Source organism: Nyctereutes procyonoides, unplaced genomic scaffold (assembly GCF_905146905.1).
Source record: "Nyctereutes procyonoides isolate TBG_1078 unplaced genomic scaffold, NYPRO_anot_genome, whole genome shotgun sequence".
NCBI classification, from domain to species: domain Eukaryota; kingdom Metazoa; phylum Chordata; class Mammalia; order Carnivora; family Canidae; genus Nyctereutes; species Nyctereutes procyonoides.
Window position 1 is genome coordinate 33,080,902 of NW_026575048.1, and position 72,089 is coordinate 33,152,990.

A 72,089-nucleotide genomic window follows, 5' to 3' on the forward strand; every position below is an offset into this window, starting at 1 on the left:
ACTCAGGATTCCCCAAAGGTGAAACTTTTCATCAAAGGAAATTCTTTCTACATCTACACTGAAAAGGTACAACTGGTATATCAAGTTCATCAGTTTGTTGTTATCCTTTGAAAACATTCTAGAAAAAACACAGTGATAACCTTATTCATTTGTTCACCAGCCTAACTGGGACACAGGGAGGTGAAACTGAAGTAAGAAGGACAAAGCAATAATGTTCTTATGGAAGAAAACTGCTAGACAGAAAGCATGTGATTCTTTTCACATGGAGGTCCCCAACTGCTAAAATTCCAGTTCCTTCTTTCTTGTTAGACTTATTTAAAACAAAAACCCAGTGTTATTGAGAAATGGAAGTCATATTGGTACCTGGTAGAAAGTTTTGAAAGTAAAATGCCAGGAACCAGTTTTTTTTAAATGGAAGCATAAAATGCCAACAGCACGTGGCATAAGTTATATCATGATGAGAATGCCTCTGTATGAAGTTTAAACTAAAAATGTACTCTTTATAAGTACACACACACAGATATACATACACTGAGTCACTCAATTAGTAGTTTAACAGTCTACAGGGATTATTCCATAAATGCAAAAGATAATGGATCTTTTTTACAAGTGCATTCAGTATTGGAAGTAAATTTATAATGCTATAGGTATCCCATCATATCTCTTCAGAACACAGTGATGCTGGAAACATTTTACATCACTATGCTATAAAATAGAGAAGGAAGTGCTTTAAACTCACAATGTATGATGTGAATAAAGATACTAATTCAGTTAATTTATTTCTTAATGCATTTTTCCCTTTAGATCTTTCATATTTTGGCAAGTGTCAGGTTTTTTTCCCACTCATTATATAGGTGGTAGTAAAAGTCTTAGAAGCAGTACACAGCTGTCCCATTCTTCTGCTCACTAATGCAGGAAAGATCTGTTGACCATATATCTCTGCCTGGGTGCCAAAGGTGTATGCTAGCTTAAGAGAGTCTAATAAAATTAAGTTTAAGCAACCAAGTCATTCAACAAGACACTCCCCAGGTTATGGGGGGCAGATCCCAGTGTAATACATATTAAATGTTTCCACTGCATTTATAGCAGGGTGAACAAAGGGTGGTAGATTAGAGTAGGAAAGTAAAACAATAGCTGTAAGTAAAAAAGGTAAATATATATGTGTGTGTGTATACATATATATATCAAAATGATAAGTTATAGAAATGTGTGCAGATGTAGGAAATGCATCACATTGTCTTTGTTCTAAACACAGAGTTTCTGCCAATGGATAAAGCAATACATTGATCCATTCATTATGTTCAGCCTCTGCGCCTTAGCAAGACTCCTGCTTGAGCATGTGTTCAGATGTTGAGAGGTGCCTGAGCTCACAATGATGATCTCTTAAAATGGAAGTCAAAACAGACATGTGCCTCATAAGCAAGTGGACATTATTACCTTTGGATGTTTGCCAACTGAGGCCTTTAGAATCAAAATGATTATGACTTCCATATTACAGCTGCAACTCTTATCAACCAGAGTAAGAGCAAGAAATGGGGGTAGTGAAAAGAGAAGGAAGCAATCAAGTATTATTTCTAAGCTTTGAAAAACCATAATGTGACAAAAGAGAAGGCAGGATCACCTACTACATAATTTGTGGAACCCAGTACAAAATAAAAATGCAGAACTCCTTATTCAAAAATTAAGAACTCAGGACAGAAAGAATGAAGAGCTAAAGCAAGTGTGGGGCCCTTCTAAGTGCAAGACCCAATGCAACCACACATGCATGAAGCCCAAGGAAAAGGCATGCTAGGTGGAGAATGGTATTTGTAGAGGCTCAGAACCCAAAGAGAATAAACTGCAAAAAAGAAAAAAAAAACCCTAGTATAGAGCATAGGGGAAATCTCAACCTCACAGAGGATGGCAAAGAATAACAAGATTCCAAAAGAGATGATTAAGCACACAAGTAGATTGGCCTACTATAACTCTGTAGTTGCCAAAAGTACAAAATGAGACAGTGGATCAGAGCAAGATAGTTTATAACTCACAGCACAGCAGACAAGGAGGAACATCAGTCTATTAACACTATCCCCTTGTCTCCATGTCTCACCAAGTGATGAGAAGTCTTAGGTTGCAGCTATTCTTGCCGAGGGTAACACCACAGTTGAGGAACTTGGGGCTAAGGGCTTGGCAACTTCTAGAGCAAGTAGTAAACAAATCAGCCCCCCGCCCCAGCAAGACAGTTGTCATATTATAGCCATGGCATTCAGAATGCGTTAAATGTCTACCCAACTAGCTACAGAAATGGCTCAAGACTAGAGCATATTAGGCCTTGTATTTTAGCATATTTAGAAAAGTGTGCAGCAAGGCCCTTGGCTGCCTCTCCCAGCACACAGCAAAGAGCTGCATATGCCCTTCAAATAGGGTCTCTGTTATGGGTTCAGTTGTGGCTCACAAAAGGATATGTCCAAGTCCTGACCTTTGGTATCTGTGAATGTGATTTCATTTGAAAATATGGTCTTTGCACATGCAACTAAGTTAAGATGAGGTAGGGGCACCTGGATGGCTGAGTGATTGAGCATCTGCCTTCAGCTCAGGTTGTGATCCCCACGTCCTGGGATAGAGTCCAGCATCATGCTCCCCGCAGGGAGCCTGCTTCTCCCTCTGCTTATGTCTCTGCCCCTCTCACTCTCTGTCTCTCATGAATAAATAAATAAAATATTAAAAAAAAAAAGTTAAGATGAGGTCATACTGAATCAGGATAACCAATGACTGGTGTCTGTCTCAAGATGGAAATTTGGACACAGATATAGGTACACACTCTGATAACAAAGTCAGAGATTAGAGTGGTGCATCTAGAAACCAACAAATAACAAGGACGGTCAAAAAATGGAAAAGCTAGGAGATGAGCAAGGAACAGATCTTCCCTGTATTAATCAGCTTGGGGTACCACAACAAAATACTATAGACTGGATGGCTTAAAAGACAGAAATTTATTTCTCACAGTTCTAGAGACTAGGAAATCCAAAATCTCTCTTGCTTTCTCTTCTTATAAGGCCACCAATCCTACAAGATTCAGGCCCTACTCTGATGACCTCATTTAACTTTAATTACCTTCAAAAAACACTAGCTCCAAATATAAATATCGTCGACTACACTGGGTATTAGGGCTTCAGCATGTGAATGGGGGCACAATTCAGTCCATAGTATTCTCTCAGTGCTTCCAAAGAACCAACCCTGCTAACACCTTGATTTTGAACTTCCAGCATTCAAACTATTAGACAAAAATTGTTGATGTTTTGAGCAACCTAGTTTGTGGTACTTTCTTGCAGCAGTCCTAGGAAACTAATAAAGATTTTGGTCCTGGCAATGGGATGTTGCTATATAACAAATACTACAAATGTAAAAGTGGCATTGGAAGTAGGTAAGAGGTAGAGGCTGGAAGAATTTTGAGTTACATAATAGAAAAGAGCCTAGACTGACTTGAACAAAATGCTGCTAGAAACATGAATATTAAGGGGTGCTTCTGGAGAAGTCTCAGATGGAAATGAAGGACATGTCATTGAACACTGGAGGATAGGCAATACTTGTTACCGAGTGGCAGAGAGTTCAAGTAAATTTTGTTCCATTGTTGGGTGAGAGGTAGAATTTAAAAATGGTGATTTAAAAGACAAGATTTGGGACTTTTTGAGTTGATTATGTTTGGATGAGATTTTGGACTTACAGTTAATAATGGAATGAGTTAAAACTTTGGGGATGTAGGAATAGGATGAGTATATTTTACATGTTAGAAAAAGATGGGAGGGACAGAAGGGGAGGGACAGAAGGTGGACTGTTATGCATTGAATGTGTTTCCCAAAAACATATGTTCAATATGAATGTGACCTTATTTGGAAATAAGGTCTTTGCAGATGTAATCAAGTTAAGATGAAGTCATACTGATTAGGGTGAATTCTTATCCAATAACCAGTATCCCTAAAGAGGGAAATTTGAACACAGACACAGAAAGAATGCTATGGTGGCAGTCGATGACAATGGAGTGGTGTATCTATAAGCCAAGGAACATCAACAATTACTGACAACTGCCAGAGCTAAGGAAAAGGCATAGGACAAGTTCTCCCTCAGTGTCTCCTGGGGAAACCAATCCTACTGACATTTATTTCAGACTTCTAACCTCAAGAGCAGATATAATAAATTTGTGTTGTATTAAGCTACCCAATTTGTGGCATTTTGTTACTGCAGTCATAGGAAATACCATTTCCTTTGGTATAATGAGAAGACAGTGACTATACCTCTAGTATATTGAGATAGAAAATCTAAAGTCAAGCCTTCTAGTTGTGAAATTCTTACAGACTTAACCTGAGTGTTTACTAGAATTGAGTTTGCATGTTTACTCTGGGACACCGTGGCCTTAATTGGAAGTATCCTTGTACCCTGTGAATTGAACATCTGAAGAGAAATCTGGAGCTATTACCAACATCTTCACAGCAAAATGACAGAAGGGGGAAAACAACTTAGCATCCTTGACTTACGAGGCATACTCTCTAAAGCAAAGGAAACTCATCATATTATTGTCTTTCTTTGAAATAAATGAGTTAAAGTACAACAAGGATCAGAACACTAAATTGTATTTAGAATACACACTTCAAGCAGCAAGCCTATCTATCCTACATTTTCTTTTTGGTAAGCCACCACTGACAGCCTCAAATAAAAGGGTTAGACCCTGATGCCATGTTTCCATTCCTTACCAACCCTAACCACATTGGATGAAGCTAAGGTTCAGACCTCTGGCCTCTGTGCTGAGACAAATTCTCTCTTTCTTAGAATTTTAAACTAAGGCATAGCTGCTTTCCAGCTCTATGAAGAAATAGCCTCTAGGGCAGCCCAAGTGGCCCAGCAGTTTAGCGCCGTCTTCAGCCCAGGGGGTGATCTTGGAGACCCGAGATGGAGTCCCACGTCGGGCTCCCTGCATGGAGTCTGCTTCTCCCTCTACCTGTGTCTCTCCCCCTGTCTTTCTGTATATCTCATGAATAAATAAATAAAATCTTTAAAAAAAATAAATGGCCTCTAGATCTAGATATTCTCATAAATTAAGAAGCTGGGGCAACCATTCTCAAACAATGTATACTGATGACCAATAAGACTGCATCAGTAGCAATGGGCAGACAACAGATCTGTGAAAGTAGAGGGATAATGGAAGGGAAGTTTCTTGGGTTTTGCTGGAATTTCTACTCTCTGGTCTGATTTTTCTCGATAATCAGTTGTACATCCCTTGTTTCTGTGAAATATTCCTGCTTCTTCATAATAAAACACCTTTACACCATTTAAAATGGAATTTTTATTTCTTCTAATCAGGTATCTAATCTCCTTGACATGCATCTTCAATACAACTCAAAAGTTTGTAATGATATTGTTTAAGTAATGATTCCTCAAAAGGAGCACCATACAAATAACTTTCTAGTGGATAGAGAAAACCCCTTAGAGCTGGCCAAGAGTTGAGAGACGACAGTGCCAGTTAGGAGGCTACCGGGAGAGCCATTGCCAAAGGAAACAGGCTCTAGGCTAAGAATTAGCTGCTAAGACCTATGAATGATGCCATGAGCAACACTGATCCATTACAGCCTACAGCTTATCATTAGGTGCACCCTACTATTTGCAACTTTTCCACCTCAGGGTGAGGAACTTTTGGAGGAGAGTGGGGACATCACCCTTATCAATTTCTCCAAATTGATAAGTCATCACCCAAATAACCATTCAAATAATGGACTAAACAGTCCATTTTCTAAAAAAGAAGCTTTAGGAGTAATTTGTAAGCTTCATGTTAAGTATTCAATTTATAAAATTAAATATAAAAATTAAATTTCCAAAAAAATACTTTGATTCTTTTGGGATAAAAAGGATGAATTGCAGGTAGTAAAGACAGAATATCTGGCCTTTTACATTTTTCCTAATGCATCAAATTTATGCATTTTTCAAATTAAGTCTGTGAGTTCCATTTTTTAATTCTTGTTCTGAAAACATAAATCCTGATGAAATGGATGAAGAGTAGGTTGGAAAATCATTGAGCAAAATGATGAAAAAATAGCAAGAGAATACAAATGAAACTCAACAATCCATAATTCTTAATGCAGTATAACATTTAAAGTTTAATCCTCATATAGCTTTTAGAGTCACCAGACCTAAATATATTGGAATGGTAGCACCTAATATTAGTTAAAATACATTACTAAAATCCTGATATTTCAAGAAAATTAAAAAAAGATTGATGTTTACCCCTTAGAGTGCAGACAAAACTCATAATAATCATGTAGGTATATGAACATCCTTGAAGAACTGTCTTTTGAAGTTTAGCTTGGATTTCAGTGATCTTGATATGCATATATATCAGTCACAAGCAAATGTTAGGCTCCATCAAATGCTCATTCCAGATTCTTAATCTATTTTAAGAAGCCAATTTTTAAAAATGCAGTCTCATTTTTGTTAAATTAAACCTTCTAAAAGGGAATGGCAAGTCTCTATACATATGCCATCTTCTTTATTCTCTGTGAAATCTATGAAGTTAATTCCATTTCACAGTGGGCAAACATCAAACAAGACTTTGTGTTGTTCTCTTCTAATAGAGAATTTTAATCTTTCCTGTAGGCCCTTATCATGAAAGAATATAAGTGCCTCTGTTAGGTCATTTCTGCAGACAGAAGTAAAGAGATAGGCTAAGACTGAAAACTCAGGAAGTCTATTGCAATGGTATTTCCATTAGGGATACAGAGCCATCTGCCTACTTTTTTCATTGCTACCCCTCAAGGCTTAGTGACAGCAATTTTGGGAACAAGTTCTTTATTTCTTCCACCCATTTGCAGAATAAATCATCATGCCAGCAACTTACGCCCAGGATAGTTACTTTGACTGAAGAAGTCTATACTTACCAAGGGCATGCTTAACGTTTAAATTTAGGCAACTCTAATTCATACAAAAGGAATTCACCTTCAAAAGAGTTCTTGGTAACAAAACTTAAAGATTTAGAAAATTTTTAGCATAATCATGTCCCAATTATCTTAAGAAAAAACTGTGAGTCTTAACAGTAATAAGATCTTTATTTGGAGTCTCTAATTCAACTACTTTACCTGGGATTTTCTGAGAGCCAGTCTAGACCAGCATAATATGGATATCAAAAGTAGGATCTCTGGGACACCTGGGTGGCTCAGTGGTTGAGCATGTGCCTTCAGTTTAGGTCATAATCTTGGAGTCCTGGGATTGAATCCCACATTGGGCTCCCTACAGGGATCCTGCTTCTCCCTCTGCCTATGTCTCTGCCTCTCTGTGTGTGTGTCTCATGAATAAATAAATAAAATCTCAAAAAAAAATGTAGTATCTAACTACTTAGAAATTGGGTATACACATACACAATCTTATCTTGCAACATTGGCCAATGTTCCTATTCAGGGAAAGGGAAAAATTTTTTGATATCTTTTTTTTACATAATTTATGAATTGTTCTCATTCATAAATCATTAATAACTAAGGAAAGAATATGAATTGCATATCTATGAACATAATGGTAATCAGTTTAAACCAAATTTTTGACTGTTTTTCATTTCTATGTTATTTCTACAACTCATTTATTTAAGTATGTACTGAGCACCTAACTATGGGCCAACTATATGCTGTGAAATAAATAAAACATAGGGATATGCTAGAGAGTTTAGGGGTGACAGTAGATTAGCCTGGGTGTCAGAAATAGCTCTCAAAGGAAATGACATTGAACTAAGACTGACTAACAGAAAGTAGATGCTCATAGATTCACTGTTCTCGGCAGAGAAAACAGCAAGTGCCATACTAAGTTAGAATGAATTTGATATATTCAAGGAATAAAAAGAAGCTCTGAGTGACTAGATTTAGTGAGAGAGGATGAGAATGGTTAGGGATGACAGTAGAAAAATAAGCAGGAACAGACTAGATAGGATCTTGTAAGCCATTGTAAGGAGTTGGGATTTTATTCTCAGTACAATGAAAAGCCATTGAAAGAATTTAATCAAGGGGATTATATGACCTGATTTACATTTTTAAATGTCCTTCTAGCTTCTGGGACCAGAACAGTGGTTCACACCAGGCTTTCTGTTCCTGTGGACTGAATGCTCAGAGGAACTGGAATTTTCTAGACTGCAGTGACCAAGACTACCTGACGCTGAGAGGACCATATGAGGATACTGTATTCAATACCTATACATGAGTGAAGCTAGCTATAGCTTGCTCTCGGGCATGAGGAAAGGCCTCAGGTCACTTTTCCTGCCACTTTAAGTCATGTTACTTCATGAAATAAAGTACCAACAATGCAAGAAAATCCACCAATTGAACAGGCTGTAGCTGGACTACAATTGAAGTTAGACTGTAATAGTCATCTATAAAATGCTAAAGAAACCCAGAGTGCAGAGCAGAAAGATAATAAATCCTGGTTTGTAGAATTCAGTGATTGTACTAAGAAGTAGCAAGTCTATTTGTACTGAATGTAAATGTGAAACATAATGGATTGTTGCCTAGCGATGGGGAAAAATGCTTTGTCACATACAATATTTCTGATGGTTGTTTGGTTAGAACATGAAGTGATTGATATTTCCTAATGCATATTGTTTAAAAGGCACATTTTATTGGCTGTAGTCTTATAAATGATCTTTTTTTAATGGTCATGAATTCTCAACAAGCTGAAGCAGGAAAGGAAAAACAAATCTCCAAGGTGAAATAAGCCTACAGAGGCCAACCTGAGAAGAAAAACAGTAATCATTATGCAACCAGGCACTTCTTATAGCTATATCATGTCATTCATATAAAACTCTACCAGTGAAGGGTATTACCCTTTTATTACAGACAGAAAAACAGGCTCAGCGATGTTACAGAACTTGCCCATTATCATAAAATGAGAAAACATCAGAGCTGTCTCTGTAATCATTGCTATTCCTGGTTATAGAGCCTAAGTTCCTTCATTGCACCAAGCAAGGTTAAAGCCAACAATAAAAATTAAAAAATACAATAAAATAAAATCAGATAGTACATTCCAAAGGAGTAAAGCAGATGAATCTCTGGAGAACCTATGTACAAAATGAGCCCATGTGTCCTCCCAATCAATCTTCCATTTTCATCACTGTTAATCTTTCTCAGAATACTACAATGAAAGGGGCAATTCATACATAGTCCCTTGCTCTCTTTTTGGATCCTTTTCCTCCCCAGCATTGCTTTCATGTTTTCTTTGTTTTCATGTTTCCTTGGCCCATATAATTACCAATCTCTGCTCTCATATTCTTTATTCATGTTAGAACTGAAACAATTCACACCAAGAAGACAAATGTAAAAGAGATTCATTTTATGATGATGAGAGACTTAAGTTATTAAGTTATTAAATATTAATCTCTATATTTTTCAGAGAGGAGTCCATAGACACAGGAAACTTATGGAGAACCAGGACCTACTTCAGTTATGAAATCAATCTGGATAGATAGGACTTGTAAATAACTAAAGTAGACTCTGGTCCAGTAATTGCCCTATCAAAGCTTACCTGCCTTATCTCCTACTTTTCTCCCCTCCAGCCATTCCATCCAAAATACATCACCTTTTTCCACTTCTGTAATCTGGATACTACCATGCATCCCACCTAAAATTCTCTGCTTCCTCTTCTTTATGCAAGTCCTACTCATCCTCATAACTCTTGTTCAGGACAAGTTATTTTCTTTTTAAGATTTTATTTACTTACTTACTTACTTACTTACTTACTTACTTACTTACTTATTTGAGAGAGAGCATGAGCAGGGAGAAGGGGCAGAGGGAGAGGAAGCAGCAGACTCCCCGCTGAACAGGGAGCCCGATGTGGGACTTGATCCCAGGACCCTGGAATCATGACCTGAGCTGAAGGCAGATGCTCAACTGACTGAGCCAGTCAGGTGCCCCCAGGACAACTATTTTTTAAATAATACATTTTATTAGCCTTGAATACATGTTAAGTATTAAAACTTTTAAAATACAAGCATATAAAGAATAAAATGTTTAAATCAATGTGATTCTATCACCAAAGTAACCATTTTTAGTAAGCTTTACCTGTCCTTAAGTCTTTTCTGATCATTTCAGCTCTCTCTCAGTCCTCAATCTCTCTCTTTCCCTCTCTGTCCCTTTCTTTTGAACTCCTTCAGTTTACTGACTACAATATTCAGATGCTTATGTATTTATTCAATTATTGCTTTAAAAAGTGTTTATAAAGTCCACCTCTTTTGTACCAGACATCATTCTAGATTTAGGGTGGCAAATAAGACAGATTTGGTTTCAGCCTGCATGAAACTTACAATCTAGTGCCTATAATTATGACTTACTACTCAACATATCTAACTTACTAATTTAACAACCTACATTTTATAAGTGAGTATTATCTCCCAAGTGAATGGAAATTCCTCGGGGTCAGAAAGTACATAATGTCATTATGAGCAAATATAAGGCCAGTACTATTTATTGCAATGCCCACAGGATAAAAAAGGAAGAAAGCTGACCTTTCTTCACATCAAAATCAGCTTCAATTACATGTAACAAAAGCCCTACCAATGAACACATTGTTGATTTATAAATATTGTTATGTTCTATTCCATGCTAGATGATATCAATTAAAAATATTTAACATAGTAAAATCTTAATTGAGGATTACAGTTTATAGTCTGCCCAAGCAGAAATGGAGTCTACTCTATAGTAACACGGTTTCTGAGCAGGATAAATTAAACAACTATTATCTAATCAAGCACAATAAAAAGATAGGAAATTACAGGAAATAGAGGACATGTGTTTATTGTATGTAACATAATAACTGTGACTTAGATAGATCTAAGCACAGAATGGATGTTCCAAAATATTTGCTAGATGAATGAATGGTGTTGAAAGTTCTTGCGTAAGAACAGCAGGTGCATGAGTGAGCACTAGATTTTTTTTTTCTAATTTTTATCCATTCATGATAGTCACAGAGAGAGAAAGAGAGAGAGGCAGAGACACAGGCAGAGGGAGAAGCAGGCTCCATGCACCGGGAGCCCGATGTGGGATTTAATCCCAGGTCTCCAGGATCGCGCCCCGGGCCAAAGGCAGGCACCAAACCCCTGCGCCACCCAGGGATCCCGAGCACTAGATTCTTGAGGTGACCTGGGTTCTAATCCTGATCTTGCCTCTTCAGTGAAATTCCTTTACCTTCATGGGCCTTAATTTCACATACAAAGAAGGGCCTGGATTATCCACGTTCAATTCTTTTTTTTCTGCATATTCTTTATTTTCTATTCATTATGTTACTGCCTAAAACATTAAGAGCAGTAGAAAAAGATAAACTATGCAGTAGATGCTAATTTTTTGCAATCAATAGCATTTGTTTATTTATTTACATATTTATTTTAGTTGGAGTATAGCTGACACACAATGTTACATTAGTATTAGGTGTACACTAGCAATTTGACAACTCTATATATTATGCGGCACTCACCACAAGTGTAGTAACCATCTGTCACAACACAAAGCTAGTACGATACTACTGACTATATTCCCTATGCTGTGCCTCTTATCCCCATGATTTATTCATCCTATAACTGGAAGACTGTATCTCCTAATCCTCTTCACCCATTTTGCCCATGTCCCCTGCTCCTCCCCTCTGGCAAGCATCAGTTTGTTGTCTGTATGTATGGGGTTACTCCTGCTTTTTTTGTTTGTCATTTCTTTTGATTGTTAGATTCCACATATGAGTGAATCTACACTCAATTCTTGAATAGTAAATGCAATGCATGTACAAGTAATATATTAGTTGTGACATATTTTGCTAACTTCTAACAACTGAACAAAGATGAATAATGCATTCTTTATGTGACTTTCAATAAAACTTTTAATTGCAATAGTATATACAAATCAATTCATGTTGTATAGAATGCACCACAATCAATTCATGTTGTATAGAAATGCACCGCATTCTATAACATTATGATATACAAAGTAGAGCATCTTCTAGGAAACATTTGATTACATTACAATCTTCTTTGTTAATCTAAGTTTATCAATTTATTTCATAAGCTAAAAAATAAATTCTATGCTTCTAACAAAGAGAATATTCCTTCCTTTTCAGCAATGACCTTCTTTTTCCTAGTTTTTATATTCTCTGTATTTCATCTCCCCCATGATCATCCACTTTCAACCTCCTATAATTCTTTTTTATAGAGTATCAGGGAAATAACAAAACCAGGCATATCATTGCCATTTGTTTTTTCTAATGTATTAGTGAACAAATATTAATGAAAATAAGGAGACTTGCCTTCAAAAAAGCAGGTATCAGGTCACAGAAGAAATCATACACCTTTTATTCTTTACTTTTTTAAAGAATCAATTCATCTTAGTAAGGGTATCAGGTATGGTATCAGGCTTACTCGCATTCCAGAGTACTCCCCATCTCATGTACAGTAAGCTCAAGCCATACTGAACTCAATATTCTGAACTAACCATTCACACTCTTATTTCAGGACCTAAGCCCATAGCAGCCCCTCTATAAAAATTTTCTCCTAGCCTGGCCCCTCATGTTTAAATAGCTCCTGCTCATTCTTCAAACTCAACTTAAGCATCCTGACCTCTGAGGAGTGGTTCTTGACACCATCTGTCCTCCCCCTCCACTTGTCCAAGTAGACACTAAGATCTCCTCCTCCTCCCACAGTCTTGATACAAACTTCTGTGACTGCCTATTTTCCTTTATACTTCTCACATTAAACTATTAGCTCTTGAGAGATAGGAATCATCTCTTATTCATCTTCCTTGCTCCAACAACAACAAAAAAAGCACAAAATAGGCACACAAGAAATTCTCATTGCTGAGTGAATTACTTAGCTAATAATGAATTAAAAAAAACTTCCTGTGTCAGATATATTTGAAAAAATAATTTAAATGAATAAACCAAACATGGGGTTTTAGGACTTTTCTTCCCTCACAGCATGTTCTCCAAATGGTAGTGGATTTTCTTCAGCGTGGCCATTATACCACAGACTTCAGGAGATCAGAAACCAAGTCTTTTCCTTCATAATTTCTTCTGATGGCCCATACAGAAGAAAGAGTTTTTTAAAAAAATGGTTTTTGATGAAAATTATATATCCCTTTCTATCCACGGACATTTAAAATTTCTCACAGTTTGAGCCAAGTGCATAGGACTACCTAAAAGTTAACTTAGCATAGGATCCAAGATGATAATTTACCTACATAGATACTTCCTGAAAATTTGTTGCAAGTGGTCCTAGACCACACTTGTAAAAACACAAGTATAGATCTTTAAAATAGATGGACCCTCACAGAACTTTGAGCTCAACCTCTTCATTTCACTAACAAGGTCAGTAAGACATAGAGTTCAGATGAATTGTTTGGACCTATGTAGCTACTTAGTCGAGGGCCCAAGTGATGGTAGCCCTACAGGATTAGAAGCTTTCTCCAATTTACTTATGAACAGGCCCCTTAAGATATCTCAAGCCAAGAATTCTGATTACCTTTAATTCCCTATTTGATATTTATTCATTGATTTCATAATAAATGCTTGTTTTCCTACCAGTATTTTTCAAATTAAATATTCAGAAAAGAAGAGGAATTAATAATGATCATTTAGATGAAGACTGGGTCTTATATATCAAGATCTTTAAATGGTACTTGAACTGATGAGTTGTTTGGCAATATTAAGAGGAATATATAAGAAGTGTTTTCAGAGAGGCTCTAGAAGTATTTGAGGAGTTTTAGTAGCACCTGCCATTCTTAGAATAACTGTAGAAAGCAAAAGAGTCAAATTCCCAAAGTTTCTTTTAATATGAGAATTAAAGTAATACCAGGGTATTATAATATTAGTTACTGCCTCTATAATGCTATTTAATAACCCAGCCCCAAACTCAGCAGAACATAACAATAACCATTTGTTCTCATGCTCAGAAGTCTTCAGGTTGGCCACAAATGGACAGATCTAGGCTAGGCACAACTGAGAAGCTCTGTTTCAAGTAGCAGATCCAGTTGGACTTGGATCCCCAGTGCAGGTTGGGTTCACATCTGCAATAAAATTTATGTACATTCTAGAGCATACACACACACACACACACACACACACTCACACACACACTCACACATTTTAGGACCGAAGATGAAAAGGAAGCAGCTACCGGGAAGATGCTCTTTTCATGTCAATGGTGAAAGAGCAAGCTCCACCACACAAGCCTTTCTTTTACATCTAATGTCTACTAACAGCTCACTGGCCAAAGCAAGTCACAAAAATCAATAAAAGAAGTATACTTAAAATAAAGATGTAGACAGAAATGAATATTTGCTGAACAAGAACTTATACAAAGCTACACAAAGCTATACAAAAATTACAAAACTGGTTTAAAATTTGAATCCTTCTGACCAATATTTGGAAAGAAGTACATTGTTTAACATAAGCTCAACATGAACATATTTAAATATCACTTACCTTCTCATTCTATTCAAAGCTATATGGAGAGAAAGGCAGGTTATAGCAAAAAGAGCTCATTAGGAATAATGATCAGATGCCTTGGTTGACACAAAAGGACAGGACTCAGCCAAATTCACTCCATATAGGTTATCCTAAAATTTAATCTGGGTGATAGCTTTGGAAAAAAATGCTATTTATCATAGGTAACAAGGGGATGGAGATAGAGATAGGTTTCTGGTTCTAGCAAGTCAGTAGTAGAAATGTTGATTTCCCTCTTTCTATTTTAGTCTAATACTTATCTCAGCCTGCTTCTCAGCACTCCACTGGGCCTATCTGCTTCTTACTTTGGACAACACAGGTCTCTGACTATGATATTATATATGGGATTATTATATCTTATCGTTAAAACTGACGTCTCACAAATAAATTCAGTACTGAACTACCAGCAGTATCACTGATTTTCAGTTGTTACATTTATTATAAAGTCATATATTTATTTTTTTAATTATATAGACAAATTATATGTTTTTCTGGGGCAATCCTAATGTAAACTTGATGTCCCAACATTATTAAGAGTGCCATGTCCTATTCTCAAAATTATCCTGATTTATTTCAAAAATTATATATTGACCCTAATTATAAAAGACAACATGATGATCTATAGGCCATCACATTGGCCAGTTACCCCCATCTAAACTTCATTGAAAATAATTAAACTACCAGTGATTTCAGAACTATTTGGTAATGTCATCAAAATTTCATTTTTACAACCATGTTTGACCAAAGGAAAAATCAGTCATACCAGTTTGTGGTTGCATGATAGAAAAAAATAAATGTAACCCTGTCCTTTGCAGTTGGTTCTGATGATTAGGAATATGTTATAAACACACACACACACACACACACACACACACACACACACAAGAAAACCCTCAATTATCAGACTCCAGGAGAACTCACTTCCAAATACTACCTGTAACATTAGAAATTGGTGCTTACAATTACTAGACTAGTCCTCCTAATTTTCAGTTGAAAATTCTCAGTTTTCCATAGCATACATGACATGGTCATGTATATAGTAAATGCTCAACTGGGTATTAAAAGAGGACCAAAATTTGGCTACATAGAAACTAAATAGTGCCTGCTATGGCTAGTTTCCTCTATTCCACAAAATATTAAGTACCTAGTATGCTTTGCAGAAGCTTACTAGATTACTCACTTTCTGAGCAATCACTGTCAAAATTAAATATTCCAGAAAAAAAATTTCTTTTGTATCTGTTATTCTTAAGCCTTTTTACAATATCACATTTAGGTCCTGTACACCTGTTTGAATCACAAAGTACTATGGAGTCACAGATTACACTAGGAAAGAACAAAAACAGTATTCTGTGATGTCATAAAATGGGGTATTTTATATAGCCAAATATTCTGATTAATAAAATATCATTTATGTATATATATGTCAATATACATGCATATATATGTATCTTATACTTGAACTTAACACTAAACATATATTGAACATGGCCAATTTTTATTTAACTATTTATAAAATACATCATAAAATACATCCAAATCCTCCAAAAATCTTGAGATTATCATTTTGAAGATCAACCTTTTTTTTTTCTAATTGTGGAAGATTAATAGATTCACAGAAATGCTAGGTAATACATAATAGGAAAGCTGGACATGCCAGCTTTTACTGTAAGTGGTACTAAGAGACCTTTGTTTTTACCCTAACAATTATCCTCTTACATGAAAAACTATTATTTCATGGACTAAATGAAATTTTATACAGGAGGAGTCTAATGGATTCAGAGTTTCTTGTTAAGGGGATGAAAATGTTCCAAAATTAGATCATGGTAATAGTTGCACAATCTTTGTGGATATACTAAAAACCTCTAATTGTGTACTTCAAAAGGATGAATTTTATCATGTGACTTATAGCTCACAAAATAAAAAACAAGTAATTCTTCTGCCTAATAAACAATCTGACTTATTTAACATGTTAAATAAATGCATAAATACAATACAATTTATACAATGTTCTGATTATATAATCATATATATTTTTAAAGTCTTACTTCAGGATTAAAAGTGAGGAAGGCAGGAATCTGTCAGTTTTGTTTTCTTTATGGGGGTGGGTAAGAGAAATAGATCTCCCATCAAGTTTAGGGACTAATTTCTTCGAAGTAGACACCTGTAAGATGCCTCAGCTAAAGAATGTTCCTAAGGTCATCATCACTCTAAATACACTAAAAAGTCAGGGAAAAAAATCACCATGAAACTTCAGCAAAAGTACATCAAGACTATAGGAAATTACTCAAAAATAAGCCTTAGGAACAGTAAGCAGATAAAATAATACTTTTTGTGATGGTAGCTGCAAAACTAAATACTTTTTTTGCTAATTTCAAAAACTTGAGACTCTTGGTAAGGCAAACCATTTAGAATGGTAGCTCCACTGGATTTCCTTAAAGATGGCAGACCTCATATCTGATTCCAAAATAAATATTTTAGAAGGGGTTAATACCAAGTAAATGTTACCAATCACTTCATATTAATTATCTGCCAATATAACTGGATAGTGTTTCCTCATCCTCATAACAGTAGGACCTGGACCAGCTAAACTAGATATTATCTACAGCTTATTCATTTAATTCATTCATTATCCATTTACTTTTGCCTTGATTTACTTAGAATGGAGATGTCATTTAAAAATTAAAGGATATCTATATTCTCTAAAATAAAAAGCATTTCAACTTTCTACATAGCTTTCCATTTGCTCTATTTGTCAGCATAATATAATTCCCCTATAGACATTTGAGTAACATATAATAATAACACAATGATTCAGAATGGTTTCTTTACTAATTATGCTTTCCTGGTTAATTGGGAATATTTTAATTCCCAAATCTTACAGTAAAAATCTTTCTCAAACTTTATTTGTGTACTTCCCTTATCAGATAGAGTGACTGTAACTGAATAGTTCTTTCATGATCAGAGGTAAAAGTAAGTGTACACTGCATTAGATATTGAAGTAAATGATAATAAATTCAGAATAATTTTTTGAAAATTGTTTTAAATAAATGAAGCCAAACTGCTTTTTTTATTTCTTGTTATTTTAACCCATTTTTAAATGCTTTGTGCAAAAAAAAATAAAAATGAAAAGAACTAAATTATAAGCAGTTATATGTCACAGAACAAGAAATCAGTTATAAAAAAATAAGTATTTTATTTTACTTAATTGTGTTATAGTTAATAAAAGTAGAGGACCGGAAACTTCATCTTTCTCCTAATTTAATTCAGTGGTTTTCAATCTTGGATGCATAAAAGAATTACCTAAACTTTTTAAAACTTCCTGAAACCCCTCACACAGATTGTTTCAGGTGGTCTGAAGAGGCACCTAGTCACTGCTAGTTTTTAAGGTTCCCCAGGTGAATCTGTTGATCAACCATAATTAAGAACCTCCATTCCTGAATTTTACCCCCCACAGAGCTCAAACTTTGCCCGTTCCTTTAAGCTTCTCTGAATAATTCTGCTTAACATAAGATTTTTCTCCCCCAAATTACCTGTATACGTAACCTGTGTATATAACCACCTGGATCTTGCCTGTTACCACTTCTTGATCTACCTGGTATTCCATTCACATGGATATATCTTTTACTCAACTACATCTGTGCTCTTGGAGCTGACAAATGCCTCTAATGGATAATTAAGTTGGGTGACTTCCTTAAAATCCTGTAGGAATATAGAGGTCCATTTCTTGGAGGATGCAAATGAACCAGTTTAAAGAAATATCTGATTATTCAAAGCATGTAGGATGAGTCAAGAGTCAACCCACTGATGATCGTTCTTTTTAATGATCCTTTGTCAACCACCTTCCTCTTCTCACCCTAAATACATTTGTTTCCCCAAACTTCTAGTCTCACTGTTCTCTTCACATTGTATAGATTCTCCCTTGAAAAGATAAATTCATTTTTTCCTGATGACAAACATTCCAAAATATGAATATAATCATTCTTGATCCTGAGCTTCTGATATGTAATCCAACTAACTTTAGGGCATCTCTAACTCAATGTCAAACATGACATGACTGTATAAATTTGTCATCTCATCCCTAATCAAATTCTTTTTCCTCTATCCTCTCTCTCAGTGAACAGCAAGCTGTCTACCCACATGTAGCTCAAGGGAGGAAATTGGGGGATCTTCACACAAATTTCTATCTCTTCACTTGCCACCGTCCTTGAGGCAATATATGTTGGCAATAAATTCTCTCCTTTATATCTCTAAAACCTGATTGATTCTTCCATCCTTTGTATTGCTACTATCATCATTTCTCCCCTATATAATATTAACTTTGAATTGTTTATTGAAAAAAAGATCTAATAACATCATTTCCTATTTAAAATCCCTCCCATCCACAATGCCAAACTGTGGAAGGAGCCTCGGTGTCCATCGAAGGATGAATGGATAAAGAAGATGTGGTTTATGTATACAATGGAATATTACTCAGCCATTAGAAACGACAAATACCCACCATTTGCTTCAACGTGGATGGAACTGGAGGGTATAATGCTGAGTGAAGTAAGTCAATTGGAGAAGGACAAACATTATATGTTCTCATTCATTTGGGGAATATAAATAATAGTGAAAGGGAATATAAGGGAAGGGAGAAGAAATGTGTGGGAAATATCAGAAAGGGAGACAGAACATAAAGATTCCTAACTCTGGGAAACGAACTAGGGGTGGTGGAAGGGGAGGAGGGCGAGGGGTGGGGGTGAATGGGTGATGGGCACTGAGGCGGGCACTTGACGGGATGAGCACTGGGTGTTATTCTGTATGTTGGCAAATTGAACACCAGTAAAAATAAATTTATTATAAAAAAAATAAAAATAAATAAAATCCCTCCCAGGCCAACTATTTTTTAAAATAAGTGAATATAATATGGCATACAAATATCTCTGTATTCTGGCTCTTGCTTATCTCTCTTCTTGTCACAATCATCTCAAGCATTAATTGCCCTCTCAGGAAGTTTCCCCCTGACTCCTCAATCTGGGTTAAGAACCTTGCTTGGGATCCTAGGAAATGTTGTGCTTACAGAATCAGAGCATGTATTGTTATATTGTTATTGTTATGTTATGACATGTATGTCATATTGTTATGTACTGCATAATAGTTTACTTGACTCTCCTGCCATCTAAAAAGTGAACTCCTTAAAGGTAGAACTGTATCTTCATTAAATTTTAAATTCCCAGCAATTAATATAATAACTGACAGAGAGCAAGCAACTAATAAATGTTTAGTGAATAGATAAAATGAAGAAATAAAAATGAAATGGCATTTTTCTTACATAAAGCAAACAAGTGCCGGGGGTGGTGAAAGGAAAAAGTAGTAGGAAAAGAAAAAGACTTCTAAAATGAAAAGAGGTATACTAAAGGACTGGGAAAAGACCAACCTTCTTTATCAGTTTACAAATCCCTTAAATTGTCACAGTGGCTAGTATAAAACATTTAACATTCCTAATTCCTTTTGGCCTTGCTCCTGAATCTCAGATGGCTGAACACAGCATAGGATTCTCTTTAAATCCTTAGCCTGGTGGCAGAATGAGTTAGGAGAAATATGAAATCTTTTTTCTCTCCTTCAACACTAAGAATTGTTTGCATTATGCTAAAAAAGACAGAGCCATTTTGCAGCTCTATTCTTCATAAATACGTTCCTTACAGACTTGCTGAACACAGCAAAATTAAAACATCCCTTTTTCACTGGCTTTCTCCAGAGAAGAAAGAAAGCAAAATTTAAAAAGAATTTTTTAATAATTGTAGAATTCTTTGGCTTAAAAAAAGCAATGTATCAGAAAGTATGCATGAAATTAAATCCAGTCAGTCCAGAGCCTAAGATTAAAAAGTTGTCAGGGCATGTAAGTGATCAATTATGACATCTATGAACTTGGAGCCAAGGGACCTTGATTTCACGTCTTTGTTTGGGATAAGTCATTCAAACTCTCCTGGCACCAGCTCTATGTTGTAAAATAGGGATATCGCTCCAGTTTGCCTCATAAGATTATTTTAAGAATCAATTTCATGCCTTCCAGCATGTATTTTAACAAAGACTTTTTGAATGTCACTTTTCTAGGCATCATTGATGCAGCCCTCCTAGAACTCACATTCTAGTAAGAAAGATATAGAAATCAAGTAAGTAGATGGATGTATAACTTCAAGGAATGATGAGTGCTCATTAGGAAAGTATACCAGAGTAAGGGGATAGAGAATGACCGGGAAGGCATGCATTTGTTAGGGAAGAGAGGCAACTTCTCTCTGACAAATTGATATCTGAGAGGAGATCTGAGTGAAATGAGAGGGTAAACTGTGTCAACATCTATAAGAAGAACAAGCTACAAAGGAAAGGTCCTGATGTAGGCACATGCTTGGGACTACCCAGGAACAGCAAAGAAGCCAGGGTGGTTGAATCCAAATAAATGAAAGGAAGAAAAAAAATAAGATTAGAGAGAGAGACTGGAGCCAGATATATGTGTGCAAGTATTTTATAAACTATTGCTGATTACAAAATTGCAAGGTTGATTTACCCCAAATGGCAGGAAAGATTGTCATCATTCTTCATAAATTTTAAATGGTTTGTATTTATCACTTTAGATGTTGAAGTAGTGTTGTTCATTGTATAGCTATAGATTACTTTATCAAATGAACTATCTTTGCCATACATGAACACATGTGTACATACACACAGTGCAGAGCTCTGTCTCTACCCTCTATGCCTGTGGCAGAACAGTATGGGATTTCTCATTTTCCTTAGACATTAACAGCAAAGCAACAAGAACAAATAGTACCATAAATACCTCCAAAGTTATGACTTTTGTTGAATCTAAGGCAAAAGCCAGGCTCTTGTTACAACTGTAGCCTAACATTGGTTTTACTATTAGAGAAGGACACTGAAAACTTAGAGATGAGTCAAAACAAAAGCAATAGACATCAATCAAAGTATTGATTTTGGAAACCAAATGAATTAAATGAGCTAGGATATACATGGAGATTATAAAGAAAAATCATAAACAGAAAAAGGGCACACAAATTTTTGTTAGATGACAGCCGAGGTTAGGCCACTAGAGTAGACAATGCTATAACCAGATCCCTAGAGAACATTTGGTTCTCTAGGGATCTCAAAAATATGCAGCCCACAGAAAGCTTAAAAATAACAGGAACTTCAACATAGTGAAATGCGCAGCTACAGTTTTAGAATTCCTTTTCTCTGACCCTCTCCTTTGCTACTCGCATCTGCCCCTCTAGTACACTTACCTGCCACCTCTGACCTGCCTCTTCTACAGTCCTCTCTCAAACATTGTTCACAATGCTTATTCTCTCTCCTATGTTTAATGCCTACACGGTTTTTTTGCGAGACAACTCCCCCAGTGTGTCTTTCTGTGCTAGTTTCTCAGTGTATCAATGAACAAAACTAATCTTCCCTCTCTCTCTAATCAGTTTTCCTTTATATGACTCCACAATTTTTGTTCTATACACCCTCTCACCTATTCCCCAGTAATCAATTACTGAACTCCATTAATTCCCCTTCAATATCAGCTGTCCCCTTCCCTCTGTTGGCCCCACTCCTCTACCCTTTGTGTACAGAAGAGTGTCTTCTCAGCATACCTCTTCCTCTAGTCTGTCTCTTTTTAATGTATTTAATAAAATACTACCAGGTATCTTCCAAAGTGTACCCCTAATTAGGCCACTCCTCAAAAAAATCTTGTACCTAAGAGTATTAGAGCTATAAAAATATCAAAACAGAAGTTTGTAAAGAAATTTAGACAAAATTAGAGATCAGGACCTTTATTAGTTTGCAGAGTGATCGTGGATCACTCTAATACCTTATTATCTAGATTCTACAAAAAATCCAAATGTGAATAATTCTTAGTCTCCAGATTTATGAACATTTCATCTTTAAGAATACATAAATACTTTCCTTCTACAATTCAACATGTTCCAAATATGCTGCATTGACAGTTCCCAGTATAACAAAAGCTTATTTCTGGTTTTGTTGTTGTTCCCTGACTTTAGGTAAGAACTAAGAGTTAAGTGTAATGGCATATTAATTTAGAATTTCGTGTGCATTCCACTGATGTCAGTAGATTGGCATTAATTATACTGGAACAGAATATTTGACGTATCTTAAAAAAATCAGTCATGTGGAACAGTACACGGCCTTGAGTTTTAAGTATGAATTTGGAATCTTAATTCAGAAAGCCTGATACTCATACAACTCCCACTGTGTAAAATTTCTGACCTTCAGATAAAGCCTCAGTAATGTTTTACATTTATCCATAAAGCACTAGAATGAGAGACAGTGTGTGCTTGCTTCCCTGAAGCTTTCATCATTCTCCAGTGTTTTATAGTAAAATTTGTTTCAATTTCTAAGCTACAGAGTCAAAATGCTGTGACCAAAAGCTATGGGTCATATTTTCTTTGTATTACAGAAGAACTAAACTGACCATCTTTTTGTGTGCAATATATATCAGAGTGGCAAGGAATGTTTTTTCCATTGTATAAAACTTCTCCCAAGAAACACCCCCAAGCAATACATATTTTTTAACACCTAACCCAAAAGCAACTCCCACAGATAATTTTTTTCAGAGTCTAACCCATAAAGTTCAAAGTGTTCTAGAACTTTTCAAAACTATAGTATTGCAACTACAATTCACATAGCATGCCTGCACATGCATGCAGACATACATACACACACACACACACACACACACACACACATTAAGCAGTTTTTCAGCCATCTCACCAATGGATCCCCCACGGATAGGTTCTAAGAACCAAGATGGGCAGGTGGAGGCAGGATAAATATGTGGTTGTGAAATGAGGAGCAAAGGAGATCCAGAAAGACTATTCTAGAATAGCAGTGATCTGTGAGCCAAAGAGGCCATCCAAAGAAAATCCAAGACAAGGAGGACCAAGTGAAAAACCATGCCCAGAAAAAAGATTTTCAGCTGGGTTAAGTGAGTCTGAGAGGAATTTGAATAGAAGGCTCAGGCTTGAATTCCCTGAAGCACCAATACACATAAAGCATGACCACATACCACAGCAGATTGGCTTTGCCTGTAGGTAAGGAGGCTACTCATAGCCAGGAAGGCTATTCATGCACAAGATGTTTTTTATACAGGCTAAATGTCCACTCTGAAAAAAAAATTGTCATACACTCAAAAGACTAGTATGTGATTATTAAACACAATTTTTATAAAAAGCCCCTGACGACATGGGGGAAAGCATGTGTTTTAATAGCAAATAGAAAAAAAGATAGCAAACTAAGTGGATACAATATAACTGCTAAAAACAAAATTATGAATTAAAAAGAGGGCTGACAAAAAAAAGAGGGCTGACAGATTACACCAAAATTTTGTTATAAATTATTGTAAGGTTTTTCTTTTTTGTCATTGTTTTGTTTTATTGTTGCTTCATTTTCTGCATCTGTGCATTTTCTTAAATTTTTTTCTTTTTGTGCATGAATTAGTTTAATAAGAAGAAAAATACTAATAAATCTTGTTTATTTTCTAGGTTATACCATCCAGAATTGTGCTATCACAAAAAAAGAGTTCAGAAGTGGGAATCAGAGGTCCTGAGTTTGAGAATAAACCTGATGCTGTCTGATGGTGTGGATTTAAGCAAGATACTAAACTCTATAATAATAGCCATCATCTTTTGACCTATTTGCCCACGGTATCTCATCAAATATTCACATCAATGAAGTAGATAGGTCTTGTTCCACCATTAATTACATAGATGAATGAACTAAGCCTTAAAGAAATTAAATAACTGCCTGAGACTACAGAGCTAGCAAATGGCAGAACAAGGAACAGAACTCAGAACTGCATCTCCTAACCTTTTCAACCATAAAGATATGCCGTGAGTCTCAGATTGTTCTATGCATGAGTTCCCATGAAGGCAGGATCTTGTATTAGTTTGGCTCACAGATATATCACAAGCACTCAGACCGTGCTTAGGACACAGTAGGTACTTGGTAAATATCTGTCAAAATATCTGCACAAGGGATTGAAATAACATATTTGAGAGTTCTGGAACAGCTCTCAAAAGTCACCTTTTACAAGCTGAAATTTCTTTGGAGTCTCACAATTTAACTTAAAGCTTTATGTGGACTTTGCATTCTACCTCATAACATCACATATGTGGCTTAATAACAACATCACAGTATGTGGCTTAACCTAAATATTTTTTCAAACTATTCAACTCTTAAGTAATCCTCTTTCCCTCATCAAATAGGTAATACTGGTGCTCCTGGAAGATTCAATAAATTTATTATATGGTTTCCTGTATGCCTGGGACATACCATATACCACCATGTGTACATACGTGGGCAAGGATCTTGGACCTAAGCCTCAAATGTTTTCATCAGCTCAAAAATGCTATGCTTTCGGAACAGAGCATAATCTACCAGATAAAAATGAACTAATAAGACATACAATGGAACATCTGAATTCTGGACATAAAAATGTTATGTCTTTCATCGAAGACTGCATTAAGTTTTTTTTGGCAGCTGAAATTAAAATTAGTTCATTTTAAGCTTATAATGAACCAAACCCCTAGGTCTTTCTTATAGAAACTGTTGTACACCAGATACTCCTCATCTTATACTGGCATATTTTTATTTTTTGAACCTATGTGAAAGATTTTATATCTCCTCCCTAATAAAATTAATCATTAGGTTCAGGTCATCATTCCAGTCTGTTGAGAACTTTCTTAAACCCAGTAGTGTCATCTATCATAGTATCCATCTGACAGAAAATTGTCAGATATGCCTTTCATATCTCCAGCTACAGCATTTACAAAATAAACACATAAATAAAAAGTTCAGGACAGAGCTTTAGGGCGTGCCACTAGACACCTTCATCTAGGTCAGAGATACTCATGATCAAGAGGAAACACATGCCTTAGTAAAAGGACATATCAAAATCCCTGTGTGAGCATGAGATATTTTTATATTTTTCAAAATAACATGAATTAGCTTTAAACGACTAGACACACTGAACTAGGATGACAAAGAATAATTCATCAACATTCTAGGTACTGTTGATCAATTACCTGTGAATTTGCCCATCTGCACTTTCATCTGTTTTTGTCTACAGGATATATATATAAAAAAAATGTTGACCGCATAAGCTTCTAAATCAGGATCTCTGATGAACCATTCTAGTAGTTTGTTTTTTAATGAGGCTAATTTGGCACTATTTAGTTTCATTGCTTTCTCTCTGAGAGTTCAAAAACAATAGGTAGGGATCCCTGGATGGCGCAGCAGTTTGGCGCCTGCCTTTGGCCCAGGGCGCGATCCTGGAGACCCAGGATCGAATCCCACATCGGGCTCCTGGTGCATGGAGCCTGCTTCTCCCTCTGCCTATGTCTCTGCGCCTCTCTCTCTCTCTCTCTCTCTCTCTCATAAATAAATAAAAATAAAAAAATAAAAAAAAAACCTTCAAAAACAATAGGTATTTTTTTCTAGAAATTAACATACATCTCACTGGTATAAAGATTCTGGAATTTTCCTTTTATCCATCACTTCTAAGATCACTTTCATCTATCGGGAGCAGATGTTTACAGAACCCCACTACATCACCCCCCTCCAATCTTCCCTGAAGGTCACTGCGCACTTTCTTCCTTCATATCTGCCAGAGAACCTTCTCTGCCAGAGGAGCCTGCTAAACCTATGAGCAGCACAACTGAATCCCCCTCAGAGAGACAGCTGTGAGGCACTGTTCCACAGTCTCTCAGGACCATGAATATAATTCCCAATGGAACAATTTACTACATTGTACGTCTGCTTGCTTCCCTCCCTTCCTCTCACTCTCCTATTCCCATTCTGTTTCCTGGGATCACTTCCCATAAAACTACTTGCACCCGAATCCTTATCTGAGTATGCTTTGGGGAAAATCAAAACTAAGACACAATCTCCAACCTCCCAGTACTGTTCCATCTGTGTGATTTTTCTAAAATTACTGAAAGTGTTTGCCCAGTCACATCTAATGTTACTTCACTACCCATGAATACAGTGCATTTGCACATATAGACTAGAAATCATTGAAAACTGACATATGGGGATCCCTGGGTGGCGCAGCGGTTTGGCGCCTGCCTTTGGCCCAGGGCGCGATCCTGGAGACCCGGGATCAAATCCCACATCGGGCTCCCGGTGCATGGAGCCTGCTTCTCTCTCTGCCTATGTCTCTGCCTCTCTCTCTTTCTCTCTCTGTGACTATCATAAATAAATAAAAATTTAAAAAAAAGAAAAAAGAAAACTGACATATGGGTACTTTCCTATCACTGCTCCATTTCTTTTGTGCTTCAGTGGCCCTTGGTCATGCTTATGTCACATTTTACAATATGAAAGTCATCCTTCTTGCTGGAGAAGTGGAAAACAAAATAGCAGTTAAGCAGTATTGTCTTTTTCTCTCTCAAAATTCCTGAAGACTTTCATACTGAAAGTCTTCAAAAGAACTCAAGGCCAAAATATATATATATAGTTCTAAAATGAAGCAAACCCCAGATATTCATTTAAAAAGTTAAATTAACCATTTATAAGATAGTTAGCATCTATCTGTAACTTACAAGAGACTAAGTAGTTTCGCAAGTGGGACTATTGTTCTGATCACCCAAGGGTCTAAATTCCAAACTAGGGTTCTATTATTCTTTCAACAAAAACTTCTTTAGTTCCCAATATGTGTCAGTCACCGTGCTAGAAAATGGGGAGCTACATCTGAGAAGATATGCCCCCTGACAATAAGAAGCTTACAGCTGAGTGGACAGCATTAGCATAGGTATAGGCAGAAGTGATCCTCTTGACCATTCCATATCATTCCACTATAGCCACTTAAGTAGGGTCTTGAATTTCTATACTGAATTGATAATTCATATCCTAAAGCTTCTGGGTCCTTTTGATAAACTGGCATATTCTTCCTCCTACACTTTTTTTACCCAGATGATAACATGGAATATTCCTTACAGCTCCCAAAATTCTTTGTGATGTTCTAATCCCTTTTAATTCTCTTCCACTAGGAAATTTCATTTGGCTGAAAGCAAATGGCACCTTATTAAAGATACAAGAAGATTATGCTGGAGGCAGAGGCATTGAGGGGGATGTGCAGAGTCTATGTGAAATGGTCCTCACAGGAAACCTGCCAGATGAGCACAGTATGCCAAATATGACCATCTTGTGGTCAAGAACATCAGCCTTAGAAAACGGAACACCAAAGGCACCTTCTCTGAAACTGCCACAAAGCAGATCTATTCCAAATGTGGCCTGGCACTAACCTGCATTAAACCCTGGTAAGGAACCAAGGTCCCACAACACTAGTTACATGTGGTAACTGGGAGGACACATTTAGGGATATGTCACTTCAGATACTGCTTGTCTTTGCAAGAAGCCTTTTCAGGCTGAACACAAAAAAATTCACTTCAAACATACCACATGTGATTTTGTACACTGTTTATAATGACCTTTTTCAGAAAATGCACTGCTGACATGATTCTTTCTTTTTTTAGACCAGCATAGCAATCACTTTTAGCTACTGAAATACCTGAGTTTAAAAGAAGAAAATTCACTTTCTATTATGTTTCTTTCATTAAAGTGAGTCAGATGTATCATTGCTGTTTAAGAAGCATTATTTAACATATTTTTTCTGGAAGAAAAACACTTCAGGAAACACAGTAAGAGGTTTTCAAGCCCATGCTATTGAAAAGTTTCTTGCTAATGTCCCATTTCCCCTCCTCCAATCGAATAAGCCTGATATAACCTGGCTGAAGAGATGATAAATTATAGAGACAGAGATACTTTGGTTTTCTGTTCCTTTACTGGCTCTGCGGCCTTAAGGCAGTCACTTAATCTTCCTGAAACTCAGTTTCCTCTTTTTCAAAATAGACTCTTCAAGGATTAAAAGACATGATATATTTACAATGCCTGGCGTAGAATTGGTACTCTGCAGAGTAACTGATGGTCATGGAGTTAGTAATTGCAACAGTAGCTGCTGTACTCAAAGACAACTTGCAACTCAGGCCTCTGCTCTGGTGCTCTAACAATTTCCATGCCCTGGCTCTGGGAGTCCACAGGTTTGGGAGATCTCCTATTAGTTTTCACTCCTAGTATCTTAGACAACTGAAGTTTTCATGCATATACAGTGACTCAGTATTAAGGACAATACCCACTTAATCCAGTTTGTGAGGCTGTCATCCCAAAGACTCTAGGCTGCCTACATGTAATTTATTATTCTTAGAGAGTTTCCTCCCCTCATCATAGAGGGTAAAGGAGAGAAGTCTTTGTCCATTGCAGAATGGTCTCTTTTAGAGGATGAACCTGTACAGTAAATATTGTTTATTTAAATCAACTCTTACTTATTAAATCTTATTATTTAATCAGACTTATTAAAACAGGAGTTACTTCTAATGTTAATTCATCTGATATGGGTATTTTCTAACAACATTAAATGCTAAAGAATCAAAACCTGCCCTGTCAAACATACAAAATGTTTGATATACAGAGGAATGTCAAGATATGTGATGCTTCTAGACTAAACACTCAGTGTTTGTCAGATTGTTTTACTTGTCAACCACATTACTGTATAGTAAAATACATCATCAAAAAGCATTTCTTGGGTACCCCGGGTGGCTCAGCAGTTTAGCGCCACCTTCAGCCTGGGGCCTGATCCTGGAGTCCCGGGATCGAGTCCCACATCAGGCTTCCGTTTCTCCCTCTGCCTGTGTCTCTGCCTCTTTCTCTCTCTCTCTCTCTCTCTCTCTCTCTCTCTCTCTCTCTCTCTCATTCTCTCTCTCTCTCTCTGTCTCTCATGAATAAGCAAAAATTTTAAAATCTTTAAAAAAAAATTTTAAGAAAGCATTTCTTTGAAAGGGCATTTCTTTCGTTGGTCTACCTGCTTTTACTGTAAAGCTAATTAGCCATGACAATTAGCATAGGTGTAGACCCTAAAAGAAAGAGGATTAGCTGAAATGAAACCATGCTACAGGGAAGCCAATGTAATAAAAATAAAGCATGAGACCTAACACTAGGCAAAAATGCTGTACTTCCTCAGGCTCACAGACACCAAATATATCCTTTTTGACACCTGCTGGAATGATAAGTGTTTTATAGTCTGGTAGGTATTTTTTTTAAGTGAACTTGCACAAATGGCATTTTAATACAGAAGACAATCCAAATTCAGAAATTTTATACATTTCAAGGAAAACATTCAGGCAACATCAAAGAACTCGAGACCAGAAAAGCCTTGATATGTAAAACTCAAAATTTACAAGAAAATCAATATGAAACTTTTTTTGTACATGTAGATACTGCTGCATCACATTTAAAGCAGATCAGAATTCTTCTTCATTGATAGTTCAAAAATATGAACTCTAAACAGAGCTACATGTTGTAGCAGAAGCATGTCCATACACCAGTTTTCATGGTAGTCTATGCTGAAATATTCCACTAGAGGGATAAAGTACTTGAAAGAAGTGACAATATGTCATCTGGTAGCACCTTGGACCTCTGCAGCTCTTTAAAGGACTTTAATCGCTTAATTTTGAGAGGTTCATTGGGAGCTATAGTTTCTGCAGATTGTGGATTCCTTTTCCAAGGAATAAACACATTGCATTTTTTGAAGGGAATAAACAGCAAAAATGAGGTTTCACATACTGTGAAGGTCATGGTCACCACCATTAGAATAAGTTTCTTCTTTTTAGTTGAGAATTGGAATGAATTTACAATGACCTCAGTGTAGAATGTCACATCTCACAGATGAGACTAAGCCAGAGAAAGAAATTAATGCTCAAGGTAAGGCCATTTTACCAACACTCCACAATCCACCTTGGTATTTTATGCTCATATAAATTATTTTCCTTTCAGTTAAAAAAATCCATTGTTCTATGCTCTATGGGTTTTTTTATAAAGCTACATAAAAATAAGAAATTTAGTTTTGCTGTTTGCCTCTGAAGCAGGACAGATGTTTAAGAAATTAGTTAACTTCAATATATGCAAATCTTATTTTTCCTAAAGGAAAAAAATTGCTAATGATGTTCTTGCAACTACAAACTTCTCCTCACCTGAGGAGGTCATTTTAAGAATTACTTGTTATTCAAATTGAAAACAGAATTAATGAGAAGAGTCTAAATTGTTTCTTGGGCATATTACTCTAATGGTGGGTAAAACTTAGAAATATTCATTCCAGGGATTCCAATGATCAGTTTTACTGAGTCATCAATTCCTTAATTACTCAGTAACACACTTGCTATTCCCCTCCATTTCTAATGGGAATAATATCTGTCACAAATTTGGTGAGTGATTTCATTATTTTAGTACAGCTAAGAATAGCAACATTTAGAGAAACCATTACATTTCAGAGAGACTTATACCAGCTTCAAAAAGGGAAGATACAGTTTTTTAAAAAAATAGAATTTAAGGAATAGGCATAAATTTGAGACCACCAGTATATTGCTTTCATTATCTGCATGTTTGAAAATTCTTAATGATACTTTCAAAGGCTTATAGAATGCTTTGTTTTGGTTTTTGATTCAATAGTTGGTTGAGAAAACCTGAATCCATTAAGTGAAGAAATTATCAAATCTCAGGCCTGGATGGCAAGAGACAGAGAATGTGTTGTGTCATCAACTGCAAGGATGATATGCACCAACATTTAATCCCTCAGGACCTCACTGTCTGTCATAGCAAAGTGACAAGGCTAGACTAAGTAATCCCTAATGTCATTTTTTGTATTTACTGCTAGTACATATTTGAAAGACTCATCAGAACTTTTTTTAACATGAAACTAACTTTTATGAATATTTTTAAAGATAATTAAGGTAAGAAGAAAGCCATATAATTGCATGTACATTAAAGAAAAGTTCAGAAGGATACATAATGGTTCATGGGAAGAAGTTGTGTGTGCGCGTGCGTGAGTGGAGAAAGGAGAAGTGCTTTGTCTCTTTATATTCTTCTGAAATCTATGAATGTTTATGCCAAGAGCATTTAACTTTTGCAATTAAAATAAAACCAAATATACATGAAAAATGCAGTACAAATATTTCTTCACAATTACTATTTTTGAATTTCAAATATACAATTATTATTCCATGGCTGTACTGATACAGTATTGTCGTTGTTTCTTTTTTTTTTTTTTTTTTCAGAAAATATTCAAGTTTAGAGTGGTCTTAATCCTGATGTTCTCCTTTTTGTCTGCTTATCTAGTTTCTACTTAACTCCCGCATCCTGTTCACATATCACCTCTCCCTCCTCCTGCCCTGGATTTTCATAAGCAGCTCTACTCTAGTACTTGAATAGTCATGTAGTCATGTTCATATGTCTCTCTCTTTCTCTCTCTCTCTCTCTCTAGGACCCAAAGACAGAGACCTTGTCTTACTCTATTTCCTCTCAAATTCTTGTTTTTTTTAAGATTTTATTTATTCATGAGAGACACAGAGAGAATGGCAGAGACATAGACAGAGGGAAAAGCAGGCTCCTCAGAGAGATCCTGATGCGGAACTCGATCCCTGGGATCACACCCTGAGCTGAAGGCAGACGCTCAACTGCTGAGCCACCCAGGTGTCCCTATTTCCTTCTAAACTCATAGCACAATGCCGGGCATTGGGAGGAGACTGTATATTTTATCCCTGGAACACACTGTGATGGAATCTGACACCTTATAAGCTCTACTCAAGAGATTTTTTTTATGCCATTATAAACATATGGAGAAAGAAAAAGTAAAAATCTGATTGCATGTTGTAAACATAGACACATTAAGAAAAGTAACAATTTGAGCTAATGTCAGTAGAAGTATGTTAACTGAAGAAGAAACTGTTTTAGGGCTGGTTTGCCTGGGCTTCCCAGGTAGATCAGATTCATTGACAATCATCTAAAGGTACTCTATCATCTAAATTTTTTTTAATTTCTAATCCAAAATTCTGCAATAATAGGAATTAAATTTAATGAAAAATGATGAAGTGTCGGGCTGGGTGAAAATAGTAAGAATAGAGTTGTGAATTGTGTCTCTCTGTACATGACTGCTAAGGTTAGCATCAAGAAGTGGCTATTTCTTAGAAGAGGCAGCTGAGACCCAAGACTGAATCAGAGGCAGCTGATTTGTAATGGACAATAACTTGTAATGCTCAAGGATATGGAAACACAGAATTCAAGTTCACTTTTTATCACTCATTCTATGACAATTTGTCCAAGTCACTTCAGTTAGCTGAGCTTAATTTCCTAATCTATAAAATAACTTAGAGCAACACCTGCCCATGGGATTTTTGGAAAGATTAGATGCCCTAGTATATACACAACCAATGCATAAGCTATTTATTGTATATGGATATAGAATACTATTGTTCACTATAGGGATTTCTTCAATAATTCTTCCCTGACCTCCAACATTAGGTGGAAATGCATGGTGGAGTGGGAATAGGCCAATGCATGGGAACCCGAAGACTTCTGGTCTTTGCTCATACCTTTTTAATTGGGTAGCTTATGGCAGTGTCTTAACCTCTCTGCATTGATTCCTCACTGGGAATAAAATAATAATATTATGTTTAGATAGCTGAAATATTTAAAATACATGGAAAAATGGTTGTGAAATGCTTTTTTGCAAAGCCGAGAGCTTTCAGCCAAGACAAGCACATTTGTGTCTTGAAAAGTGGGTGACAGAAAGGTAAAGTGACTCATGCTAGAATGTTCAGCTTACTGTTATATATAGGAAGAAACTAGGCTAGAAACTAGTTTCAAATTCCTTCTACTCCACTACCTATCTGAATAAGTAGATCATGTACACAAAATATTGGTCAAAAAATATATAACAGTATACAAATGGAAGCTCTATTTTTTAATATAAAAGAAGAAAGCAAAACATATTTATATGCATAAATAGGCTTAAATAATATTCAGACATTGAGGCATTACTGTTCAGTTACATTATGAAACAAAATACATTTACTGTATATTTTTGACAATGACTTCACTGACTAGCTCTTCACAGTTACTACTGCTTTCTAGCCACTCATCTACTTTTCATCAAAATTATAAACCTTTTATTTCCAAGTCTGTTTGGGTATAGCTGCTGTTTGTCCTGGTTATACAACCAAGAATTTATTTAAAAATTTATCTCAACCTTCACCAAAATGTTCTTGAGCATTTACCAAAAAAATCAACCTGACTTTCTTGCAATCCAAGTTTCTAATGAACTTTATCTTTATCTATTATCTATACCTTAATTATCTATTAAGGTATATGAGTTGCAAGTGCTTGTTTTTTTATGTTGTGATCTGTTTTATTTTTTAAATTAGATCAACTTACTATTGAACACCTTTCCTGATATTGTTGCAAGTTTCTGTTGAGTTCAGATTTTGAAAAGAAAGATTTTTTTAAATTCTTTTAATATTTTGAGAGCCTAACAAAATAACTTTTTCACAAGCTGGCTACCTGAACAATGTCGTATTGTTCTCTCTCTAGAGATAATCTTTATGCATTATTCAAATTTACTATTAATGACACGAAAAGATGGCTCCAAACAAAATTGCTGATCCTTGTTTATACACACAAAGGGATTAGAAATCTAAGTCTTCACATTAGCACGGTTTGTGAAATGTCATTCCATTATGGGATAACTTCCTGTTTTATAATTTGGGTCAACATCTGGAAGAAATCATTATATTATTACAAAATTCTATAAAAGTGCCCTCTTTCCAAAAAACTTACCGTTTACCAGATTTGGGACAAAAATCTCAGAAACTCTGCCTTGCTCCTTTCTTTAAGACTCTTACTATTGTCCTATTAAGCTGTAGCTATTTGTTCATGTCTCCCCCAACATTGGATCATAAACTCCTTAGGGCAGGGCCCATGCATAAACCATCTTTATAATCTAAAGAGCTTAGCACCTAGAAGGTGCAGCAAAAGTATTTGCAGAAAAAAATAAAAGTGTTTGCAGAGTTGAGTTTACATAACTAAAGTGATGTATGCTACACTCTTACAACTTCATCCTTTCTATTATTAACCTCCTGTGGAGACGAAGAAAACACCCCAAAGAGCATGACCTTCACCAGCCATAAACACCTGCTCAACCTGACTCCTTCTGAAGACCAGGACGGACCTGCTATCCCGTGTTCTAATACCAACACAACTATGTAAAGACATGGCAGAAAGAACCAACACATTCAAGGGGTCAGTAGCTTGCATGACCAAAAATTCCCATTTTCCAAGGGCAGGCCTTATTAACACACATTGTCCTAGTATCCAGTTTGGCCTAGTGTATCCCTTTCACCCTCAAAAGTGTTGTCTTTTACATGATAAGTTTTACAGTCCTCTTATTAATACCCACGCTTCAACTGTGTCCTTTTTCCTGTACTTGGAGCCTTGAGGGGAGGTTCTGGAAACACCAATGATATGCAAAATCATGCAGGGAACAAAGACAGGATAACTGGAGGTTGAGTGGGACATTTTCTGTTACCCTTTAATAGTACCTAAAATCCAAAACTGAGAATTAATAGACATAGGGTATATCATATTCTATTTTATTTTATGGGTTTATTTATTTTAAGAGAGGAGGAAAGGAGAGAAAGGGGGTATGTAGAGGGAGAATCTCAGGGCTCAATTCCACAACCCGGAGGTCATGGGCTGAGCTGAAATTAAGAACTAGACCCTTAACTAACTGAACCACCCAGGTGCCCCCAAGTATGTCACATTTCAAACGGAATGGCCATCATCAAGAGTCAGAAATCCATGTCACAGCTCATTAGGAAACAGACAAACTTGCCCCAATACTCCTAATTCATCAGCCCCCTCCAAATCCTCAGCCCAAGCACTCCTTTTAGCTTATAAACTGAAATGGACAGAAGGAAGAAATGTGGTCCTGAATTATTAGCTAGATGGTGGTTCAGAAACCTAAGCAGAATATAGACTTTCCCAGTGAAGGAGGAAGCTCCAGGAAATCATTCAGAGAAAAGGGGGCAATTTGGGAAGAGACCATGATCTCATTCCCCAAAGGACATCTGCTTATGCAGAAAACCTTGAGATCTTCTCCACCGTGCCTTCAGAACTAGGGGAAGAAAAGTGGCAAGAGAAATCAGGTCAGAGAGAGGAGCAACCTGTGGAGGACCTACATATCCTCTGTTTGGAGTGGCAAAAAGTATTTCTTCCTTCAGGATCATATGGACACAACAGAGAAGCTAGGCTTAAGCTGTCCTCCCAGTACCAGACCCAGCAAGGCTGGCTGCCAGGCCAGGTGCATTCAAAGAGGTCGAGTCCAAACCAGAACCATATTTCAACCAAAGACAACTGTGTGGTAAGGAAATACCATGCTTTTCACACACACTTCCACAAAGGGTCATCCTAAATACATGTGCACTTCCAGAGAGACAGCCTTTGGACTCTTATCACACAAAGGCCATCAGTGACTCGGCAGTATTGTCCAGACTCCAGTGAAGATGCCACACAGGGGCAAGTTAAGGAAAATATACTAGTATCTTTCTCCTCCCCACTTACCAGTATTACTGTGTAAGAGGAGCTAGAAAAAGGAGGAAGACAGTGATGAAGAGTCCCAGGGGTAATATAACCCTTCTCACTCTAGGTCATCCAGAGCTACAAGATTTAAGTTAGAAAGGAGATGAGAATTCTAAACCAAAAAAAATTTTTTAGGCTAGAAGTAACTGGGAAACCTCACATACTGCCCAATGTGTCATTTAGGATGCTATTTGATAATAAAAGTTGAAATCAAGAGTTGAGGGAAATAATTAGAGCAAAGAGAAACTTCAAATTTGTACCTTACCAAGTTGAGCTATAAGAATTCAAAATCAAGATTTTTTTTCTAAGTTTGAGCTTCATAAATTAATCAAGTGCTCAGAGACAAGTGCTCAAGGTTTTATGAGCCTGGAAAGATATTCTGGCTTAGTGTCCAGCAAGGACTGACTTCTAGCCTGAACCCTATGTTCATGTTCTGCGCATTAAATGGCTGCTCAGTAATTCATGAATTCGTATCAATGGCTTAATTTAACAGATTAGAACCTGGCTGTGGCCTGTTTGTTTCCCCAACCAGTTTCCAAGGTCATGCTTTCTCTCCTCCAAATCTGAGTGTGCCTAAGGCTTGAAAAGATTCCCAGCAAGAAGGACACAACCAAGGGTGTCCTCTATTACATAGCCTAACTCCCAGGTAACAATACTTTGTCTTCATTTTCTGTGTTTCCCCTACATTCAGATGACTCAAGATTTGAGAAAAGAATACTCTTCCTTATAAAAATGCTGAGAATCCCTCTCAGGAAGGGTAATCTAAGGGCCAGATTTGCTGCACTTTCAAAGGGTATTCTTTTGAAAACATTCTGAAACACTCTATTAAGTCTATAAGTTTCAGAAATGGCCCTGATAAAAAAGCAGTTTAATCTTAACATCAATAAGTTTAGCAAAAAGTTTAATCTTAGCATTAGTAAGTCTCCAACCCAGACTCACTCGGAACTGGGTTCCAACAGGCCAGAGGAATATAAAAACAGTTAAGCTCTGTCAAAAAATAGTTAAGTATTAAAGAATTATCTTATATGTGAGAGCCTTGAACCCTTCTTCCTTTCTTCACTATACCCTTGTCCCTATGAGTTTTGTAGCAAGGTTTCTATAAGATAGAAGTCAAATTAGTGGTTGGTCAGGGGTCACAGATTTCTTGGCTCCCGATTTTATCTGGAACTTGGAACTAACCCCAATGTTTCCATGCCTCTCCTGGCTTTTGACTCAGCAATATTCAATTTAGTGTGTTCCACTGTACCAAACTTTTTGGTCCACAGCTACCCACAACTCCCATCATGGGAGAAAGATTAGTAATAACAATTCTCCACAAGTATTGTAGTCTAAATTTAAAAGAAAGAAAATTCTTTTCCATACATTTCCAATGCCTCTCAAATTACAGAAGTGGCTATAAACTCTACTTATATGTAGTATCAACGCTTTAAGTTTCAGGAAATATGCTGTAATCTTAACCATCCCCCCACACACATACATACACATTTCACCATCACAACGACCACCCCTACCACCAGGCCAAGTATACAATTTGGAAAACAAAATGCCAAATTCTGTTACTCACCAGATAGCTAAGAAATAGGAAAGAAGCTCATTTAGCAGAATATACCACAATGAGCAAAACACATCATAAAATGTTTGAATAGAACTTTAATAACATAATCTGAACCAATATACTTATACTTAATTTGGTTTGGGTAATTTTATTTGTTCTACCTAAAAATCTGTGGTGCTTTCTTGTGCGTTGTCAGTAAGAATGCAAATTGGCATAGCCACTGCAGAAAACAGTATGGACATTCCTCAAAAAATTAAAAATAGAATTACCACAGGATCCAGTAATTCCACTACTGGGTATTTACCCAAATAATACAAAAGCACTAATTCAAAGAGATATATGCACCCCTACCCCTATGCTTACTGTAGCGTTATATACAATAGCCAAATTATGACACAGCCCAAGTGTCCATCCATAGATAAATCGATATAGAAGAGGTGGTAGATGTACACAATGGAATATTATGCAGCCATTAAAAAGAATGAAATTTTGCCATTTGCAAGAACATGGATGGATCTAGAGGGTATAATGCTAAGTGAAATAGAGAAAGACAAATACCATGTGATTTTACTCACGTGGAATTAAAGAAACAAAACAAACAAAGAGAAACAAACCAAAAAACAGACTCTTAACTCTAAAGAACAAACTTATGGTTGCTAGAGTGGAGGTAGGTAGGAGAGGAGTGAAATAGGTGAAGGAATTCAGACTGTACTTACCATTATGAGCAGTAAGTAATGTATAGAATTGTTCAATCACTGTATTGTACATCTGCAACTAATACAACATTCTTGACTATACTCAAATTAAAATTTAAAAAGAAAATAAAACTGACCCAAAACATCTGTGATGTTTTAAGAAGCAGGAAAGAAAGCTAAAGGTATTATACTGTCCATGTACACCCTCAATCTGGAATACTTAGAATTGAACCAGCCTCTTGCTAGTACTCTTCCCTCTGTCTTTAGCATCATTTCACCACCCCACAGTCATATTCTCAAGAGACTTTCAGGAAGCCTCTAATATTCTTAGAAAAATTGCAGCATCCATTTGATGTGAAGAGAATTGTGCTTACTGAAAGACAGGTTGCTTAATATCCTCAAAAGAGCCTGAGCTTTGCAGTAAAGGCAGAGTGGGGTGAGCTCCTGCCTCTAAATATAAAAATTTCAGTTTCTAAGCCTCAGTTACTTTATCTGTAAAATACAATTTGATCTCACCTCTGAGTGCTATAGTGACCATAATAATATATGTGGAAGAGCTAGGACACAATAATTTTTTTTCAGAGACGGTAAACATTTATTTGTGTTTTTTATCTATACATATGCATCTTTGGACATATACTAAAACGGAATGTATCTTTTTACTTTTTTTAATAAATTAATTTTTTATTGGTGTTCAATTTACCAACATACAGAATAACACCCAGTGCTCATCCCGTCAAGTGTCCCCCTCAGTGCCAGTCACCCACTCACCCCCACCCCCCGCCCTCCTCCCCTTCCACCACCCCTAGTTTGTTTCCCAGAGTTAAGAGTCTTTATGTTCTGTCTCCCTTTCTAATATTTCCCACACATTTCTTCTCCCTTCCCTTATATTCCCTTTCACTGTTATTTATATTCCCCAAATGAATGAGAACATACACTGTTTGTCCTTCTCCGAATGACTTACTTCACTCAGCATAATACCCTCCAGGTCCATCCACGTTGAAGCAAATGGTGGGTATTTGTCGTTTCTAATGGCTGAGTAATATTCCATTGTATACGTAAACCACATCTTCTTTATACATTCATCTTTCGCTGGACACCGAGGCTCCTTCCACAGTTTGGCTATTGTGGACATTGCTGCTAGAAACATCGGGGTGCAGGTGTCCCGGCATTTCATTGCATCTGAATCTTTGGGGTAAATCCCCAACAGTGCAATTGCTGGGTCGTAGGGCAGGTCCACAATAATTTTTTGATAAATGCTTTGCATATGAATTTTTAGCACTGAAGCTGAAACCTAGAAGCAGTTTCTGGACATTTTAATTATATAATACTTAATATCATTAAAATCTGCTACATAAGTGCTTCAGTTCCAGAGACCTCATACATCATCAGCTTTCCCTCTTTACTTGTTAATTTTCAACTATTTACCCTCTGATTTTGGCTGGCAATTCATAAATTGTTATTGGCCCTCTCAATCACCTGAGGAAACAACAAGAAGGTTTGTTTGTACACAGCTCAAAACATAATCAAGATTCCGATAATCTGCTATGCTGAACCCCAGGAGACCATAAGAAGAAAAGATGATGAGTAAGGATTGCTTCTTTGATCACATTTTCAACAAAACAGCAAAATTCAGTACTGTTTAGCAGCTTATAAATTTTAACAATTTATACTTGTAATAGAAACAGTATTATTTCCAAGACCTATTTTTCACTATTGCAAACAAATTCTGCTCTTCTAACCAGCTACATGGTGATAACATTTAAGCAAGGAGCAGTCAAAAAGGTATAAAATACAAGTGACTGAGATCACTGTTGCAGTGAGGAGGGTAGGGGAAAAATATTTTTCAAATGTTATGATGTTCCTCTCCTTGTACCCCTGTCCCCATTCCAAAGATAAACCTCTTATAGGCCAATTATAAATATACTAGAGAGATACAAGCTTGGTTACAACAAAAGCCTTTAAGGCTGGATAGGCATTATCTGCTTTTAACAACCCAAACAATGATCATGAAGAACTGCTGACTTAGAAATTGAACTCTGATGACCCTCTGGTCCAGCCACTCACTCCATACAGAAATTTCTCTTGTAACAAACCACTCCAGTGGGAGAACTGCGTTAACTTTCTTCCAGGCAACCCATCCTATCCTGCTACAGCTTTAGAACTCAGGTCAAGCTCAGGAAAACTGGGCACTGAAAATTTTAGAACTATAGAGCTACTTTACATCACAGGCAGGGTCTTGAGATGAACTGCCAGAGGACAAATAAGGAAGAAGCAGACTTCTGGAGCTCCACTGACTCCCAGTTAGGTGCCTATTTGTGAGGCCTAACATTAGCAGCAGTTCTACCACAGGCAGAAAGTGGCTCTCCGAAGATGCCTGTTATCAGCCGACAAGTATGCCAAGGTTCAAGAGAAGTGAGGACTTCCATCTACTCTAAGGGATCTAAAGGGTGGCTCAGCCTGGTGTTTAAGACTGAATTTCAAAGGGAAAAAAAAAAAAGATCTTGAACCCTTTTCTTTAATCTTGCTTAGTCTAGTCAATACCCAATTACTCGAATGGCACTAAAGTTTGTGAAGCCCAATCCTAGACCAACAGGGTGTGCGAAACATGAAGTGAGGCAGGCCTCCCCCTCCATCACCACATTTCCCTCTGTAGGGGAAAGACCCACTTAAGGTGACTTCCTCCTCAATGTCAGAGAAGGAGAAGGTTGTGCAGCAGAACCAGCTTTATTGCCTGCTGCCTTGATAATTAAGATGATTGGATGTTAACTAGAATTATTGTGATCATTTTGCAATACATACAAATAGAAAATCATTACATTGTACACCTAAAACCAATATATTTTATGTCAAATATTATCGTCAATAAAAAGAAAATGGCCTTACATTTAACTTCTCACATGAATTTTCTAATGCAAAATTTACCTCCAACAACTGAAACAGCAAGAAAACTGGACTTTACGAACCAATTATGGTGCCCACGTCTTACTCATTTTTGTATTCCCAGTGTCCAGAGCAGCACCAAGGGCACAGGCACTTGGCAGACATTAGCTGACTTAGGCAAAGGACTAAAATGTGTTCAAACACTAACCTTCAAAAGTATTTCTTCATATTGGAGATTCTCAGAATCAGAGAGTTTTCTGCACAGTTTTTCCATGTCTGCAATAAGGTTTTTCTACCCAACTATTTGCAGAAGGCAAGCCTGAAGAGTCCCAACCTAGGAAGTTCAAAAACAGGAGAAACAGATAAGAGGTAAAACAACACATTCTTTGGCGTTTGTTCACTTGATCTATGTGCAATAGAACTTTTCTTATTTATATATTTAGAACATTGCTCAAATAGGATCTATTTAATAGATGTTCAATTTCTTACTACAGATCCATGTGGACTGCTGTGGAAGTTGGGTAAACCTCTCATTTTGGACTTTTTTAAAGCCAAATTGCAACAGCATGGTTCAAAAAACAAGGTAATTCTTTATGCAGGTGATGTGAAAGTAAGATGTAGAAAATACAGTGATGGTTTCTTAGGGATCATTTAGCCACCCCTAAGGGGATACATCAGAAATATCTCCAAAGGGTGTGTGTGTGTGTCAAAGAGAGACAGAGAGAAAGAAATCTCCCTCAGAGATTCTTTTCAAATAAAACATAAAACTCTATGCCTATAGGTGGTGTCAGACCACATCTCCAAGGCCTTCCTAGTGCTAACATTTGAAGAGGATAGTAAAAATAACAACACCTATTTTTAATGTGATCTTTTCAAACTCAGGTATGAGATCACTCCCCTGTTTAGGGTCCAGGGAGAGAGATGCCAAGGATGCACCCCTTCAGGACAGCCGAGTTGGGATGCTCTGTCGGCTGCACTGCCTGCCCTGTCCGCCCTGTCCACTCTGTTGGACAACACCAATGTCAGCAGCTTCCACTAGTTCCCAGGGAAGGCCCTCACAAAGCCTACCCGGGACGTGTGGCCTGTCATCATCATGGAGCAGATGGCCTTCAGAGACTTCGACTTTTCGGGGGTAGGGGCTGCTGGCCCTCTCCCCCAACCCTGTCCTGACTTAGCTCCTAGTAGTTTTTTAAAAGGTCTTTAGGTTTTGCCCCAGTCAGGCAAAAATAAATATATAAAATTTTGTAGGGTTTCTCACCAGCATGTGCTCAGCATATGGATCCAGAGGATGAAGGATTACTAAACATTTGGCCCCATTCTTTAAATTCACTGCATTTCTGTCCTGTATAATTTCTCTGGGGTGTAAAATGGTTAAAATTGCTTCAGACTGCTTTTCCACATGGATTTTATACATGGAGTTCCTCTCCAGGTTGAGTAGGTGCCTGATAATTAAAGAATATGTAGTAACTGAAGGTTTTCTCACTTTCATTGCACTCAGGGATTCTTCCCCATAGAAAACTGCGCTTTTTTCCTGACAGTAGATGGTTTTCCCCAAATTTCATTCTGGTTTGCAGTGGTCTCTTTGGTTCTAAATTGAGACTTCTGGTCTTTACAGATGTCTTGGAGAAATCTCTCTGGGGCCCTCAGTGCTTCCTGTTTCTCCAGGGTGAATACGTTTGGGCTTTAAGAGGTGAGACCTCACTGAGGCCAGGTTTCTAAAGATCTCCAGCGTCACATCTTTGTACAGGATTTTCTGAGTAGAGGTCAGCAATGTCCACCCCTCCTGGGATAAGTCCACCACTACTTCCTCGAAGGTCCCCCTGTCCTGTGACCAGGTGGTCATCAACCCTGGAGCCATCGCTTCCTGCTCCATGTTCCCCTCCTGAATACAGGTGGGGTCTTAAGCAGATACAGTGATAAAAAGTTGCAAAGTGTCTCCTTTTTAACAGACAAGGACAGCAGATATCACCAGTTTAAGTCTTGATGGTGCTGAAGGTCCTCCCCACAGACCAGAAAAGACTAGCTGCTCGGATTCCAGGAGCTGTCTCAGTGTGGCTGGCCCCAGCCTCCGCTGTGGCTGCCTGTTTCCACTTCCACTTCCTCCACTTCCTTCAGGTCTGGGGGAGCGGGGGGGGGGGCATGCCTGAGGCAGCGGGGTGGGGGGTGCACTGAGCCGCGGAGCAGGGCAGGGTCCCATCCCCTACGTCAACAAACTGTCAGTCCCGTACCAAGGCTCAAGGTCCTTTTGCCTAGCCACTGCCTTCTCTTCTGGCCTCTTCTCATTCCATGCACCCGCCTCCACCCTACACTGACACCCACCACTGGCCAGCTTCACCTCGGCCACACTGAGCCTCAGTTTCCACAAACTTACAGTAGTAATGCTCTCACATCCCCGCAAATTGACAGCACATTCCTCTAGACAACTTCCTCCAACAATTGATAATGAGGCATTAAGTTTGTCAACCAGCTCACTTCTAAAACAAAAGACATTCTTCTTCAGATCGGTTGTGGACAGACGGATACAGCATGTTCAAAATAGGAGTATAGAATATGAGGATAGGCCACAATAGGTGAACAGCATAGATGAACCTAAAAGACCTCATTTTTTTTCCTTCCACGTGCAAGGAGAGGTTCGTTATTAAGGATCTAAAGAACGGAAGGATTTATTCCATAAGCATTGGGTGACAATGATCTCTGTGAGGAGGCAAAGTAAATATAACCTTATTATATTTATGAGATTGATTATATAGTCATTGTCCTTTAAAATTCTAGTTTATTCATAATCCATTTCAGCATCTAGTTAAACTAAATTAACATGAGTCCTGGATAAGCCTCATGGATCTCACTATTACACAGCAGTTTCAAAATTTGGTGTGCTTATTTTGTTATTGTTTGCTTACTTAAATTGGGCTTCATTAAGGAAAATGTGCATATTAAACAATTTTTAAAGTTCTCTAGAGGTCAAACTTTGTCATAATCAATGTTTACATCTCTTGAGAGCTAACCAAGCCTCCATGAACTCTTCAAATCTGAGCTGACTCCTGATACTGACAAGCATGCAAACTGCCATGATGAGGATCTCATGATGGGTCGTTTTCCATTTTCTTGCTGTAACACACTTTTCTCCATTTGTTTTTATAGTACTAAATGTCTCCTAATGCAAGGTCAGGAGCAAAGAAGAGTTGCCGGGCAAAGGAAAGGCAGTAGATCCTTGCCTACAGTATTTTTAGACAGCAGCAATTAATTTCCTTCATAGTTTTCATACCATACTCTGATTCAATCAGAATATTGCTATTAGACTTATTGATTCAACTGGCATTAGATTTTAACTGTGAAATGAAGAAAACAGATGTAACTTACTTTTCTGTTAACCTAAATGATACTTAGTAATTGTTTGAGTAAGACACTTATTTGTAGGAGTCTTTGAACTCCCTGAAGTTAATCATTTGACCAAAAATTCTTAGGCCCTAGCAGGTAATCCCTGACTTTTTTTTTGCAGGGAAAAGAATATGGCCAAAGTAGTTCTACACATCTCTGAGTTGGGCAAGTATGTATACCCTATTTTGTTTATTAATTTTAAAAGGCGATCTGTTGGGGCACCTGGTGGTTCAGTTGGTTAAGCGTTTGCCTTCAGCTCCAGGCATGATCCCAGGATCCTGGGATAGAGACCCTCATCTGGCTCCCTGCTGAGCAGGGAGCCTGCTTCTCCCTCTCCCTCTGCTGTTCCCCCTGCTTATGCTCTCTCACTCTCACTCTCTCTCTTAATTAAAGAAAAAAATAAAATCTTTTTTTAAAAAATGGTGACTTGTTTTTTGATATCTTTCCTTGACTTGAGAGCTGAGAATCAATAAGCATGTGATTAAAAAACATTAAAGATATAGATATTAGAGTTGAAATGATTGCTATCAGGAAATCCAAAGATAATCAAACTAATGTCATGGTTCTTTAATTCATATGCAACCCTTACTCACTGCTTTATGATTAAAATGCTCCTTTGGAACTAAATTTATTTTTTCCCTCTTTGCAAGATGATCGATGATTAGGGTTTTATTTGCAGTCTGCCAAAACTATCCATTTACATACTACTGACCACCCTCTGCAATAGTGACACTTTTATTGATGAAGCTCAATTTTCTATTAAGAACTAGAAGTGAAATATTATGTGTATGTAAGTCAGTAAATAAGAGACAAGTGACTTTGATGGAATAATCTAAAGCGAAAACAATATTTTAAAAAATGAAGCAGGAAGATAGAGCATTCCTTTCTGACTCCTGAATGATGAAGCCAGCTCACATTCACCGAACAGTACAGGGAGTTCATAAAAACCTATCACATTTGCCTTTTGTTCCCCAAATGTATCCAAGTTAGTTCCCACTTCTCTATTTTACTACCTCTTGCTCTGAACTTTCCCAGCACCTCAGTTCACCCCTACACACACTTTTATGCACCATCCACTTTTTTGACTCCATACCTCAGGCCTAATTTCCCACTAAATCCTCTTCATCAATCATCCAGTGGAGACTCACTGCTTGGACTTCCAGTAGATACAACTTCATCTCTTCTGAGGCCTGACTATTGTCACAAGAAAAAGAGTTTATCCTTAGCCCCAGAAAATACATGGGCTGAATAATCCCATCCTAGTCGCTCAAGTTAGGAGGAGTTGATGGTTGATTATTTAAGCAATGTAGGACCATAATTACAAAGATTGGAATGACACAAGAAAGAAGAAATATGAGCTTAGGAAGGGAAAAAATAAACTTATTTATTATTTATCAACACCTACTATTTGGTACTGATAAACCCATAATGACAGGTCTGATTTTTACTGCAAACAAGAAGGACATTAAGAACATAGAGAAAAAAAAAAAAGAACATAGAGAAAATGCAAAAGCCCACAGATATTTAAACTTTTTTTTTTTTTAACATTTTCTGGGTCTGTATTATCCTTGGAAAAAGAGACATTCTCTGATTAACATATCTGATTTTTTTTTATTCCATAACTTCCCAGACCCTCTCCAGGCAAAATCATATAGGGATTCTGAAAGTCCTACTTTACTTTGTTCAATCTTATTTGTTTTATGTCATATGATATAGTTTATATGATTAACATGGCGATTCTGATGCTCCTGTGTACTGCCACGTGATCGCTCCCTCTTCTGTGTGCTTCACAACCTTGCTTCCAATAATTTTGTGTTTATTAATCCTATATTTCTCCTTGTGGTTTTATCACATATGGCTGTAACTGGACAATACAGTATTTAGTTTTGCATTATTTGAACTTCATGCAAATGGCATAATTCTCCTGAAAATTATCTATTTGCTCTGAAACTCTGATTCATGCAGGTTGGCCTATAGAGCTAGAATTCACTAATTCTCAGTCTTGCATTTTGTCTTACTGTATGGATACACTAATTTTCAGTACAGTTGGAGTTTTCGGTTACTTAAAAGATCTGGGGTATGAGATTAACACAAGTATTTAAATTTACAAGATATTGTCAAATAGTTTTCCAGAGTCTTTTTATCAACATATGCTGTCGATTATTGTGAGATATGTGTTAAAATACTCCACTATGATGATAAATTTGACAAATTCTACTTGTAGTTTTGGTGGGGTGGCCTTGTCCCTAAGTTTGTAGAAGTTTTGAACTATTATAACTTCCTAGTGACTTGAAACTCATGTAATTTAAGGAGTAATTTTTTATGTCTCTTCTAATACATTATTTGAACTTTAGGTCTTAAAGTTTATTTGGTGTGATATTAATATAGCTTCTTTAGCCTTCTATTAGCCTCCTGTATCATTTTTTTCAAACTTTTACTTCCAATTTTTCATGCCCTTATGTTTCAGGTGTGTATCTTATAAACAGCCTGTATCTAAGATGCTTTTATATAATCTGTAATATTTTTTAACTGGAAAATTTAATCAATGTACAATTACTATTATTTCCTACTTTCTAGTCCTTATTCATTTATTTTAAAAATATTTAATATGCTACTTATTTGTGCTTTCCCTTTGTTTTTTAAACTTCTTTGATTTTGCCAAATATTTTTCTGGTTTTCAATTTTATTCTTTGATTATTTCTATTGTGTCTTGATTTTCTGTTTCATTGATTTTTTTTTGCTCTTGTCTGTTACTTCCTCCCACTTCCTTTTTTAAATTAATATTGTTATTCATTTGTTAATATCTTAAGTTGTATACTTCATTAATTTTCAACTTTTATTTTTCTCTAAGAACTTAAGACTAAAAAATTTTCTCAAAATATTACTTTTGAGTAATGTACTTTTGAGCCTCCCACAAGTTTTCCATAAAGAATTTTTATTTTCTTTCAGTTCTTACTACTTATTTTTAATATTCATTATGAATTTTTCCTTGATTTTTGAGTAATTTAGAAAATTATTTTAATTTCCAAATAGCAAGAAAATTATCTCTTTCTGTTTTTAAACTCTGACTTAATTGTACTGTGTTCAGAGGTTCTGGCCAGCACAATAACATTGAAATTTAATGGAAACTTGCTCCACTGCCCAATGTAACCAATTTTATAAATGACCTACTTATAAAAGCTTGAGAAGAATGTATATTCTCTAATGTTGGACACAGAATTCCACATATTTTCATTAAATCAAGTTTGCACCTGTCTGCTGTAATCTTGTGAAAAGTTTGCTTAATTTTTTGTCAGGTTTTCCTACCAATAATAGGGAGAGGTAGGGAATTTCTCACTATGGTGGCCGTGAGTTTGCCAGTTGACATATATTTTGAGACTATTTTAATACTTGCACACGTATTTGGAATTGTTATATTTTCCTAATGAAACCAATTTTTTTCTCATTGTGCTGTGACTTTATGTATGCATTAGGCTTTTTGGCTTAAAATCTTTTTTTTTCTTTTCTGATATTAATATAGTACAGTAGGTTTCCTTCATTAGGAATTTCTTAATAAATCTTTCTCTATCTTTTCACGTTCAACTGTTATGTGTCCTTACACTTTTGATGCATCTTTTGCAAATGACATTTATCTGAATGATTTATCAATTTGCAATCTCTGTCATTCAAATGGCGAGTTAAATCCGCTTGTATTTATTATAATTATTGACATTGTTGAAAAGATTTTTACTGTATTTCTTTTTTATGTTTGTCTCACTTTTTTCCTGTTTTCCTGCTTTTTTATTAAACTTTTATTCCTTTTTTATTAATGTACTTTTCCCCATATATTGGTTTTAAATTTCTATTCATTTAATGATTACCTTTAATATTTTACCACACTTGCTTAACTAAACAAAGTCTAAAGTTAAACCATCCCTGAACTTTAAAACGCATTAGTATTGATCATATAACTTTAAAATGCATTAGTATTGATCCTTGCCCAATTTATATATTATTACACACTTCCATCATTATTTTATTCAAGCAATGTTTATCTGGATTGTTCAAAAGTTAAGTTTCTTTTGTTTTTGTGATTGTTTTTGCATTGTCTTCAAAAATTATCTTTAATTTTGGAGGTTTCATGAGAACAGATTTCTTATAATAGGCTTCTATTTCTTGTTTTTTTTTAATCTTCAAATGTCTTTTTTAGAATATATTTGACATCATTTACATCATTTTTAACTGTAAAAATATTTACATCATTTTTAATTGTTTTCAGTAGAAGTATTATTTAGGGAAGTTGGTTCTTATTTCTGCAGAAATAGAAGAGCAAATCACAAAAATCTTTAAATATTTGTAAAATAGCACCTAAGGAAGTAAATTGAGAAAAATAGACATTTTATAGTAAGAATTGCCATCTTTCATATAAAAAGATAATCCACCTATTAGTTGAGCCTGTGTTTTTAATTAGACTGATTTGTAAAGCTCTTGCCTTATTGCATGCTCTGTTTCCCAGGTGGCCATTGGCACACATTCCTGATTTGGCAGAGAAAAATTATACTCTGGCTTTGAAACAAAGCCTGAGTAATTGATCCATATGAACACTGAGGCCATGGCCCCACCTTCCTTAGCAGCATGTGCTGACCAACTAAGCCATCTCACAAAAGCTGACCACCTTCATAGATTATTCCCAACAAAAAAACAAAGCTAATTTTTTTAAAGATTTTATTTATTTATTCATGAAAGACACACACAGAGAGAGAGAGAGGCAGAGACACAGGCAGAGGGAGAAGCAGGCCCCATGAAGGGAGCCTGATGTGGGACTCGATCCCAGGTCTCCAGGATCACACCCTGGGCCGAAAGCAGACACTAAACTGCTGAGCCACCCAGGGATTTCCCCCCAAAAAAGCTAATTTTTATCCTTAATTTCAGCCATAATGATTATGTACACACAGAAATATAGCTGATAAATGCACGAGGACTAAACCAGAAAAACATCATTTCCATTATCAAAGTAATAGATGACCCAGATGAGGACCATAATTGGATGCCAAAACCACCAAAATTCACTGTTTCTCCTATCATCCTACAAATTACATATTAAATGCAAAGAGGAAAATACATTTTACAATGGAAAGATATCTTACATTAAAAACCTTAATCAAGTGTACAAACTTGACATCACCAGCTATGGGACAACCTGATGTCCATTGATGCAATAAGAAATATCAACATTATTTGTGCAGTACTTTGCCAAAAATATTTAGCCAGATTCTAATCATGAAGGAAAAACATTTTTTGAGGAAAAAATTGTTTAGTTTCAGAATAAAGAACATTCTACAAAATGATAGGTCAATACTCTTCAAGAAAAAGTCAATGACATTAAAAACAAACAAGAAAAAAGCAAGCAAAATGTTCCAGATTAAGAGACTAAAGTCACATAACAACCAAATATAATGGAAGAACTTTGACTGGATCTTAGATTTTTAAAAGACATTTCTTCGGTTGAATATAGAGAGCACCCGAGGCAATGCCGTTGAAGTAATATTATAGGTGTGAGATTGGCTTCATAGTTATGCAAGAAAATAACTTGTTCTAAGGATTACAAACTGAAGTAGTTAAGGGTGAGTGTCATGATGATTGAAATTTAGAATAAAATAAAGAGCGAGAGATTAGGGGAGCACAAGGAGAAAGAAAGCAAAGGTAGTAAATGTTTACAATTGAATGAAGGATATATGTGTTCATTTTCTTAAGCCATAGTTTTTCAAAATAAAAAGTTGAGGAAATAATGTGGATGACCCATTCTCTTCCCTTCCTTCACTGAACAAGAAATCTAATTCTGAAATGGAGCCTAAGAGATTTAGGTAGATAGAATATATTTCAGAGTAAAAATTCATAAACGGTGAAACAAATGTCTAAACAAATTACAGCAACTCCTTATGGATCTAAAACTTTGAGTGTGTGATTTTCTAGGATGACTTGATGTTACAATCACTCAAACTAAATGTCTGGCTGAAAGCTAACACCTCAATGTTCCCTCCTGCTTAGGAATTTCTGATCATTAATTTACATTAAGAACATTTATTATCTTATAATTAGTTAGGAATTTAACAGAATAAAGTGTTATTGAGACCTTTGAAACTATATTGAGGCTTCAAAATGTGGCTCAGCACACTGATGCAATAGATCTCCAGTAGTTAAATTGTATTAATATTCAATATCTCTAGAATAGTTTAGAATCCAATTCTAACACCAGTGGACTGGGGAAACAAATATTTTCCCCAAGCCTAAAATCAATTTCTGGCCAATCTGAACTGTTGAATCATTTTATGCTAAAGGCATAATTAGCTAAGAATGTGCATTTTAGGGGCATCTGGTTAGCTCATTTAGTAAAGCATGCAACTCTTAATGTTGGGGTCATGAGCTTGAGTCCCACATTGGGGGTAGAGATTACTTACAAAACAAGAAAAAAAAATTTTAAAAGGAATATGTGTTTTAGTTTGCACATTATGCCATCTTGGAAGAATTTGAGACTGTTTAAGGCTGATTATAGATTAATTTTTAGCCTAAATATTGGCAATATGTAAGGGATAATAAAAGCTATTTGGGCAAATATATATTTTACAACGATACAATATTGCAAAAAAGTAAGGCGATTACAACATAAATTATGAAACATGCAAATTTAAAGGAATGTCAATTTCTAATTCTGCAAATTCTTTATTTGTATTAAATATCAACATTCATAAATCATTCCTATAACTACCAAAAATGGCCCTATTGGTTAAAACAGCTAATGCTTTAAGCAAATTATCTACAAAAGCATACCAGCAGCATATAAAGCTTGAAAATATGAAAACTTCAACAAGTAATTTTGCCTAGATATTGAGTTATTTAAATGATAAAGAAAACAATTATTGGAGCCACTGGGTGGCTCAGTATAGTAAGTGTCCTACTTTTGATTTTTGACTCAGGTTATGATCTCAGGGTTGTGAGATAGAGCCCCACGTCAGGCTCCACTCAGGGCGTGGAGCCTGCTTAAGATCTATCTCTCTCTCTCTCTCTCTCTCTCTCTCTCTCTCTCTCTCTCTCTCCCTCTCACCACCCACCCCAAAAAGGAAAGCAATTACTTTACCAGGTGACAATTCTTAAATAGTCCATGGAGACATTAACTCAAGACTCAAATAAAGCATTGTATCCAGAAAATGCCGAAATCACCTAAGGAACTCTTGAAATTGTTTTTAAAGATTTCCAGGATTGAAGACTTGTCTTGTTGATTAACACTTTTTTATCAAGAGCTTCTTCCTTCTGCTACTACAAGTTATCCCTTGTTATGTTTAGTAGCATTTTTCTTATTTAAACTAAGCTGGTCAAAACTATGTGCTGATATGGTGCAGTCATACCAATCAATTCCAGGTTATTTCAATTTGCTGTAAAAGGACTCATTTTCAATTCTGTTTTCTTGCTTCTCTGTATCTGTCTTGCAGTGGAATGACTGACTGGTAGAGCCGGAAGGGACTTTTAAGCCATATTGTTCAGTGGTTTTCAATATGGGCGCTGAGAAGGCTTCATGATTTTCACAGATATATCTTCTCTTTCTCCCAATCTGCAATCCAGTTTCCCAGAAAACTGACATTCACAGTAAAAACTTGAGGTCTACATTTGAGGCTCATGTACTTGGTTATTCACTTTTATTTAATTATTAATCTTTTCAATTTTTTTTCTTTTCCTCTATGGACAATGCCAAATTTCTGAAAAAGCCATCAAATTTTAATACTGTAAAACTAGACATATATGCATAGTCCCAAAAAAATTTATAGTTCTCAAGTGAACTGCTGACCAAAAAGTAATTACAGTAAAATTTATTCATAATTTATGTCCCAGATGTTGTACTTTGGTTATTTAGAATGCCTTGAGTAAAAATAACGAGTAGCAAAAACAAGAAGCTGAGAGCCATGCTGCTTATAAGAAAGATTTCCTAAGAGTAAACAATTCATTTTTTAAATATAAAAAATTCTAATTGCATTTATTTTAATTTATCTTGAATAAATAATATAGTGACAAAATTCAAAAATCAAAAAAAGTATGAAAATGTCCACAGTAATAGCATCTCTCCTAGCCTGGTCCTCTGTCCTTCAAGTCCCCCTCCCTTCCTCCACTCCAAACAAGGTAACTGTCATTATTGTGTTTGTCATTCCAGAACAAATTTATACTTAAAAATATCAAATACATAATGTATTTATCTACCTTCCTCCATTTTGCATGAATGTAAATATTCTACAAATGCTGCTCAGAAAACTTATTTTTTCACTTAATACAATATACCTTGGAATATTTATTGAACCTGGCACCTTTATGTTCCTGGCACCCTTACAGGAAGCTATAAGAGAATTACACAAATTTCTACTTCTAATTCTCATCACAGTATTATTCTAGAAGTTATCATAAACTAAGTTGTCAATAACTGGGCCATATTTCTTCATATGAACAACGTTATAATTAGAGGATTGTTTCCATGACCAACAACCAAATCAAATAAATTATAATTATGACAAAGATAGAAAAGGGACTTTTAAATTAGTGTTAGTTAATATAATTATTTCTCAAATACCATAATTATACACATATAAATACAAATTTCCAAATGATTATATAAGCTTGCAAACACTTTCAACATAAATTTTACCTATCTAAAAATACATTCACTACAAACACATTTGATGATGTTTTTCTTGTCTTAGATTTTTTAAGATTTTGGGTTTGTTTTTTTTTTTGTTTTTTTTTGCATAATTCTGATTCTTGAATTCTCCTTTTTTGCAAAGTCGCATGCTTTTTTTTTCCCTTGGTAAATGTCTTACGCAGAAGAATTCAAAATCATTTCACTGATACTATTCTTTGAAAAATAGCCATTAAAAATAAGCATTAAAATATATATATATGTATATATATATGAAGTCTTTTCAATCAGGGCTTCAGTTTTAAGAGTTTATTTTAAACCTCTCTTAAATTGATCTTTTTGTTCTTATTTTCCTTTGTCTTTATCTTTTAAATAATTTCAATGAGGGCTTTAAAGGGAAAAAGGAGTTGCATGAGAATCTCTGGGCAGAGAATGTGAAAGCTGTGGGGTCAGGCTCATCATCACTTGCTTTAGCCAAGGGTAAATGGAGCAGAGCAAGTGGAAGGGGTGCTTGCTCTACATCATGAAGACGTCTTTTTTTTTAACTGCCTAAATCACTCACTGTGTAGCATCTTGACCTAGGAGGAAACTCTCAAATAAATGAACAAATATGGATGAACAACATTGAAAACCCTTTGGCAAAATGGAATCAATGAAGTAATCAGCAGGAATTACCTGTTTTATTTTTTTTAAGATTTTATTTATTTATTCATGAGAGATACAGAATGAGAGAGGCAGAGACACAGGCAGAGGGAGAAGCAGGCTCCATGCAGGGAGCCCGACTTGGGACTCCATCCCGGATCTCCAGGATCAGGCCTTGGGCTGAAGGCGGCACTAAACCACTGAGCCCCCCAGGCTGCCCAGGAATTGCCTGTTTAAACCTGATTCTTGGCCAGAAATTACTTATGGTTCTTAATTTTTTTGTCATTTCTGTTTTTAAAAACCCAAAATACAATCTCTAAAGACATTAAAACATTAATTTTTCACTCAAAAATAACTATTTTGATCTAATGATTTTAAATGTGGCATGAGGTGATTGTTAGTCCTGTGTATAGGTTCACTACATCAGGTGTCTTAAGAAAATTTTTTTCTTTTGAGTACTCACATCACCTTTTCTGTTCCTCTTACTCATCAGCCCTGCTCCCCAAAGGCTGAGTATCTTCCACTGCTTCTGGCCTTCCACAGCTCTTTACTAAGAACCACTCTTTCCCTGAAAGTTAAGGACCTCCAAAATGGTCAACCCATTTCCCAATATTTAATCAGATCCTCCCTTCTCCAGGGAAAGTGCATGATTTGGGGATGATGAGTACTGACTGGAGAACCCAGAGCTGTCAGAAATGCAGAATGTGAAGCAAGTGGTTAAGCCAAAAGGAAGAATGCCAATAGGATTACACTTGCATTATTACAATTACATGCTACCACTGATTATAAAACATCAGTGAATTTGGTTGCAAGTTTGAGTTCCTGACACAAAAGTCGAATGGGTGTTAATGGCCATGATCCTGGCAGTGAACCTGAGCTCCTGGCACTTCATCTTATTGGGACAACACAAAAACATTCTCTTCAATATGACGGTTCTGCAGGGAGATGTTGAGAGTTGTTTCTAGATGCATAGCTTTGAGTGTGGTCCTCAGCCCCTTCAAAGATTTCAATACTTTTTTATATGCCTGTGGTTTGTGGTTTTGGTAAGCTATCCAAGGTAAATTCTGTTGTTTGCAACTAAAACTTCAAACTAGTAAATTCTACTTCACAGAGTTGTGAGGCCCCAAAGAGATATTGTAAATTAATTGATGTAGGTTGGTATTATGATAAGTTGTTAAACTTGTGCTTAAAAGAAAGGATAGCATTTAGTTCTGTTAAACACAGTTGACTCTGTAGTTTATTTTACTTTTATTGTATGGTCTTTCTGAATAACACCTTATATAATTTGGGCCATTTGAGAATAGTGAACACTAGCTAAAAACATATTACAGTATTGGATTTACTATGAAGATCCTTACTTAAAATATATTTAAAACCCTTCACTCAAGCAAAGTTTTAATCAAAGTAATTTTCATTATGGATTTATTTGCACTCAGCAATCCTTAACAGTGTTACCCATCTGAGTCTCTGAGATACAAGACTGTCTGGACTTTATAGGCAGGCACCATGCATCATTCATTATTGTACCAGCACTGGGCCTGACATTTGATAGATAGTCAATGAATGTTCATCCAAATAAGCTAAATTATAACCAAAGAGGCAATAACCTGATCACTGTATCAATTTCATTTGCCTTTAGTAGAGGCATGCTATGTATGTGTGGAAAAGTTTCCACTAGTCAGTTGGTGTTTAACTCTATTTCCTTGTAGGCATTTTTTAAATTCCAAATGATGAGCAACCTCTCGATTCTGTGTAATATATAAGTGATAGATAAAATAGCAGTATTATTTTACTGAAAAAAATATTTTATGGCAAACAATGCGTTAAACTCATCTCTTTCCCTTGGGGCTAATAAAGAGGTAATTATGTGTACATGTGTAAAATGTGCAGCAACTTAAAAACAAGGTCTTTATGTGTGGACCATTATTGGTTGCATCTACCTAGACAGACCAATAAGAAGCATGAATACCCTTGAGATCATCACTAAGAAATCAAGTTTATTTCTCCTGGGTTGTTTCATGGTGATCAAGTGACTAAGCTGACAAAGTAGGAGGAGAGAAAAGAATGCTGATTCATCTGTGAAATGACCGTCCCTTACATAATAATTTTTGTTCCAAGGGCCCTTCTGTACAAATTTAACAGAAGTGCATTTGGATGAAATTCTAACGAGATGCTCCCTGATGATCTCAACCATGAAACCACCAAATCATTCAGTTGGAATGTATTATGATTCTCTCTTCCTTGATGCTCTCATTTCATTATGGAAACTGATGCAAAGGTAATGAGCCATCTTACATAGATTTTAGTTAAATGCCTTACTTTAAAGATTATTTGATCTGATCATAAAGAAGAAAGCTTAACTTTATTTCAAACGTTTACCTTTATAATTTTTTCCCCAAGGAGAATTATAGTTCCTAGCTTGCATCTAGTGTATGTAAACACTTACTATCTTTAACATCTCAAATATCAGAAGGCTTCTGGTGTTTACTTCCATAAGGTGGCCAGCAGGATGTAGAATATTTCTGACTAAACTCATCAAAGAATGGAATACTTTATATAGAAGTACAGATTAAAGATTAGCAACTTTCCCTTTGAAAAGATAAAGGCTAAAAGGAGGCTTGTTTGAAATGAATAAAATCATGTAAGTGAACATAGACTGGGTTTCCAAAAGTGACAATACTAACTGCTGTAAACTCAATGTGTTCCCCCAAAATTCACTTGTTGAAATCTAGCCCCCATTGTAATGGTAATTCAGGGTGGGACCCTTGGGAGGGTTAGATCATGAAGACAAAGCCCTCATGAGTGAGATTAGTGCTCTTATAGAAGAGACCCCAGAGAGCTCCTTGTTCTTCCCTTTGGCCATGTGAGGAAAGGAGAAGACAGTCATCTATGAAGCAGGAAACAGGCCCTAATCAGACACTGAGTCTGCCAGCACCTTGATCTTGGACTTCTCAGCCTCCAGAACTGGTGGAAATAAATTTCTATTCTTTACAAACCACCCAGTCTATGGTATTCTGTTATAGCAGCCCAAAATAACTAAGATACCTTCTAGTGCCTTTTCTGTATAAACTCAAAAATTTTTTGGACAAATAAAGGGATACATAACTTTAACACAGTTGAGAGAGGAACAAAAGTCTCCAGTGAGAACTCCTTTCTTAATAGTCACTCCTCTACCTATTATACTAAAAATTGATTGGAGTTGGCAAGCTTCTTTTTAAAACCAGAAGCAGTCCCTGGAGAGAATCAATACCACTAAACATTCACACTATAGTGCAAGCTATCATATTTCGTTTATTCTAAACATTTAGAATTTATACATACTTTTAGTAATACCTCCTCCAATAAGCAGATGCTTCCACTGCCATCCCTACCAGCTAAACAGAATCAAGCACCCAAATTCTTCCTTCCCATTACTTATAATTGAAATATAGGCTCCCATGGTACCTTTGACTGGTGAAGCCCAGATGTATTCTAGGTGCTAAGGAAGCTGGTGGGAATTTCAGTTCTGACCTCAATAACAATAAGGTTATCCTCATAACTAGGGGATTTCCCCCAAATATAAAAAGACTAATAAAAGATGATGGGACAACTATGACAAACATCCAATAAAAAGCAATAGGTTAGGACTCACTGTCCTCATTGTTCAAAGAGATTATGTCAAGTAATAAGATCACAACCAGGCGATGGCAGACTTCCTAGAACATTCTTTTCCTGACTGAATGTTCAAGTATCCCAAATTAATACTTTTAAAGAGAATATATCCACACACTAGATGACCAATGGACAGATTTTAACACGTATAGGCAAACTGTTTTCAGATCCACTAACTCTGCTTTAATGCAAAAGTAGTGAAAACTATGTCTGAGGATGCTATCACAATTACATATGACATCACCATGACACTTCAGCTTCTAACAAAGCCTTTGAAACAGGATCTAAGGAGTTGGATAAAGGAAGTTGAACTGCAGTCCTTTGGATGTTTCAGAAAGCTTGCAGCATATTTGATCACTGCGGACAACCAGAGCCTTGGTATTCACTATGTGGGAATTTTATGCACAATACTTAAAGCATGAGTTGCAAATGGGCAAAAATCTTGTGTTCACACCATTCCAATGGGCACTGGCTACAATTGTGCCTTGGCAGAGAAGAAAAAAAGAAAGCCTCTCTCAGCTGTCATTTATTCTATTCTCCATCCTTTTTTCTCTATGTCCTAGTTTGCAGGCCTGTTTTTGCACAACTATTTTTAAAACTGACAACAACTACAAAGCATGCCAATGACTGATATGACCAAACAGGATTTCCATACTGCTGCAGTCTTTGTTGATGCCCTGACACACATAGGACAGGCACCTTTGGGTATGGGCACTTAAGATCTCAGATATAAAATAGTCCTCAAAACAGTGAAAATCAGTTACATTCTGTCAAGTGAGTAAGGCTGAGAGAATACTAAAGTAGGTTTTGGGTCTCTTCTGTTCATCCAATGTGGCTACTGTTGTTTTCTAAGTGATTCAAAGAGCAAATGCATCTTACATTCACACCAGGTACCTTGAATACAAAATACAAATTAAATTTTTTAAATCTATCTCTAATAAATAATGGTAAAATTAGGAAAGGGTTCTTTGGGGCATATACTAAGGGGCACAGTGACTTTAAAGGACTTTAATACAGGATAGCGGGGTGGCTCAGTGGTTGAGCGACTGCCTTCGGCTCAGGGCATGGTCCCGGAGACCCAGGATCAAGTCCCACATCGGGGTCCCCTCGAAGAGCCTACTTCTCCCTCTGCCTGTGTCTCTGCCTCTCTCTGTCTCTCATGAATAAATAAATAAATAAAGTCTTTTTAAAAAAATAAAGGACTTAAATACTGAGGTAAATGCAGACATATGGATATCTAAGTCAAAATCCTTCTTAATACTATAATGCAGAAAATTGGTCCATATTCTACAGAATAGTTGTTTTGTTCATCTAATAGGCTATGCCTTATTGCAGTACAATTATAATGAAACTAAACTGGGGTCTAGAAACAACCATTCAAATAACTATCTGCAACCATCAGTGTCAAATCTCTTGGAAAAGTTACTCCTTGTTTCATTGGCAGATGAATCTAAAACTATAAAAATTGTGAAGTGAGCAAGATCCTAAGAAAGAAAAGCAGCCAGTTATCTGTGACTTAAGGGACTAGGAGTTACCTAACAGTTTTCTAAAACTATTAGGTTTTTCTTTTAAAAATCTAAGAGATTAAAAAAAAAAAAACACAAAACTAATAGAATTTAAAATATTTCATATCAATTTAAAAACTAAACTGAATTTGCATCCAGGCATTGAATTTGGCCTCCTTATTCTGAATCCTTGAAAAATAGTTCCAGGTTGTACTCAAACATTAAATTTGCCACCGAGAAGTTAGTGTTCTTAGACATCACTCTGTATCTTGAAAAGTCTATTTTTTGTGCCCCCTAATTCTATCATTTTCACTCTACCCTAGTCTTTCATTTAGTTTTAGGTGCTCCATTCAGACATGGCACAGATTTACTGAAAATTTTATGAAGTCCAAAATTGAAGTAACATAGTAGATGAGAAGGAAACGTGCTAACTCTTCTAATAATTGGTAATTTGATTTACCTTTTGTTTTATTTATTTGCTCATTGTTTTCCTACAGAAAGTGCTGGATGCCTGGGCAAAGTCCATAAGATGTGTTTAAAATTTGTGAGTGGAGGACACCCCCGGTGGCTCAGCAGTTTAGCACCACCTTCAGCCCAGGGTGTGATCCTGGGGACCTGGGATCGAGTCCCATGTCAGGCTCCCTTCATGGAGCCTGCTTCTCCCTCTGCCTGAGTCTCTGCCTCTCTGTGTGTGTGCGTTTCTCATGAATAAATAAATAAAATCTTTAAAAAAAAATTTGTGAGTGGAATTCATCAGTAACCCATAAAGCTTTTCCATGGGCCCTAAAATCCAAGGTAGCACAAACTGATCATTTGCTCTTACCGCCTTTAAAATCACTGGCAAAGGAATGAATTGTAAATTTCTTGAGGTTAGAGAATCTTTTTTATTATCATTTTTTTCTTTTGGTAAAAAAATATCCCATACCACAAAGAATTCAAGGATAGGAACTTGGGCTCGAGAAAGAGCATAGATTATGTCCATTATCACCAGCTTATAAAAATGGAATAACACTGAGAGCTAAGCCAATGATGCAAAGAATTCCCAACCACCCTTGATTTTTCTTTTTTCCAATAGAGTTTCTAATATTCTTACATTTCATTTTTGAGTTCTTATTTTACTCTTTGATCATTAAAAATATTGGGCTAAACCCCACTGGTAAACCATAGTCTAGGCTTTGTGCCACTCAAAGATTAAATAGAGAATATCTTACACATCATAGAAAAGAAAATGGTCTTTACCCTTATTTATTTCTATGGAAATATTGTTAGTGAGTTGTAAACATTTTACATTTGTTGTAGACATTTTCACCAGTTTATAACCAATAAAAAACAAGCAATTGCACTAGATGAGGTTGAGGACACAAATAGCAGAATATACAACTGCTATTTGTATAGCAGTTATCTATAGTTATCTCTGGATGGAAAGAATATGTATTTTGCCTCCTTTTTATTAGTAGCAATTTTAAATTTTTCAACAAAAGGCATTTATTGCTTTTGTAAAGAAGAATAAACGATAAAAGTCATGTTTATTTTTTCCGTTTTCCCTTTTTTATTTAAATTCAACTAGTCAGCATATAAGTACATCATTAGTTTCAGATGTAGTGTTCAGTAATTCATCAGTTGCATGTAACACCCAGTGCTCATCACATCATGGGCCCTCCTTAATGCCCATCACCCAATTACCTCCCCCACCTCCCCTCCAGGAACCTTCAGTTTGTTTCCTAGAGTTAAGAGTCTCTCATGGTTTATCTCTCTCTCTTATTTCTTCACGTTCTAGTTCCCTCCCTTCCCCTATAACCCTCTGTGCCGTTTCCTAAATTCCACATGAGTGAAACCATATGATAATTGGCATTCTCTGTTTAATTTTAAAAACACACCACCAGAACTTAGTCTACGAAAGAACTGCAGAGTCCATCTATTCATCTATTCAATCCAGTCTTGCAGGATGATAAGGATTTAGGAGAGACTTTTCACAAGTATACAAAGATCAACTGGAAGTACATTGCAGTGGTTATAAGCATAGGTTCTGAGATCAGACTGACTTATTTTGGAACTGTAGCTCCGCCTCTTACCCTGTGTGTTTAGCCAAGTTTACTAAGCTCTCTCAACTTTGGTTTCCTCTGTTATGAAATGGAACTAATGGTACCTACCAACAAAATTCAAAGTCACTGTGAGGATTAAGAAATCACACAAGAACAAGATGTAGCAACAAAATACAGGCTAAATAAATAATAATAATAGTAAAAATAATAATAACCACAACAGTATCTAAAATTTATAGTCCATACTGGGAGTCAGGCTCTACTTTAAATGCATTCATGATTTACCCCTTGAATTGTAACAACTCTAGATGAAGTAGGTAGTTCTATTTTCATATTTTACACTTGAGGCAACTGAGATACAGAAAGGCCCCAAGTCCAAAGTCTTGACTTCCTCACCATCACAATGTCTCTTAAGACTATTATTTTTGCTAGCGAATAATAACATTATTTGGATTTACTGATTTGTTCAAGAGAATTATTTTGGATAATGAGTATAGTATTTTTGAACCTCAGAAGTTTAGAAACCTAGCTTTAAATTTTATGTTAATTGAAACATACTTCAAAGACTATCAATGAGGGGTAATAAAAGGGAAGTTAATTGAAAAGTCTGAAGCTGTGATTGATCCCCTAGAGCGTTTGTTGGCTTTTCTTCCAAAAGCATTTAGGACTGGGGTTTGTCCTAATTAAGGAAATGAGCATCTTAGGAGCTATACTGTGGTCCCTCCATATGGCAGAGCAGGAGACCAGTATTATTTTAGCCTAGGTCCCCTAAATAATGTTTTTTTCTCTTTGGAGTCCCAGAATGCTTCCACAGCCTTAATGGTGGTTCCCCTTATATGAGACATAAGGAGAAAGATAGATAACAAGCCTTCCAGAAAAATGTTTTTCTTGAGGATAAATGACAATGTTCTGTTGTCTTTAGAATTTTCACTTTCCCTTTTCTAAGAATAAATAACCTCTCACATAATATTGTAAACCATGATCCCTGAGCTTTCTCACTCAAATTCTCATGAAATATTAAGGAAAACAATCCTATCACATTAAGAAAAACCTAGTGAGATACTTTATACTTTGATATGGAAAGCTAGTTTATTTTTCTTGAATTCTATGAGGACTATAGTCATCCTTCATATCAAGTGGGTGCATTTAGCTACTGCTTCTTCCTATGCAGGTCCTAATTTCAAGTTTTCTGGGAATATATATAATTCATTTACTAGAGCCTTAAGATTGTTCATATCCACATCAGAGAGCAGTATAATAACAATGACCACTTATAGCAAGACCTTCTTTATAAATTGCAAAGTATTAATGCTTTAATTTACTCTCTCAGGATCTAGATGATGGTTGAATTCATAATCTTATTCTATCCTCTGGGCAAACTTCATGCTGATTTATAAAGTGTGGAACTTTTAGCCAGTTCTGTTCTTTAGGATGTTATTAATCAAAATCTAGAAGGAGATGGCTTTTAGATGAGGCCAGAACTCCTGGATTCTAGCTGTAACTCTGCCACTTCCAAGGTCATTAGCCTTGGATAAGTTTATATTTCCGACCCTCAGTCTTCTCAACTGCAAAATAAAAGCTTAAACAGATGATTTTCCATAGGCCATTTCCAGTTCCAAAATTCTAGGGTTTTTAAGAGACGTTTAGTTTTATGTACTGGCTTCATAAAATGAGAAAATTGGAAAGATACCCTGACTCATCAAAGGCATGTAAACATTAAATTTTAACTGTCCAGAACACAATAGCCACACATTATCAGTAACGATTATTTATTTTTTCATGCATATTTCCCTATGAACATTGCCCAGAATATATTTCCTATGTATACAGAATATATTATCCAGAAGGACACACATCAAAAATTGTATTTATGGTGCATAAATTATAAAAGGAAACTACTTCTTGGCATTTGCTCTCACCAATCTTTCCTTTTTAATTAATCAGGTACTCAATCATTCAGTAAACATTCAATAAGCATTTTGTGAGCATGTACGTGCCATGTGATATAAACAGACATTCCACTATTTATATTTAATTCTCCCAGAAATCCTGAGGGACAGAAAACTGAACATTAAAGAAGTTATATCTGGTTCAGCAACAGAGTTGATAAGTAATGGCACCAGAATTTGAACCCAAATTTGTTGGCTCTGTGCCAAATATTTTTGTTTGCCTTTCAGATCCATTTGTTTTCCATTCTTTTCCACCTTGCCCCCAACAAGAATGCTGATCTATATGATCACATCAATGTGCCAATAGGGATGCCCAGAAAGAGATACTAGGGAAAATAGGGAGTGAGAATAGATGAGGACAGATTATGTTCTTGCCTCCCTCTCTGCAGGTTCACCAAGAACTGGCTGGGTCCTTTCACCAGGCTCAGGGTTCCACTGAAGTTGGCCTACCCTACACAATTCCCCTTTTTAGGTTTTGGTCACATTCCTTATGCTAATGGGTCTACTCTTGATGACAGGTCTGGGGAACTGCACTTCACTTAGGATTTCCTACATTCTGCCTTTGCCTTGGGAAATAGTCCCTTTTTAAACCCTTCTCAGATTATTCTAATTAGAATGTACTTTCTCTTTCTTGCTGGGACCCTGAATAATATCATCACCAAAACTCTGCCAAGCCATGCCATTTCACAAGTTAGAATGTAACAACCAACTGATTTAATCAAGTATTTGAGACCAGATATCCTCTAATAGCGTCAACAAATGCTGGTATTTAAAAGACATCGTCATTGCTCTGTTCCTGTATTTCTTTCACTTAAAACTTAAAATGAAATCAACAAAGATACAGGATTGTATCTGATCACATGATCAGAATGATCAAAATTCTGTTACTGCCTCAGTATGTTTTGCATCAGAATGATTCAAACAAACAAGTCTAACCCACAGTGATACAAAGTAACTGACCTATAATCAACTCTTCCATTAAATGGAAATACCCTTGACATGCTAGCTCACCCTTCAAGACAGGGCCTAGGATTAAGTTTGAAAGAGAATTATAACATAGGAGAAACCATGTGACATCACAAAAAAAAAAAAAAAGCACATCAACTCTTCATGTTGTTATTTATATTGCCTGGAAGTTGACATAACTTTAATGTTTTGTCTCTTCTATCTGAACAAAAAGTAGTGGGAGGAATTTCTGCTGATTCTACCAAATAGGCAGAATTCTAGGACTATTGGTGTTCTTACATCCTAGCTGAGGAAGATACCCACACACCAACCTCTTTGTTTGAGTCAATTAGATAATGAGTCATGAGCTATCAGAATTTCTTGGCATGAAGCAAGCAAGGACTGATTAATCTAAATGTTGCAGTAATGGAAAAGACATGCTTATACATTGAAAAGGAGGTCTGAAGACTGTGAATCACTAGCCTGGAGTCTATTAACCTGAGATTTTAAGTCTTGGTTTTTGGGAGTCTTTGAAACTACTGAAATATGTGAAAAAGCTTGTGTGCATGTGTTTTTGACTGGTGCGAGATTCCATGGCATTAACCAGAGAGAGTCCATGGACTCTCAAAAAGATCTAAGAACCAAAGTTGATAGGGAAAAATGGGCACTGCATCTGCTTCATTGACAAGACCATATTACACAGATTAGTATACAAGATTAGTTAGATATTATTCTGATTCCATATACTCATCAGGCAATTTTCTGACTTTTGCTTTAATTTCCCATGTAGAGTTTTGGAAAGATACATATCTTAACTTTAATTATTGTTTTAGCCAAAAATCGGTTTCATGGATTTGAAATAGGTCTTTTATGTCTTTTTTCTCAAGCCTTGAATTTCCCTGAATAAGTTATTTACTGAATTTCCAGATGTATAGAGCTGGAGAACTGGACCCAAGAACAAGGACAACCAAATATATCTCTGATGTCCTTGAGATCTTTCCTGACCACCAACATAACCCCACAACCACGTTAAACTCTCACTGCCACAGGTTTAACCTGGAATTTTAATATGCCAATACTGAATATCAAAAAAGTTCATACGTTCTAGTACTTTCCTTCCTTTATATGTTTATTACTTTTTTCTCATCAGAGAACCAGCAGTGAGCAATTTAATGACTGTAAAATATTTTTTTTCATTTGAAAAATAGATGTCCTGAGGATATAATAAAGAATAACATTTGCTTAGAAGGAACAAGGTAATAATTGTTCCTTTCTGTCCAGATCAGTGGACTTCACTTTTTGTGCTATGAGGTAAGAGGTAATAGAGTTATTGATGTGATTTTTAAGAAGTTATATTTTTTCTATTATTATGTTCACATGAAGGAGTGCTCTCTTCAAAGGAAATATGCTAGAATGAAATCCATTATGATGCTGTAATGAGTGTCCTTCACCAAATGCAGGATAGAGAATTAAACCTCTAACTCCAATGTTCATGCTGGGAAAAATTTTGTATCTCTAGTTCCCATCATGGAATGCTCAGAGGTATTTTAACACCATTACATCCAAAAGGCACTGCTAGCTCCCTCAGTAGCTCCCAAGTTTCTTTCAAACCCTCTCAAAATCATCACCCCTGCCTTCCAAGGCATTAATCCTCTGCTGATCTCTATCATTCTTGAACTGCCTTTACCATTTGACACTAATAACTCCCTTCTTCAAAAACTCTATCTTTCTGGTTACTGTTTAACTGCTGAGGATATTTTCTTTTTTTCTTGGTCTTCTCATACCTCTCCATTCATCCTCCCTCCTCTCCATTACTGACCATTCAGTGCCTCAGTCCTCCTCTTAAATGCTGCATTCTCTAAAGTTCCACTCTTGATAATTTTCTCATTGAGAAATCTTACCCACTACTTCTATAGTGGCAACACCCAGATCTGTGTCTTCATGCCAGGCCACTCCTCTGAATACCTAGGTCCAGTGCATCTAAATATCAACCAGGCATCCCTATACAGGTACTTCAGACTTACCTGCCCAAAATGGAATCCATCATCCTCCTCACCCCTCCCAAACTAGTTATCCCCTCTATGAGCCTTCCTTAGCTTAGCTTTTGTCTCTATTCACCCAGGCATTCAAATCAGCATTGACTAACTCTCTAAGACCTTCACAGGAGTGATAACATTTGAGTTTCATCCTCATGAATAAACAGAAATGTATCAATTTGAGTGCCTGGGTGACTCAGCTGGTTAAGTGTTCAACTCTTGACTTTGGCTCAGGTCATGATCTCAGGGTTGTGAGATCAAGCCCTACATTGGGCACCACACTGAGCATGGAGCCTTTATAAGATCTCTCTCTCTCCCTCTCCCTCCCCCCCTTTTACCCTGCTCACTTGTGCACTCTCTCTCTCTCTCTCTCTTTAAAAATAAAAATAAAAGCAAAAAAAATTTTTTGAAAATTTAAAAAAAGAAATGTACCAATTTGGAAAGAGCACAGCATTCCAAGAATGAGACAAGATTTTCAAAAAGTCATTGAGTTGAGCACTTTTCCTTATATGATCTTTCAAGTTCATAAAAAAAGGAAAGGACAAAGATAGGGGGGAAAGTCATTGAGTCATAAACAGCATGATGTGTTTAGAGAATGATAAGAAACTATATTGGGCTAGATTATAGAAAGCAAAGTAGAAATTGGCAGGAGATGAAATAGAAATAAACTGGGGTCAGATTGTAAAAGATCTTGTGTATCATGCTATGGCTTTGTACATTATTCTATAAGCAATAGGAGGTCTCTTACAATCCTCAGAGAATGGTCTTTTTTTAGCAATACCTTGTGGCCTTTACACTGACTCTAGTCTCTTCCAAACTCTCATCAGATCTGTCCTGAGCCATTTTTGAGAAACTCATAATTCCCAGAGAGGCATTCAATATTTGTTGCTCAAGGTTCATAGAGGCTACAATATCATAGTACTACCCTTATAGTCTTCTTAATAAGGATATTATAGTGAGCATTTATTGTGTTAGTTAGCCATAATCTAGTCCCCCATCTTTTGGAAACAGAAAATCAATTTTCCTTTAAAGATCACCTCTCTTCTACGGAAGTCTGTTTGCTCTAATTGGCAGTGACTCTTTGTCCAGATTCTGCACCCTTTCCTCCCCCAACTGGGTCATTTCACCATTTTGACCAATGTAACACTCCAGGCTACCCATGGCTTAAAGCAAATGATAGTCAGGTCGAGATATTTTGTTTGTACTGTTTAGAAAGATACTATCTCTTTTATGGAATCATAATGGGAGAAGATGTTAGGAGTGTAACAACTGCAAACCAGCTTATCCCCACCAAGAGACTGAGGATAAAGACAATACAGAATAAAACATATGCAAGAGGTAGCCATAGCTGTGTTGTGAGTGCCATGGGGGATACAGTGCAGTAATTGCAAGGTCTCTGCCTTCATTAAGCTTAAAATATATCTGAGAAAACATAATAATGTTTACATTTATTTTAAATGTAATAATAAGAACAATACTTAAGAAAAAGAAGAAAATTGGGAAACTACCCTCTTCTAGTTACACTACAAGGAGTTGAGAAAATAAAACAGCAGTGTTCATCTCTTCTCTATTAAGAAAAGCAGGAAAGTCTGCCAGTCTGCCCAAACTTGAGGAAGACGAGTTTAAAGAAGTATTAAATTAGAATTTAGGCTTTCCTTTATCTCTCAATCTTCTTTCTCCCCATCAGCTCACATTCTTAAATATTAATGGGTAAAAATTTAGGAGTGCTCTCTTCAAAGGAAGAGATGCCCCAGCTGTATTGCCCCAGCTGTATTGTGAGCTATCTTATAATCATGTTTTTCTGTAGAAAGGAAGGGTATGGGCATACTAATTTTAAAACAGACTGACAGGCAACAGAAAGTTAGACTGAGAAATGCTCACATGATCTGATTGCAATCCAGGGATGGTGATGGAAGAAAGATGCTTAAGAAAACTGCAGAATCAGGAGACAGGATGACTGAGTGAGACTGAAGAATGGAGAAAGAACTTAAGGGAATTTGGGCAGACCAGGGCAAAAAAACACCAGTAAGTAAAACTATCCAGGAATAGAGAAAGCACTTAGAGGAGACATATTATTAATATATTTTTTTATCATGCTGAGAGGAATCTAAACAAGCGGAAGAAATGTAAAATTAAAGTTCCAAAGACAGTTGTTTTGAACTGAAACTAAGGAGTAGACCTGAGACCAAAGTACAGAGCTGAAGTTCAGAGGACTGTAACTACCTCATCCTGTAAAAGCCCAGCACTGTTTCTATCTGGCTCGTGCTGGATCTAGTAATGAGGCCATCTGCTTGTAATGCTTGCTCCATGTGTGGCTTTTGCCCAGAAATCTCCACGCCTTCCAGCAAAGTCATTTTTACACTGTACTTGACAGACAGAGCATGTGTTTGTGCTAAAAACACTGCAGGAAAGGGGTACTGGAAGGAATCAGAAAAGCCTTGACCTTGAAAGAAGACAGCCATGAGCTCTGAGGAAGTAGTATCAAAAAGCTAGAGGCAGTGGAATGCTGAGGAAACTACTAGAAGTAATTCCTGAGACTCCTATCATGCCATGGTAGGCAAGAACATCTGTTTGCACTTGCTTTGGGGGAAGACAAAGCATGGTGTCCTTATTCTTTGATTTTAAATAGATTTATTTTCTTCGATATTTAGCTAAAAGTAAAGCCAAAAAATGACTGAAAATCTTAGTGGGGACCCCACTGCCAATTGCATAAAGCCCAGATTACTCATCATGATCCTTTACAATATGACGCCAACTTACTTTGCAACCAACCCCATTTCAAGCCATTGACTACCACGCCCACTCATATTTTTGACAATCCACAAATGTGGCATACCCTTCAATGACTCCACACCATTTAAAGTATAGTTTGCACTGCCTGAATTATCATTTTCACCCTTTTCCAAGTGGATTATAATCCTAATGAAAGAAAAATATTTCTATCCAGTTTGCTACTTCCAAATAATAGACATTGTATTTAAATAACATTCATTATATTCATTTTCTGCTCAGCATCTTTCAGCAACTATTTTCAATCACATCAAACCAGTTGTATTTTCTAGTCCATTTAAGACCTAACTGTTCTCCCACTTTTACCTCACAACCCTGACTGATTTTAGTACTGCTTTCTAAATTAAGCAAATTATTTTTGATTATACACACACACACACACACACACACACACACTCATACTCACACTCACACACACATACATGTTTGTTCCCTGACTGTCTTGCATGGAGGATGCTGGGCAGCGAGAATAGGAAGAGATCTGGCAAGTCTGAGGCGTAAATGAGGTCTAAGAAGCAACTATCCAAATGTAGCTGACAGAGAAACTAGAACCAGATCGCCAAGCAGTAGCCAGCAACAGAGAATAGGAAGACCGGAACAAGGCTTGGAAGGGATAAAACCTTTTGAGGTATCTACTACAAGCTCATGTAAGAAAAGGAGCTATGGAGGTTATCCTGTTTTTAAACAGGGAATAATGCCTCTGCCTCTGCATCCCTCTAGATTCCTAGTTCTTTTTTATTATAATTATTCCATTTTACTAAACATAGAGTGTTATATTTGTTTCAGATGTGCAATATAGTGATTCAATAATTCTATACATTACTCAGCACTCATCATGATAAATGCATCCTTAATCCACCTTCACCTATTTCCCCCATCCCCTCACCCACTTCCCCTCAGGTAAACATCAGTTGTCCTCTATAGTTAAGAGTGTTTTTTTGATTTGTCTATTTATTCTTTGTTCATTTGTTTTGTTTCTTAAATCCCACATGAGTGAAATTGTATGGTATTTGTCTTTCCCTGACTGACTTATTTTGCTTAGCATTATACTCTCTAGATCCATCCATGTGGTTGCAAATGGCAAGATTTCAGTATTTTTTTATAGCTGATATTCCATCATACATGTGGAATATATATCTCCTATTCCTTATCCATTCTTCTATGGATGGACATTTGGGAGGCTTCCATAATTTGGCTATTGTAAATAATGTTGCTATAAACATAGGGGTGCATGTATCTTTTTGAATTAGTGTTTTTGTTTTCTTTGGGGAAATACCCAGTAGTGAAATTCTTGCATCATATGGTAATTCTATTCTTAATTTTTTGAAGAATGTCCATACTGTTCTCCACAGTGGTTGCACCAGTTTGCATTTCCACCAACAGTGCAAGAGGGTTCCTTTTCCTAGACTCCTAGTTCTCATTCTCCCTGCCATTGCATGTGATGCCCAGAACTCACAATCTCTAGAAAATCCCAATTCCACCTGATATTCTGTTATATCCTTTGCTCTTGTATCTTTGTCAGCTACTTCAATGTGTACGTTTGCCTCCACAATGAGACTGTAGGTGATCAGAGAGCAATGACACTGTCTGTCCCACATAAGTTTCTGACATATACTCCAACATATGGGACAGTTTGTGCTGAAACAATGCCTATTGACTGTATGAATGAGAGGCATTTTAGTCCCTACCACTCATGTCATAATTGTTCTGTGTATGAATTGAATAGACAATATGTTCTTTACCTCTTTTGCTGTTGAGATATGTAATTTATTTTTTTTACATCCTCATAGCATCCATGTTTTGTAAAGTTAAATGAAGTTCCCCTTTGTTCTACAGTACCCTGCTGTGTTTCATGTGAAGAACATTTGTCATCCTTCCAGGTCAGGAGTATTACATATTTGGATTGCACAGTTTTGTTTTTTGTGAGTAACTGCTTCTTGGCTATTTGTCCAGTTTCATCATGGTGATAATGTGAGGAAGCACAGATGCAATGAAACGCCGGGGCACCTGCACCCCGATGTTTCTAGCAGCCATGTCCACAATAGCCAAACTGTGGAAGGAGCCTCGGTGCCCATCGAAAGATGAATGGATAAAGAAGATGTGGTTTATGTATACAATGGAATATTACTCAGCCATTAGAAACAACAAATACCCACCATTTGCTTCAACGTGGATGGAACTGGAGGGTATTATGCTGAGTGAAGTAAGTCAATCGGAGAAGGACAAACAGTGTATGTTCTCACTCATTTGGGGAATATGAATAATAGTGAAGGGGAATATAAGGGAAGGGAGAAGAAATGTGTGGGAGATATCAGAAAGGGACACAGAACATAAAGACTCTTAACTCTGGGAAACAAACTAGGGGTGGTGGAAGGGGAGGAGGGCGGGGGGTGGGGGTGAATGGGTGACGGGCACGGAGGGGGACACTTGACGGGATGAGCACTGGGTGTTATTCTGTATGTTGGTAAATTGAACACCAATAAAAATTAATTTATAAAAAAAAAAAGAAAAATTGTTCCTGATTTTTACATATTTCACATGTCCTGATTTTACATGCTTTGTAATATATTAATAGCATATTCAGTTATAGCTTTCCAGGAATCTTTTCTTAATGAAATTTTAATTTTATTAATTCCAAATCCACATAATTGGGACACAGTGGGTTGAACTGTGATTTTACTCAGGAATATCATTCTTCGTGGTCAGATTATGCCTTCAAAGTCCCTCAAATCTTCCACCCTACAAATGGATATGTAAAATGCTGCAGAGATACTCTCTGTCATTGTCAAAGACAGTCACTGCTCTGCCCTCTGAGAGAAAATACTGTATTCACTTAGGTCAAGATCCTCTATGCCAGGAATGTATCTTTCATAATATCCTACAGTGAAGAATTTTTTTATCAAGGCAGGTTCATATTTTTAACCTGTAAATCTTCCTAAAGTGAAGAACTTTTATTACACAGTTAAATGTCATTTCAGTTTAAGTTTTTTGGTTTTTTTTTTCTTTAAGAGGTGCATTATTTCTAGTGGCTTTTTCAAAATCTAATTTTTTAAAACAAGAGTTGGAGTCTCTAATTCCTTTAGAAATCTCATAACTGTTTGGTTTTCAATGCATTGTTTATATAGAAATGGACTTCAGAATTTCTACCATCTTCACCTCATGTAACTAGAATCTTATTCTAAAAACCAAAATAATGTAATTATGATAAAGGTCATTTTGCTTTTGCTTTCTTTTTTCCATTTGAAATCCCACAATGAATGTGGTTTAATTTTTTTTTCCCTAATCTGGACAAGTTAAAAAAAAAACACATCATTTTTATTTTCATTGGTTTTATTATATGGTACTGCCATCTATGGGTCCTACTCAGAGAATAATTTTGG